Source organism: Archocentrus centrarchus, chromosome 23, assembly GCF_007364275.1.
Source record: "Archocentrus centrarchus isolate MPI-CPG fArcCen1 chromosome 23, fArcCen1, whole genome shotgun sequence".
Taxonomy (NCBI): Eukaryota; Metazoa; Chordata; class Actinopteri; order Cichliformes; family Cichlidae; genus Archocentrus; species Archocentrus centrarchus.
In genome coordinates, this window is record NC_044368.1 from 23104360 (window position 1) to 23176145 (window position 71786).

General features: G+C 41.4%; 3 protein-coding genes across 4 annotated transcripts in view; 2 read left to right on the top strand and 1 right to left on the bottom strand.

Moving 5' to 3' along the window:
* arid2 (AT-rich interactive domain 2) overlaps window positions 1-3123 on the top strand; it is a 38422-nt gene extending 35299 nt beyond the window's left edge. Inside the window, 8 exon segments of the mRNA XM_030719747.1 lie at window positions 14-43; window positions 45-169; window positions 255-358; window positions 361-392; window positions 489-574; window positions 688-811; window positions 1263-1354; window positions 1444-3123. Of these exon segments, the coding sequence (XP_030575607.1) occupies window positions 14-43; window positions 45-169; window positions 255-358; window positions 361-392; window positions 489-574; window positions 688-811; window positions 1263-1354; window positions 1444-1555 (705 nt within the window). The 3' untranslated portion in view covers window positions 1556-3123.
* Window positions 3124-19454: 16331 nt separating this feature from the next.
* scaf11 (SR-related CTD-associated factor 11) lies at window positions 19455-34381 on the top strand. Of its 2 annotated transcripts, none has more exons than XM_030719748.1 (15): window positions 19455-19627; window positions 24545-24576; window positions 24711-24856; window positions 25216-25299; window positions 25669-25748; window positions 25859-25938; window positions 26031-26068; window positions 26168-26238; window positions 27202-27327; window positions 27727-27827; window positions 28767-31034; window positions 31518-31837; window positions 32003-32176; window positions 32296-32415; window positions 33549-34381. In XM_030719748.1, the coding sequence occupies exons 2-15, from the start codon at window positions 24558-24560 to the stop codon at window positions 33642-33644; spliced, it is 3723 nt and encodes a 1240-aa protein (XP_030575608.1). In that variant the 5' UTR covers window positions 19455-19627; window positions 24545-24557; the 3' UTR covers window positions 33645-34381. The 2 variants fall into 2 exon arrangements, with proteins under 2 accessions (XP_030575608.1, XP_030575609.1); XM_030719749.1 differs by having other exon boundaries at window positions 25222-25299.
* A 5171-nt stretch (window positions 34382-39552) lies between these two features.
* slc38a2 (solute carrier family 38 member 2) lies at window positions 39553-49883 on the bottom strand. The gene is made up of 16 exons (XM_030719761.1): window positions 49569-49883; window positions 48228-48347; window positions 48031-48112; window positions 47807-47922; window positions 45945-46018; window positions 45757-45849; window positions 45363-45438; window positions 43752-43834; window positions 43440-43498; window positions 43037-43177; window positions 42853-42932; window positions 42636-42736; window positions 41817-41941; window positions 41578-41722; window positions 41393-41490; window positions 39553-41266 (listed from the first exon to the last, which is right to left on the bottom strand). The coding sequence occupies exons 2-16, from the start codon at window positions 48338-48340 to the stop codon at window positions 41162-41164; spliced, it is 1491 nt and encodes a 496-aa protein (XP_030575621.1). The 5' UTR covers window positions 48341-48347; window positions 49569-49883; the 3' UTR covers window positions 39553-41161.
* Between the last annotated feature and the right edge of the window lie 21903 nt (window positions 49884-71786).

Genomic DNA, 71786 nt, shown 5'->3' on the forward strand with positions numbered 1-71786 from the left:
ATCTCTTTCACAGCCTACTGTTTATCCCGTCCCCGCCCCCCGTATCCCAGCCTGCACCAGCGGGTAACCACAGCCCTCACCTCCCAGCACAGCAAACCTCCACAGTGCCCCCAGAGCAAAGCCGGAAAGCAGGGCAGAACTTCAAGTGTCTGTGGCAGTCCTGTAAACGGTACGAGGTTGTTCACAACACTCTCCTACTCACTTTAACCAAGCCTTTGTCAGGTTGACTTATTCCCTTTTTTCCCCCTATCCAGGTGGTTTGAAACACCTTCTCAAGTGTTTTACCACGCAGCAACACAACATGGTGGAAAAGATGTATATGGAGGCCACTGTCTGTGGGAAGGTTGTGAACCTTTCCCCGACAGAGACTGTCCTTCATCACGCATCTGCAGGTATAATTCCTTCCTTTTTTTTCTGAGTTGTTTATTTGATAGTGGCAGTTTTTGTATCACATTAAGCTAAGTGGCTTCCGCTCCTCGTGTCCCCAGGATAAGCACTGTTCTCGAGAGGCTTTGCTGGCTGGACTCAAACTAGAGGAGCAGCAGGCGCAAAGTCCCAATCAGACTTCTTCCCAGTACGTACACCTTTCTTTGTTCATAATATGCAAGACTAGAAGACAAATCATGTTCAGCATAGAAGGAAATGTCATGCTTTTTGAAAAATATTAATGCCTGATGTGTTGTGAAGGACCCCGTCAGCAGCAGGCAGCACTCCGGCACCACGAGCACCGAAAGCAATCGTCAATCATCCGAGCGCAGCTCTCATGGCCCTACGCAGAGGCTCTCGAAACCTGGTCTTCAGGGACTTCACAGTGAGTAGAAAAAAGGCTGACAGTTAGTCATCTCTTCCTGCATACACACACACACACAATTTGTATGACTTCTTGAGCTCTCAGTTGACAGAGGTGGACTTAAGCTTCTCTGAAGCGCTTAAATCCCCCAGTTTGTCACCTCATGGTTTTCACACAGCTCATGACTGACTGGAAATATGGGGAAAAAGGAATTTGATCGTTTACATGTCTGTGTGAGGCTGGAAAAGCTAAAGTAGATGCTTATTTTGTTGGCCATTAGTTTGTACAGAACTTCTTCGATTTTTGCATTTTATGGCATTTGCTACTGTCCTCTGACTGACTTGATTATGAGGACAGAAATGTGCATAAGGTCACTGTCATAGCTACAAAACTCAAAATTGTCTTCATAAACTGTTGCCTCTGTTTAACAGCTGCTATAAATGCATGACTAATTGACTGTTTCCTCTCCTAGGATGAGAAAGAGGGACCAGTGACCAAACACATACGACTTACTGCTGCCTTAACGTTAAAGAACATCGCCAAGCACTCCGACTGTGGTCGCACGTAAGTAACCTGCTGTACTGAAGGAGTTCAGTTAAGCTTAGCAAAAAAAAAAAACCCAAACCCTAAGTTTTTTTTTTTCTTTGTCTCAGGTTGTTAAAGAGGCATGAGACGCACCTCTCCGTGCTCGCACTAAGTAACATGGAGGTTTCCACCACGCTCGCCAAATGCCTTTATGAACTGACGCGCTCGCTCCAGGCTTGACGCCAAAAGGACAACCTCTACAACTCCCTGACCCCCCACCAACCTACCTGTCCCTCTCCTGCAGCGAGAAGAGCAAGCCACCGGTGAGCCGTAGCGGGTCCGTAGGGGGATAGCAGAGGGCGGGAAACCGGAACAAAGAACCCTCCTTCTGCCACGTCTGCCGGCCCCAACCACGCCCCTCCCCTCCTCGCCAAACTTGTGTTCAAAACCCCTGCCCTCCTCCATCCACACACACAAAGGAAAAAAAAACAAACAAACAAAAAAAAAACAAACTGCTATGGGGTCTTCCACCAGCTGTCCACCAGGGGGAGCTCATTAAGACTGCTTCCCCAAAGGGACTCCACCGACGAAACCCCAAACACGAGCACATTCTGTTCAAGTTTTTTTTTCTTCTTTTTTTCTTTTTTTTTTCTTTTCTCTTTGTCATGTGAGCTAATGTGTGGCATGAGTGGTGGTTGACTGAAGAGTACGGGTGGGCGGGGAAGGGGCGGGAGATCTGAAGGTGCCCCACAGGGTTTGGTGGAGGAGGACTCAGCTGGCAACTGGCGCAGAGAATTTTTCTTTTTGTTTGTTTGTTTTTTCTTTAGAAACTTGGTAGCTTGGTTTTCTTACTTGAGTCAATATATTTTCACCTATTTATTATTGAAATAAATACCATTACAATTAATGAAAAAGAATCTTGTAAATATGTTGTGAATATATATAAAGAAGATCCTCTTTCATGCCGATGCAGCCACTGGAGATCTTGCTCTGTGGAGTAATAGAAGCATTACTTTGGCAGGATTGAATAAAGTAGTTAGTTTTGTTTTGTTTTGCTTTTTTATGATCCCTGGTCACTTGTATCTATGTGATTCTATACTCAGCAGTGGATGAATGTACTTAAAACCTGTAATAATTCTGCAAAGGTACTGATGCTGTAAAGCTTAGGGAGGGGGAAAAACAGTTTTTGTGGAACTGTGACATTTTTTGTATTATAATACCTTGTAGACTCATTTTTGCTGGCTGAAAGAGTATGGAATAATATATCGTCATTTTGTAGAAGAAAAAAAATATTGAAAGTTATTCTCCTCCCTTCCTCTTCCCTTGCACACCCTCCCTCAACACGCACACAGACAGACACCACACACACACACAAGTAACATATATCCACTGTAAGCGTTTTGTCATTGTACGGGCACAGTGCGCGTACCAAAATTTTTTTGTATTTGTAAATTGGTTTAAATACATGGAGTTTTTATACAGGTTTTCTCCTGTGTTCTTTGCTTTATGTGCAGGTATGATATTTTCTTCACTACTTTTTTCTATCTTAATATAGTGTGGAGTTTTATTGTACTATTTTTTCATTCTTAATACCATGCCACATTCCGGCTCACGTCCTCAGACTGTCCTCTCTACCGTGTGTTGTGTAACATTTATGACTGCCTGTCGTATTAGCACCTGACCGGGGCAACCCAACCATCCTCATTTCTGCGGTGTCAGTAGGATGTGTGACTATACATAGACCTAACAGTCTGTTAGAGATTGGCTTTATTTACTTTGGTGACTGTTTATAGTTTTTAAATAAAACACTGAACATTTTGCTTTGTTTTAATTTTTTTTCTTGTTTTATTTCCTCCCACCGATTGCCAGGTACGCTTAGTTGGATTCCTGCATTCCAGGTGTTACAAATGCAGTTATCAGGGCTACACAAAAACTGAACTGAGCATAACTGTAACACTATATATATATATATATATATATATATATATATATATATATATAATATATATACACACACCTGTGATTGATGAGTCATAACAGCAAGCAAGTCTATAATTAGGTACAAGTAATCAAAGGGTTAAGTAGCAGAAAATTATGGGTGAACATTTGAAATGGGCATCTTAAAATTATTAAAATATTTAGTAACTCAGTGGTTGATGGTTATATTCTTGGTATAAAAACAAGGATGGCTGATTATCTATACATGATAGATACTTCTGGTATTTGCAAGATTGCCGAAAGAGAAATAATTGAAAACTGCTCTTAAAGTCATGATGAGTGGTTAAAATGGTAGCCAAAAAGAATAGATATCAGTTATGCTAAAGGTAAATGATAAATTGTTGAAATATATTGGCAAATGTTCTTGATAAATATTGTTAGCTTAAAGTCAGATAAATGATTAGCTAAACTGAATGCAAAAGATATTTAAAAGTTAATAAAAGGTAGCTAAAAGTGAAAAACAGTTGAATCTATTAGCTTAATGATAAATGGTGACAATGGTCAACCAAAATGAGTGAAGAGAGGGTATGTTTTGATTTTGTAATAGTATCATCAGATCCGCGGCTGTATTTTCTGGACACTTAGATGAAGAGAAGAGCTGAGGCGGTGCCATTGGATTGGCAGATCGGGGTGGTGGTCCCCATCTTTAAGAAGGAAGACCGGAGGGTGTTCTCCAACTATCGGGGGATCACATTCCTCAGCCTCCCCTGTAAGGTGTATGCCTGGGTGCTGGAAAGGACGGTCTGTCCGTTAGTCAAACCTCAGATTTAAGAGGAACAATGCAGTTTTCGTCATGGTCGTGGAACGCTGAACCAGCACTTTATCCTCTTGAGGATATTCGAGTATGCGTGGGAGCTTGCCCATCCAGTCTACATGTGCTTTGTGGACTTGGTGAAGGCATTCGACCACGTCCCTCGGGGTACCCTGTGGGAGGTCCTGCGGGAGTATGGGGTGTCATTGTTGCAGGCCATTCAGTCCCTGTACAACCACAGCGAGAGCTTGGTCCATATAGTCGGCAATAAGTCGGACTCATTTCTTGTGGGTGTTGGACATTGCTGGGGCTGCCCTTTGGCACTGATTCTGTTCATAACTTTTATGGACAGGATTTCTAGGCGTAGCCATGAGGCTGAAGGCTTCCGCCTTGGTGGCCTCAGAATTTCATCTCTGCTCTTTGCAGATGATGCAGTCCTGTTGGCTTCACCAGGTGGTGGCCTCCAGTTCTATGGTCAGTGGAACGGTTCGCAGTCAAGTGTGAAGTTGCTGGCATGAGAATCAGCACCTCTAAGTCTGAGGCCATGATCCTCAGCCAGAAAAGGGTGGAGTGCCTACTCCGGCTTAGGGATGAGTTGCTGCCCCAGGTGGAGGAGTTTAAGTATCTCGGGGTCTTGAAAACAAAGGCATGAGGTCAAAATTGTCTGTAGACTTGGAAGCAAGCTTGTGTCAAGGAACAAACTGGAGATGTACAGGGGTACAAGACAAATTCAGGAACACTGGATACCCAAGAGCTCACTGGCCTCCCTTATTCTGAAATGGAAGAAATTTGGAACCTTCCATTTATCATTAAAATTTTTCTGTCTAATACTGGTATTCTTACATCTGGTTGCTCAGCCAAACGGAATATTTGGGACAAAGAGCCTTTTTTTTAGACAGGTAACCAAGAACCTGAACAGAATAGTCACTGGGATCATTTGTGGCCCTGAGAGAAATCAGAATCTCAGGCTGGGGAAGAGATCCAACCTGGTTGAGACTGAGCAAGCCCCTTAAGAAAAAAAGTCAATAGAAAGGTGTCCAAAGCTTGTGGGATCATTCCAAAGAAGACTTGAGTCTGTCATTGCTACTAAAGGTGATTTAACCAAGTGCTAAAAGAGGGATTTGAATTCTCCTGAAAAAATGATACTTTAGTCTTCACTTCAAAATGCTATTATTGCTTTGTCATTATGAAGTAATGTATGTAGAATAATAGGAAGAAAAGTGTTTCCATCTATTGAGTGGCAACTGCAAACTGAAACAAGAAACAGGGTGAAATTGTCATAAAACCAGTGAACATTTTCAAAGGAATGACTTCAAATAGATACAATTCAAAGATACAATCAGTGAGAGGGAGGAGAGCAAAGAGTAGAAGGATCCTGCTCCTGTCACTCCCAAAGTCCAAACATCACTATCAAATGATAATCACATAGACATGACGGTCTGTGAGAAACAGGTCTAAACATGAAAGGTTTAAATCTGTAACACCGTGAACTTCAGCCGACTCTTCCCCTGGGCCTGTCGCGGCTCTCTGTGTTGCATGCTAAATAAGAGAGATTTGAACAGATGCCTGTGCTTTTAATATTCAGCCCTGTTTTCATGCTTGGTAGTTGGGACTTCAAACAGCGCTCTTTTCTGATATAACCTAACAAGGTCCATTTGCTGGCAAGCTCAGCCTTTTGTTCTGTTTAACCACTGGACACTTTCTTTTGGCTCCTTCCTTTTAGCATAATTGAATAGTTAATGAATTTGCTCAGCGCTCCGCTTCCCACCGATCCCAAAACATCTTTTGTGTATAATGTTACACTACAATACACTCTCAATATTCATCAAAAGTCACACTATGCTGGAGCTTTCAGCAGTAGTCTGACACATAACGGTAGTTTTTTCCTGCTCAGTGCTCAACTGAGGTGTTAACTTGGGTGTCATCCTTGAGATATTTGGATGGCCAACAACAAAAATGTTGTTTTTAGGTTGTATAAATGTAGGTGTAGTTTCACTTTGAGAAGAAGGAGCAACCGGCAACTGCAGCATCTAATTTTATGGTTTGAATCTTTGGTAGGTTTCGGTAGTGCCTGCAGAAAACCCCCAAATTGTAAAACATACAAACTCAACAGTGAAACTGCTGCATACAAGAACTACTAATCAGAACTGAGATGGGGACAAAAAAATTAACAGGAGTCAAAAGTCTTAACTGTACCGCAGAGCATCGCTCACACAAAATAACCTTTCGGGGTGCAGTGGTTTTTCACTGGGGTCACCCTGCTTGTGGTTTGTGCTTCACAGTGATTCTCAAATGTTTCCTGGCATGCCCTACTCCAGAAACCAAAATAAGTTGAATAATACAACTTTCTTAAAAATTATATTCAGTTAGCCTACTTTCACCTGGTTGTTTACTCCCAATCTGCAGTTGCTCTACAGTTTAGGAACTGCTAGTATAGTATGTATTGAAGCCTGTTATTGAGCTGGATACTTTCCTATTGACTTGTCCTATTAGCTTGTGCACAGCTAATCAGATTTTCTTGTTAGGTTATTGTTGTACAGCCAGTTCTCATCCTCATGGCAACAATGAATCAAGAATCAGAAGTTATTATCATATATACAGAGTGAAGGTCTTCACCCTCTCCACCTGAGTCCCATGATGGATATAGGGGTGTGCTGGTCTCTCCTCTCCCTCGGGTCAATAATCATCTCCTTAATCTTCTCTGTATTTAGAGAGATTATTTTTCTGGCACCAGGACCCCAGCTGGGCCACCTCTACCCTCTAAGCTGCTTCCTCTCCCCCAGTAATCAGCCCGATGACGGTGGTGGTGTCATCAGCAAACTTGATGATTGAGGTGCTGCTGGGTGGGGATGCAGTCGTAGGTGAAGTGGACGTACAGGAGTGGACTGAACACACAGCCTTGTGGGATCCCAGTGCTCACTGTCTTTGTGTCTGATGTCCTTGTGCAAAAATGAAGGGCGTAAAACTAAAAAGTTGTCAGAAAAATAAATACTCAAGGACAGATATCTGAAAATTCTACTTCAGTGCAGTAATAAAGTATTTGTGCTTTGTTACTTCCCATTTCCGTGGCCAGGCGCTTATGGAATGTAGTTAGCTTCTTTAGCCAGTAGGTGTGAATCATGCCAGGGCCTGGTGCTGTGGTCTGCTCTTAGATCCACTGAGCATTTGTGTTGTGTGTTGCATCCTTCTCCCATATGCTCTTCCAGTATTGCTCCATCTCCAGCCTTTGTGGAGGTTCTGTTCTCATATTGTTCCCCTGCCACTGAGAGTACACCTTGGATGGTTTAGTGAAGAACATCTAGTTTATTCTCCTGGCTTCTATGTCTCTGGTATACCTCATCAAGTGGTTGAACTGTAAACCTTTGCTTGGCAGTTTCTAAGGCCTCAGGTATTTACCTTTTTTTTGTCATAGCTTTCTGCAGCTCTGATAGCTGGCTAACTTCCCTCTGTGCTGCCTTGATCGTAGCCTCTAGTCTCAGAGTGTAGGGATGATGATATCCCCTCCCTGACGTCCTGGCTCCTCCTTGCTGTATCATTTGTGTTATACCTCATCAATACCTATCTGCGACAGCAGTTACTTCTTGCTGATGTTGGAAAACTGAGCTATGAGTTGTTTTGATGTCAGTCTGGATGTTGGGTGTCGAAGAAGCCAGAGGTCCCACATCCCCTTCATGTAACCGCTTTCACTGGGGTGACATGTGTAACAGCATTCCAGCAGTTCCCTGATCTCATCCCTTGTCCATTGTTCCAGTAGCCCACTTCAGTACGTCCTGGTTCCTCAACACCTGATGCAGACATGTCAATCTGGGTGATGTCTGAGCCGGCTCCTGATCCTGTGGGACTTCCAAATTTAGACAAACCAACTTGTGATGGCTAACCAATCTGACAGAGTTGTGGTGGACAAGCAGAGGAAGAACGCCATAGTAGTAGATGTTGCCATACCAAGTCATGGCAACATCAAGAAGAAGGACTACGAGAAGCTCGAGAAATACCCAGGGCTCAGAGAAGAGCTAGAGAGGATGTGGAAGGTGAAGGTAACAGTGGTCCCCGTGGTAATTGGAACACTCGGGACAGTGTCCCCGAAATTGGGAGAATGGCTCCAGCAGATTCCAGGAACGACATCCGAGATCTCTGTCCAGAAGACCACAGTCCTAGGAACAGCTAAGATACTGTGCAGGACCCTCAAGCTCCCAGACCTCCGATAGAGGACCCAAGCTTGGAAGACAAAGACTGCCCACAGGGCGAGCTGGGATTTTTTTATATATATATATATTATATATATATATATATATATTAGGGTTTAATCCCGGGATCCGGGATTCCCGGGAAATGCGATCAGAACAATTTCCCGTTTCCCGGGAAACGTTAGACGGGAAACCGGGAAAAAAGTCGCGCGCGTCGATTTGACTTTCAGAAAGAAAAGAAAGCTTCAGAATGTTAAATTTAAAGGAAATATTGAGAGAAGGGTTCGTTTAATGCGAAAAGCATTACTCTTCATTTCAGGCACGTTCAGCCTCCGTTTAAGGCTTCAGCCTTCATCTCAAGCGTTTTAATAGAGGTATTACACAGTTGTACTTTTTCCTCTTTAATTGTTGAAATCGTAGGCAATGTGTTTACCCTAAGGTATTTTGTATTATATAATTTATATTATTATATATTGTTATATTGCATTATATAGCCTATAAAATATGCCTGCCCTGAACAATAAAGAAATATCTGTTTAACTTCGAGTGTTTCTTTTCCTCGTTTGCAGCCGCTTACTAACAATCATGAATTAGGATACGGGCCTAATGTGTGAAGAAATTATCATGAAATAGATTGCTTTAACATATTTCGCTTTTAAAATGGAGTTGAGTAAAATGTATATTTTTTAGGCTATAAGGATTGGCCAGTTTTTCAATAGACGATTCACAGCGAACCTACTTTAACCCTCAGACACGGTGTTATAAATTTGCTGTTGCCAGAATGGCAATGACCAAGTCGTAGTGTATTACTCAAGGCCCTGTGTTATGTCATATTATAGTGTAGTAACGTAGTTAACTTTTCAGTGACTATTACAGCGTTCCACTGGTGGAGATATAGCGCAACAGATGTCGCCACGACAGCGTGGCTGAGCCTTTATCAATGCTGTGGAGATGAACCGTATTGTTTTGCACCAGCAGTTGTAAAATATCTTGGTATAATTCCATGTACAATGGAGGAATATTCGAATTATATTTGTTAAGGGAGTGTTGAGGAACGATACAACACCGCATAGCTCGAGCACTCAAATGTCGAGATGTAGGTTTTATTGCGTTAATCAAGCCGACGTTACCCCCTACTGGGCATAACAGGACATAGCTGGAAAGCTACCTCTACAATATCAGAATAGGTTAAGGCCGACACAGGCTACAGAAGGCCTAATTAAAATAAAAAAATAAATAAACTTTTTCCCGGGATTCCCGGGAATGGCTCGTCATTTCCCGGGATTTGATTCATGTCATTTTCGGGAAAAGTATTAAACCCTAATATATATATATATATATATATATATATATATATATATATATATATATATATATATATATATATATATATATATCAGTGACGTGCAGTCAGGGGAGGCAGGTGAGGCACGGCCTCACCTGTCATCGTGGAAATATAAAATTAAAAAATAAATTAAATGGTTATATTCATTCAGTGATTTGTATTTTAAAGTTCTTTTCCATTTAACTACACCATTTTTAGATTAGTTTTTTCAAAATCGCTGAATTTTTTGCATTTGCCGGTCAAATACTAAGAGACGAACGGTGAGGCACCAGCCCGGCGAGCCGCACCACGGATTGCGCAATCCGTGGTGCGGCTCAGTATAGTCATTGCCAATGACTACTAACTGTGCTGGCATGCTATGCAGTGAGACCGGATTACTTTCCCTTTGCATGTGGCAATTAAAATGTTCTAACACTTTTACTATATGAACTAAATTTCTATATTTTAGCTGGTGTATATAATGCACAGTTTTTTTTGTTGTTTTTTTCATTAACAACTGTATGTGTGTGTAATGCATTCTTGTGTTGAGCGATCATGAAACTGCTGCGAAGAGACACTAGGTGAGGCACGCAGTTCTCGTGCCTCATGGTAGGGGGCGCTGGTGATCCCAGGGACTCTACGACTCCTCGGCGGCAAGCTACCATAAACAGTTAGCAAGGCCAGTTAGTTTTTCCTGTTGCTTGGCCTTATGTTCAACATGGAAGATTACATAACTCAACTGAAAGAATTTTCTAAACTGGACTTTCAATCGAAGCAGAAGATAATAATTAAAGGAAGACCAACACCGGAGCTAAAAGGTTTGCTTCAGACTATGTTAATGTTAAACAAAACAACTGTTGCCAATCAAATGGTGAATAAGCTATATGTTTGTAAATCTGATGTGATGACGTCAGTGCCTCACCAGTCACGACCCTCACCGCACGTCACTGATATATATATATATATACATTAGGGGTGAGACTTTAACGCGTTAATTTCGATTAATTAATTACGGGGAAATTAATGCGTTAAAAATTTTAACGCATTTTAATCGCACTTTGCACCGTGGAACGTTTCTCAGTGCACGAGTTCCCGGCGTACAGATTATATCGACGCACAATGTCCAAATTAGGGGCCGCATCCTGCGAAGGACCCGGCCCAGGTCTTTCGCAGCCCAGGAACACCACAAAGGCCGGAAGCTGGAGGATCCAAGATGGCGGAATGAGCGGTTGCATTTTGCAGGCCCTGATGTATATAGTTTTCTTTTAGTCCTTGAATCTTCATTTTTGTGCATTTTGCCGCATAAAGTGAGTTGTTTGACTGCTTCTTAAAAGTTTGCCGACCTTTTTGTAAAGAAACAAGTTTCTAAAGTTCTTTTTGTCAAGTTACTGAATACGGTTGGTAGTAATGGAGGATCACGACTACGACATGGCTGCCCCCCTCGGAGCTGGGGATGACGGACTCAGCGAGGCTACAGACATTGAGACAGATGAGCAGATGTCCAAGGCTGATAAGATCAACCAGGTACACACTCCAATTAAACCTCCTCACCCCAAAAAGCACAAGAAAGATAACCGAAACCCTCACGGAGATTGTATTGGCGAGACGATTCTGCAGGCGGTGAACTCACTGACTGCGAAAATGGATACCCAGACTGAACTTTTGCTAAAGTTTGAAAAAAGAATTGAGGAGAACACTGTTGCAATTATTGAGAACAGGCAAAACATTGAAGCTCTACAGGGAAAGATCAGCAAACTTGAAGAGGAAAACAAGCTACTTAAGGAGTCTGTGTCTGAGCAAGCTCGTTATAAAAGGAGATGGAACCTGAGGATTAACGGTCTGGCTGAAAAAGACGGAGAAGATATAAGAGAGGTTGTCATTGGCATTTTAACCCGAGTGGTGCCCGTCTCAGTGGAACAGCTTCGCGGGTCGGTCGACACTGTGCATCGCCTGGGTAAGAAAAGAGACCCCGCCACTTCAAACAACGCTCCACGTTCAGTAATAATCCAGTTTGTGGCGAGGATGATTCGAGATGATGTGTGGAAGCGATCCAGAGATGCCAGGGTCTGTCAGGAGCTGCATATCCAATTTAAGGAAGATTTTTCCAAAGAAGACAGAGAAGCTCGTAAGAAGTTATGGCCGAGAGTACGGGAAGCCAGAGAGAGAGGGCAGAGAGCTTTCCTGAAGGAGGGATATGCACTGATTAACAATCAGAGAGTCGACCCTTAGTAGCCAGAGCTTCCCTGTTTGACGGTTTATCATTCTGCCTCACCTGACGAGTTTATGGTAAAATGCACCTTGCCCTGATTGTATAAAGGACAAAACTCTCATTCCTGCGCATCTTTTGGCTCTGTTTTCTAGATCTAAACATTTCAGACATATTATCTTTTATTTCTTTAAATGCTAGGGGGCTTAAAAACAATGTGAAGCGCAAAGCGGTTTTTCTTTTTTGCAAGGAACAAAAGGCTAATTGTGTTTTTTTACAAGAAACCCATTCTGGGGAAGATGATGTTAATTTTTGGAAGTTACAATGGGGTGATTCAATTTTTGTTAGTCATGGTACATCTCACTCAGCTGGTGTCATGATTTTGTTTAATAGATTTCCTGGTAAAGTTATTGATCATACAAGCGACATAAATGGGCACTGGTTGATTGTAATAACAGAAATCAATGATGAAAACTTTATTTTAGTGTGTGTTTATGGCTACAATGAAAGAGGAAAAAACAAGATGTTAATTTCTGACTTATGCAAACATATTACAGATAGTATGCATGCTTATTCAACTGACAAAATTATAGTTGGTGGTGATTTTAATTTGGTGCCTGATCTTTGGTTAGACAGAAATCCACCTAAGGTTAAATATCACAAGTATGATGACCTGCTTGCCCAGTTAATGAATAGTGCCAATTTGATTGATTATTGGAGGGTTAAAAATCCTGGATCTCTACGTTTTTCCTGGTTTCATGCCTCTGGTAATGGTGTAAGCTCTAGAATAGACTACTGGCTCATATCTGCTTCCTTGGTAAACTATATTAACAAGTGTGATATCTCTGCTTCACCTTTAACAGACCATTGTATTATATCTGTATGCTTTTTACTCTCAAGGCACATTTCTGGTCCCTCTCATATCTGGAAATTTAATAATACTTTATTGGAGAATTCCAAATTTTGCAAAGATATTAGACAATTAATTGCGTATATTGATACCTTGGAAATGTCATCTGTAAGCAAATGGAATGGCTGAAGTTTAGGATACGAGAAACGGCAATTCATACAAGTAAAAAACTGTCTAAGTTTAAAAAACAAAGACAACTTGATATTGTCACCAATATTAATAATCTCTGTGGAAAAACTGATTTGTCAGCTGAAGAATGTGTTGAATTAAGTAAGTTGCAGAATGAACTGGATACCCTATATCTGGAAAAAGCCAAAGGGGCCTTTGTACGCTCCCGAGCCCACTGGATTGAAGAAGGGGAGAAAAATACAACTTATTTTTTTAACCTTGAAAAACATAGACAGCTAAAAAAGAAAATTACTAAATTAAACATAAATGGATCTGTTTCTGAAGACGTCAGTCAAATCAATAAAGAAATACATCGCTTTTACTGCAACCTATATAAATCTAACTATTCAAAAACAGACTGCTCCAAATTTTTAAATGATATAAGGGAATTTAATAGAATAATTGATATAGACTTTAAACAATTCATGGAAAAACAGATTACAATTGAGGAGATAGACAAGGCTATTTTGAAGATGTCCACAGGAAAGTCGCCTGGTTTGGATGGGTTAACAACTGAATTTTACAGGTTTTTCTGGAAAGATATTAGAGAGATGCTATTCAAAGCCTTTTTAGAATGTATCCAAACGGGTAATCTTTCTAATACAATGAAGCAAGGCATTATTACCTTAATTCCAAAACCAAATAAAGATCTAACATCTTTGGACAACTGGAGACCCATCACTTTGCTCTGTACTGATTATAAAATATTAGCTCATGTTTTTGCTGAGCGTCTGAATAGTGGACTAAAAGACATAATTGATGAATGTCAATCAGCCTTTGTTAAAGGAAGAAGCATACAAAATCATATAAGATTGATTCTTGACATGTTAGATTACCGCGATTTTATTGACAGCGATTGCCTTATACTGTTCTTAGATTTTTACAAGGCATTTGATACTATTGAACATGCCTTTTTATTAGATGCTCTAAAATTTTTGGGTTTCGGAGATTATTTTTGTAGACTAATTGAGATGTTTTACAGTGATATTTATAGTTCAGTCTCCTTAAACCCAGGACTTAGCTCTAGATTTAAGATCAAACGAGGCATTCGCCAGGGTTGCCCTATTTCCCCAAAATTGTTCATCCTCACTACTCAATTGTTAGCCTTAAAAATGTATAATAGTCCGGAGTTACAAGGAATAAACATTTTTGATAGAGAATTTAAGATTAGCCAGTTTGCGGACGATACAGCTTTGTTTCTTAAAAACTATTCAATGGTTGAAAAAGCCCTCAATGTAATCTCAACATTTTCCAAAGCTTCAGGGTTAGGACTTAACATCAAAAAATGTGAGATTTTACCCATTCATAACTGTACACATAAAAACATTTCATCAATTAGGGTCGAAAATGAAGTGAAATATTTGGGCATATTATTATCAAAAAATCTAATAAGAAGAGAAGATGTTAACATCTCAGATTGCCTAATAAAAATTAAAAAAAATCTTAGCCGTTGGTTGACAAGGGATTTGACTATTTTTGGGAGAAGTTTATTAGTTAAAGCAGATGGTATTTCCAGGGTCATTTATCAGTGTAATTCTATGTATATATCACCTCAAAATATGAGAAAAGCTAACTCCATTATTTTTCAGTTTTTGTGGAAAAATAAAACACATTATATTAAAAGATCCCAGTTAGTTAAAAAATATGGGAACGGTGGCATTAATGCATTAGACTTTGAGGCCATGGTTGGTGCATCTAGGATCAAATGGCTTAAAACATTTATTCTGCAGCAAAATTCATTGTGGTTTCATATTCCAAATTCTCTTTTTAAGCAACTTGGAGGAATTGAATTTCTTTTAAAATGTGATTTTGAGATTAGTAAAATCCCAGTCAAGCTATCTAACTATCATAAACAAACTCTCCACTTCTGGAAAATGATATTTCAGCATAACTTTTCACCCCACGGATCCATTTTATGGAATAATAGGACAATTACTGTTGGTAGGAAATCATTATTTAGGAAAGACTGGCATGAAAAAGGAGTTATCTTTGTAAACGATATGTTAGATTGTTGTGGAGAGCCAATAGACTACTTAGCTTTTGTTAGGAAATTTAATCTTGATTGCCATTACAAAGATTTTGAAAAGGTGTCTAAAGCGATTCCTTTAGCATTGATTCAGTTAATCCAAAATGTTATTAGGTATTCAAAAGTGACCTTTTCGATGCCCACATTAAAGATAAATGAATGTGCCCTAGTTGACTTTAAATGTAACAAGAAGGTTATTAATGATGGTATAAGACAAAAGATTTATTTTGACTATAATAGAGGTTCCTTTAAGATGCATCCTAAGGCAAATGAAAAAACCAGGATTTTTGCTCATTCCAAGTTTGTTAAATGGCCTATAGCCCCTAAAGTGAAAGAAACCCATTTTAAAATCATTAATAAAATATATCCTGTATCTATGTTTCTTGAAAGAAGATTTAAATTTGATGTTGAGTTATGTGTTTTTTGTAAATCAGCAGAGGAATCTCTTGAACATTTGTTTGTTTTATGTGAATATTCACAGAGTTTTTGGACTGACATTGGGAACTGGATTAATCTCAAACTTAACGTTCCTTCATTTGATGTTAATTCTATTTTATTTTATGTGGAAAACTTAAATCCAGCCTTCTCTGATGCTATAAATATAATTGTTCTTTTAGCCAAATACCACATTCATTGTAATAAATGGAAAGGTAATAAGCCCTCCTTTTCCTGTTTCATGAACGAATTTAAATTATATTATTCATCGATATGTAAGATCAAAAAATGGAAAACTGCTAGAATCATCTCACAACAGATAGCTGAAAATTTTCTGTTCTAAGTCTATATTTGTTTGGTTCTCTCTTTTATTATTCAATTCATTACTATTGCATACCCCCTAGCTTGTTATCCTCTATGAGAGTTTGTATTCTGAAGTTGTTTTATACTGTTATTGTATTGTTCTTGAACGCTGTTTAATAAAAAAAAAAAAAAAAAAAAAAAAAAAAAAAAAAACCACAAAGGCCGGAAGTGAGCAGCTAGCCTTCATATCAGCTGCCGTCACCTCTGCGTAGCTCATGTCGCCTAGCAACCGTGAGTGTGAAGCACAGCTGTGTAAAAACAGCTGTTAAACGGAGAACGAACTTTTTCTCCTTTTTGTGGTTTAATTTTGAGTCTTTAATTCAAAATAAGCTGTTAAAACAAGCATAACACATTTCAACATCAAGGAATACAGCTGAGAGAATGATTAATTTCCAACTATAACAAGTGAGACATTAATGTTGAATAAAACTATCCAGTTATGATGCTTAACTTTAATTTCAGGAGTTTGCTTATCACGGGAGCACTTCCACCCTTCATTGGTCTGTGTAGTAGACTGGTGGGAAAATAAACAAGATTTTGAAGTTTAAGCTTATGTATATTGATTTATTCATCAACCAAACTTAAATTAATATTTATCATGTCAAATATTGAAATGCGATTAAAATGCGATTAATTTCGATTAATTAATTACAAAGCTTGTAATTAATTCGATTAATTTTTTTAATCGAGTCCCACCCCTAATATATATATATATATATATATATATATATATATATATATATATAGTGTGGGTCAAAAAATTAAAGAAAAAAGATCATGCTGGATATCTATACTGATATATTGGTATGGAATAGGTAATGTGTTAGGAATGAAAGGATGTCACATCATTTAATGGAAATGAAAATTATCAACCTACAGAGGGCTGAATTCAAAGATACCCCAAAAATCAAAATGAAAAATATTGAAGCCGGCTAGTCCATTTTGACGAAATTTCATTACAGCAACTCAAAATGGTACTCAGTAGTTTGTATGGCCCCCACGTACCTGCCTGACAACGTTGGGGCACCTAATGACAACAGATGATGTCCTGGGAGATCTCCTCCCAGATCTGGACCAGGGCATCACTGAACACCTGGACAGTCTGAGGTGCAACATGGCGGCGTCTGATGGACATCTGTCACATGTTCTCAGGATGAACCTGCTCCCATCTGTGAAAAGCTCAGGGCATGCTTTTAATATGTGGATGTGTGTGGATGTGACCATTTATCTTTTAGTGGTTGCACAAGCAAATTTCGTTATGTGTATCAACCGCATAATGACAGTAAAGTCTATCGATCTATCAGTGGTGAACCTGCCAATTCTTGTATTCTATGGCAAATGCCAATCAGGTTCCACGGTGCCAGGCAGTGAGCACAGGGCCAACTAGAGGACGTCAGGCCACCCTCATGAAGTCTGTTGTAGTGCTCATCCTGTTCCTCCTTGCACAAAGGAGCAGGTGCCGGTCCTGCTGATGGGTTAAGGACCAAAGCAGCAGAAACTGATTAAACAGAGAAGAAGAGAAGAAGAGACAGGAGAAACATCTTTCAATCAAGTTGAGTGTTGATGTCGCATAGTTTGTCCACTAGAGGGCACTCTGCAACTTCCCTCCTGGCTTCAAACACAACGACCAGCTGATCCAAGCACAGCTGGGCAGAGCGTAAACAAGCAATCCACAATTTTTTGTGGTAACAAAAATAGATTATTGTCATATTATCTTAGTAAGGTCTCATAAATAACTACACATAACAGACTTTAGAAAAATCTGTTTATGTTCCTGGACCTTCTTGTTGTGGAGCCACAACAAGAAGGTGGCTCCACAATGTAGCTTGTGGAGCCACCTTGTAGCAATGTAGCTTTATATTTATGCCCACATATTTATGCCCACATATTTAGGACTACTTATAATTAAATTTGCATCATGACACAATGTGGCAACATAGCATACCTTTTTTAAGAGAAAGTGAAGGGCATAAAATCTGTTCATAACTGAAACAACATATGAATAAAAAGAAAAGACTCCTCTTCCTCCCCATGGTTTATATATTCCAGCTGTGTGCCATGCCTCTTTTATACATCAGAGATAACAAAAAAAAAAAAAATACAACAAAAAAAACCTTCCACAAAGGATACACCTGCCCATCCTTAATTATAGGTCCACCTGCAAGCCTCCTCTCTTCTCTGTTCTCCAATGCATTCTAGGAACTGAGACATCCTTCAGCGTGGTGTACTGAGATTGATTTCTCTGTCACAGGCAGGACGATGGAGGACAGAGGAGACCTGAGAAATGAGAAAAGCTTTGTGTTTTTGCAGTAAAGAGGCCTGAAGTGGTGAAACAAAAGCAGCTAAGATGGCAAAGGAACTGATTCATCATCCAACAGGTCTGCCTGCGCATAGAGCAGATGCACAAACACCCCTTGAAATGCCAGATGGGTTGAAATTGTAAGTAGGGTTGTGTTTCTAGAAAATCTTGCAACTTGCATAGCACCAAACATAAGACTTGTATGATGTGTATGACAGTTATGCATAATAAAGGAGGAGGGTCACTCAAATTAAGGGATTTTCCCGGGGGAAACAGCAAAGCACATGACTTTGAAATATAGGTGATGGTGTAAAGGTATGGGGATATTTTATTGGTACACTCTGGGCCCAACACCACAGCCTACTTGAGTGTTGCTGCTGACCATATCCATCCCTTTGTGACAGTGTACACACCTTCTGCTGCTGTTTCCAGCAGGATCATCATCATGGATGTACAGCCGATCAATCTGCAGCAGCTGTGTGATGCTATCATGTGAATATGGACAAGGTTCTCTGAAGAATGTTTCCAGCACCCTGTTGAATCTATGCCATGGAAAATTAAGACAGTTGTGGATGCTAAAGGGGTCCAACCTGGTACTAGCAAGGTGTACCTAATAAAGTGTCCAATGAGTGTATATGTACCTCATTTGCTCTTAAAAAGCCACACTGGGGGGGCACATTTGTCTAGACTGTACCCGTATGGACAGAATCGGACTTTTACTGTACCCTTATTTATTCCAATAATCATGTGTGTAGAAGGGTCCTGTGAAGGCTCCCTGCCATAATGTTCCAGCCAGTTAGAAAGTGCTGGTACTGCATTTACTGTGGAGGTCTTTGTTCTCTTTTCAGTCAAGGTTGCTTGATTATAAGCACAGAGTTTGTGCCTGATTAAAATTTCCATGTTTTTTTGCCTACATTGTTTTACTACCAGCACAAGCTCTACCTCAGGTAAAATTAAGCAGGTGAGCGAAAGCACCACTTGATTGTTTGTGTAGCCTTGTGTGTTTTTCTAAAGCAAGCTCACAGAGTATTTGTGTAAAAACAGGCATGTGTACAGGGCTATTATGTTGTTTTCATCTGACTGGACAGGGACAGTATGAAAGGTATCTTTGATTGGACTTTGGACTAGCTCTGCCACACACACACACACTAAAGTTCAGCACCCTGTTTACTACAATATGATTTTTCACGTGTGCTTGGTTGTATTTTAAAAGTTTAATCTTTAAGTTATTCACTTTTAAAATTATAATAGAACTGTTATTATATATTTATTTACTGATTTATTTGGCAAATATATTTCTGCTTTGTGGCTGACAAATAAATCAGCAAATAAAGAAAGAAAGTGTGAGTGGAAGCTGAAAACAGCTGTCGCCTACTCTTCCACCTGTTGCTTTCTTTTTTCCATGTAGATGAAGCCAGATGAATGAATCTACTCGCTTTGCAATGCTCGGCGGTTCCCATAGGAGGCGCCAACGATACCAACTCGCAGCCCGACTGCGAGACATGTGGCTGGGACTTTCGGAAAGCAACACTCGCTGTTTAGTTCAAAACAATTACCAGATTGTGCGATTGGTCAGCGTTCCGCAGCAGCAGTTTGCACGCTAAAAGCAGTTTACTGGGCGCAAACCAGCCGCAGGTGCGCTCAAACGGTGAGTAACAATGTCTGGTGTTAGCTAAATGGAGCTAGCTGCTAGGAGGCTAAAAGCAACGTAAGCAGATGCTGTTGTTCAAAGCCGCTAGTTAGCTCTCAGCTAAACTCGCTAGCTTACTTATGACCTTCAGTACAGTCAAAGTGGCTAATAATAAACAGCAGTTAGCCTTATTTACTGCCGTGCTAACATCCAGCTAGCCCTGATGTAGCTGTGTTTTTAGCTAGCGGTAGCTCGCTAGCTAACCAATAACAACCATGTTGTGGCCGTCGTGTTGGCACTGGTTGAACAAGTTGAAGCTAATTTTGTCTCCCCAGCAGCCAGGCCGTGCTGGCAGGGAAAGAAAACGCAGCAAGCTTTTCAACTTACCCGCATTTTACTCCTGGAGTCTATCTGTTTAATCCGAGTTAGCGTATATAGGTTTAAGGGCTAACTTTCAGGCTGGTTTCGTGCTTAGCAGGTTACCGGTGTTCCGCATAATAACAGAGTTAAAGTGGCCTGTGCAGGATCTTTTTGTTTGGAAATGTGTTTATGTCGGAGACTCGTACCGAGGCTGTGGTTTAAGTTTCAGTTTGACACATTTAAAAAGTTTAATATTCGGAGGGTATGAATACCCAGGGCGGCTCTGTGGCAGTTATGGGAGACTTAAAATCTCAGGAGTGTGGTGGCCTGGCGGAGTTAGGTTTGCTCCCAGTTACACTGAAGCCTGAAGTCTGCACACATGCCTTCAGCTGGTAACATAACATGGACTCTGTCACAGAGCTTGTCTATAGCTGTTGCCCAACCAAGTTAGAGTAAATCAAATCAAAGCAGTTTTACTTTCTCTTCTTGACCTGATCAGTCAAACAGCTTACAGTGAAGTAGTTGCAGCTATCAGTTTGTAATAGTAAAGTACTTAATAATTTCCCTCTTCAACTCAATCAACCCAGCCAAGATCTATCTATCTCTCTCTCTCTCTCTCTCTCTCTCTCTCTCTCTCTCTCTCTCTCTCTCTCTCTCTCTCACACTCACTCACACACACACACACCCAAAGGGGGTGGGGGGGCCTCCTAGTTTCTTTAATTGTGGCTCTGGGACCTTGAATGCGCCTTCTCTCTTCCTAGAATGACATATCAGATCCCACATGTCACACTGTTATTAATGACATTTCAGAGATCGTTTTGTCAATCCCACGGTGTTGCTATCACATCTTGGGTATCAAATTCTTATCGGTTTTTGCATTTTCATTTTTGATTGGTTAGTTGTTTTGGCACTTGTTAAAATTTTAAATTCTTGCATTACTATGTATCTTATTTAAAAGTAGATGCTAATGCAAAAAGCAGTTTTGTACTTGACAGACAGGACTGAACTACAGTCCTTTGCAAGAGATACAAGATTCAGCCATGGGACCCCACTTGTGTTTAGTACTATCAGAGCATTAGAGAGAGAAATCAGCTGTGATCTGGTCATATCATGCTTTAATTATCCCCCCCCCCCCCCCCCCCCCCCCACACACACACACACACACACACACACACACACACACTCCTCCAGTAGATATTTTTTCTATTATTTTGTACAGTTTTGTGCAGACTGCAAAAAAAAATAAATACATAAAGGGAAAATTGACTGATGAGCAGTTTTAATCACAGATAATGCAGATAAAATGTCTGGAGTTGTTTCCTAGTGTTGAACTTGGAGTTACTAGCTGTTCTGTGGCACTCTCAATAGTCGGTCCAAAGCGATGATGTAAGTGAAGAAAGGCATCGTTAGGCTGAAAACCCAAAACAAATCTATCACAGAGATTACAAAAGCTTCAGGAGTAGCCACATGCACAGTCTGGTGCATTTTTAAAAGAGAAGACTCACACCGGCCATCTCAGCAACACCAAAAGGCTCGAAAGACCCCAGAAGACAAACTAGAGAAGACACAGTCTCCCCCAAATTTTCTATGTGCTGATACTACACATCAGTAGATACCACCCAATACTGTTATACTCCATCATAAATTACTAGATCACAGAGATTAGAAATTTATTTTATTGGCTTTTAAAAACTGTTACTGTATTTCCACCAAGTTTCATTATTTTAGTCCAAAACCTTTTGTGTTATATTGCTAACAGACAGACACAAACAAACCGGAGAAAACATAACCTCCCTCTGCCTATCAGTGGGTGAGGTAATAACTGCATGATGACATAATTCTTTCCTTGGTTAAGAAAAACGTCGTCACAATCTTTAGCCAAGTCAAGAACACCTGAGGAACTGGGTCACTAGTGTTTACTGATTATGTGACTGTTGACAGGAGCAGCAGGATGAATTGTGAAGTGTACAGGGCTGTGCTCTCTGCTCAGATTCAGCCAAATACTGCAGAACTCATTGGTCAGAGCATTACCGTGCAAATGGATAATGGCCCAAAGCATACTCTTATAAAACAGGAGTTTGTTAAGGTAAAGAAATGGGTCATATCTCAATTGCCATCAGTCAGCTCAACCCAACAGAGCATCCTTCTCAGTTACTAAAGACAAAACTTGAGGCAGAGACCCACAAACAAGCACCAACTGAAGGTGGCTGCAGTCAAGGCCTGGCAGAACATCTCAAGCAATGAAACACAGCATTTGGTGATGTTCATCGGGTCTAAATGTAAGGCAGTCACTAAGTACTAAAAATATTGTTTGTATTCAAAGTCATGTTAGTTTGGCCTTTGAAAATGCCTGTTAAATATTTGGACTGTGCATAAAAATAGTTGTAATTCCTAAACAGTTAATCCAGTACTTTTGTTAAACCCCTTGAACTAAAGCAGAAAGTCTGCTCTCCAGTCACGTCTTGATTGTTTGATTTAAAATCCACTGTGGTGGCGTACAGAGGCAAAATGACAAAACTTAAATCATTGTCCAAATACTTATGGATGTTTTATGGAGTTTTGGTATGAAAACAGCCTGTCAGCAGGGTTTGCCTTGCAATCTTGAAAGATTGTGTGTGTGTGTGTTGTAGAAATGGGTATTAAGAGCTACTTCTCCACTACTGCTTAACAGTCCAGTACTTTAACTGTACTCTTAAAAGCTACTTGTGTCATAATTTGAGAGGAGCACAAACTCTGAAGAAGGCTTTGCCCAAATAGTCCAGTAAGAAGCATCTTAGTCAACCAAGTTTTGATTGACACAGTACGAAAAACAACTCCCAAAGTTCACAGGAAGTGTCAACGGTCACTCAATTTGTCACCAAAAGATATTATGTTTTCCACTACTGGTGGCTGCACCGGGTTGCACTTCACTTCTGCTACTTACAAATATACCTTTGCTTTGGGTATCTGCTCATACAGAGTACCAATCCAACAGTGTTACATTAATAAGCTGTTTTCCTCACTGTGAGGAAGAGACTGGGTCATTCTTTTATCTGGACGGCAACCATCCTCCACTTATATATTTAATTCTGGACCTTTTTACTTCAAAATGTAACAAACATGGGGGGGAAGCATAAAAATTGTACTTTGCACTTCCATTTCAGCACAGTGTTACAGTCTTTATTGCCTTTTGCTGTTGTTTATGGTCACGCTAGTTTCTCCTCTCTCTGCTGTCAGCTTTTCTCTGGGCACACCTGCTCACACTCGAGGAGTGACCATCATGTTAGCTGAATTTAAGCCCGCTAAATCAAAGCTTTCTGTCAAGTGGTAATCCTAACTTAACACGATGAGAGCACGAGAGGGGGAGGCTGACAGGGAAAGTACCATTGATTGAGCTTTTCGGTCATGTTAACTCACTTGAGCACAGTGTTAAGTCACAAACTACTGTGAACACAAAGAAATTTTTTTTATTATTATGATAACATGCAAACTCTGTATGCAAACATTTGCCAATGAGGTATCATCTCAGACACAGGCTGCAGTCAACCTAAAATAAGTCACTGAAATCGTCAGCACGCTGAAACATTAGGTAGACAGTGGTGGTTGTTGATGGTTCTTCAGTCTCGTTATAAAGTGCATTGCTTTGTGTGCACATCTGAAAAGCTTTTATTCCCTTTTCCCCCTCTCTGAAGTAGGACAGTGTTAAAATGAAACATCCTCTCTCAGCCCTGGAACCACCTAATGGCCCCTAAAAATATATACAGTACTGTGCAAAAGTATGGTGACTGTAAGTTGTACAAGGTCAGGTTGAAACATGTCATGGAGATTCTACTGTTGTGTTGCTTATTCTCAGGAATATGTGTGAAAGTGGCAGTTTGATGAGTCACCCTGGGTAGGCTTGCTGTATAAGCTGATGTTGGCTTGACAGATTTAGTTTTTGTGTATGGCTGAATAAATGAGGCCCTAAAAATGGATGTACCTCTGCTGGAAAGGGCAGTGTTCTTGGATTACATTGCTGAAATTCATGTGCAGGTTATTGATTTTTGGCAGCCTTGATCCATCAATATGTAATCATCCTAAATCACAGATATACCTGGATGTCTCAATTCTGCAGCATTAACCAGGTGCTTAGTTGATTTATAGAGAAAACTGAGATTGTGCAGCGTGGCTTATTTCCAAAAGAAGAGGCTGACCTCAATCTTGTCTTTTATTGATCGTTGCCTGGCAGGATCAATGCATCTCTGCATTTTATTTGTTTTACTCGAGGCAGTGAAGTAGTTTTTATTTATTTTCAATAATTTGAAGGGGCTGCTTGTAGGATGTGACTGACAGGTCTGCACAGAGGATGAGATAAACATGCAAATCCTTCACAAAGACACTTCATACTAAACTTATAACCCCACCCATTCTAAAACTGTTCTTAAACTAACAGTCGAGTAAACTTTATCCACCCCCAGTCTTACGATCACGCCAGCCTGTTTTTGTTTTTTTTTCTGGTTCAAACCCTGATCATGTATATCTGATGGAAAGCATAAGCTGTGCTCCTTTCTTTTCTACCAGCATCATTTCATTTGTGTCACCTTCTCTGTGTTGTAGTGGGGATCACGACATGATTGGAGCTGGAACTGGTGAGATATTTTAAACTTTGTTCAGCTGCATGTTGCCTGAACACAGTATGCTTTTTTCTTTTTTTTAATGTTCACACTGATTGGTGTAAGTAAACATTTCTAACACGTGTGTGCTTCCTCTGCTATGTGTTCAGGTGGCCAGGGTCCGCCTGATGGAGCAGACGGCGAGGAGGCGGAGAGGTGTCCAATCTGCCTGGGCATCCTGGCTGGAGGCGAACTCGCCATGCCTGACAGCTGCTGCCACGTCTTCTGCCTTAGATGCCTCCTCACGTGGGCAGAGGTGATACTCAGTGCCTCGTTATCTAAGTGGATGTTGTAGTTTTTACGACACTTAGAATGGGATTTCTGTGAATCAGTCTGTATATTCACTTTTAGATGCAGATTTAATATTATTGACTTTTTAAAGGAGCTTGGTGTGTTTTTTATTATTTTAGTCATGTTCATTCTGTGTAAACTTGACCATAAAAAGCCTTAAATACAGGGGGAAAAGTTGCAGGCTGTTACCGGTGATAGTCAGTCAAAAATAGCATTTAGTGATTTCCCTCATCTCAGAGTGGAAAAGCCGGTAAGCCTTTTAAGCATGCGTGCTTTTCACTGGTATTAATGTATTAATGATGTTATGTTTGCTTTAATTTGAAGCTGCAGATGGCTCCTTCCTGCCCCGTGGATAGAAGACCTTTCAATAATGTTTACAGATGGGACAAGATTCTCGGCTGTGTGCAGGTCAGTCCGCTGTTTTCCTCTTTCAGTTTACTGCTGTTGTTTTCAAGCTGTGATGAAATTACCTGCTCTGTGAAGTGCCCCCTATGAACAAGAAAAACAGAGCATTTTTCCATGAAGCCAGTTTATTTGAAACCAATTTGGGAGGACGTTGAACAGCTGAAACAAAAGTGTTTGAAAATGTGAATTTAGGTGGTTTTGAGGCAGTACCAAATAGCCTGACATTGACCTAAAAACTACAGCAGGCAGTCAAAATTTGTTTGGTTTTCAAGCCTCATGTAGGCCAGCTGTCAGGCTGCCACACACAGCCCCACACGACCTTAGTGCCAGGGGAAATATTAATGTATGTACTTCTGTCCTTAACATTTCAAGGTCCCTGTGAGGAAGCGACTGCCTCAAAGTGATGCTGAGAGCTGCTGCTGTAGAAACCCTGAACAAAAAGCCTGTCTCAAGTAAGTGTCGGAGAGTTTCTTTCTTAACATAATTGGATCTGTGCTTAAGGCAGTCTTTCTCATTTGACTGTGAGAGCGACCAAGAACTATTTAGATGGTTATCTTTTTAGAAGCAAGCCCACAAGAAGGTTGAGACGGCAAAAAGTGGAGAGGACAGCGGATGCCAAAACAAAAGGACTTGTGAGGAAATGTATGTTTGAACCCTTTTGCCCCCAGAAATGTGCCGGAGCTTATCTCAGGTTGTGTCAGCGCCCTGTGACTGTTTGTAAATGTCTTTTGCAGGTAACGATGAGGATCCCTCCTCACTGAGCAGAAAGAAGGTGCGCCTTCTCATTTCTTTGTTTAGTCGCTGTCCCACACGCACGTTTCACTATTAGGTTTTTTTTCACTGTTGAATCTTTGTGTTTCTCTTTCATCAGGTGAGAGGAATAGAGTGCTGTACTTGGTCGCCACCTCCCTGTGTTTCATCAGTCACGTCAGCACAGGATGTGTAAGTGATGTTGATTTTAGTGAATTATGGAAAGGGTTATTACAGTGCAGGGGCGCACGGTGGTGCAGCACTGTTGCCTCACGGGTTTGATTCCACCTTGGCCGAGGTCTTTCTGTGTGGAGTTTGCATGTTCTTCCAGTGGTTTCCTCCCACAGTACAGAGACATGTAGTTACTGGGATTACGTTCATTGGTGATTCTAAATTGCCCATTGGTGCGAATGGTTGTCTGTCTCTCTGTGTTAGCCCTGGGTCAGGCTGGCAACCTGTACAGGGTGTACCCTGCCTCTGGCCCTATGACAGCTGGGATTGGCTGAACTGCTGTGGATAGAGCCACTCCAAGTGGTTCATAGATAACAATGAAAAAATGAGGTGAAACAAGTTGAATAAATGTTTTTTTGTATTGTGTTGACCTTTTTTATTCAGTAAAATTTGGCTTCAAAGGTTGGGATGCCAGTAAAAGTTGGTCTTTAAATATGGGCAGATGCAAGTTAAATGACACTCCTGAAGAAAACCGAGTACTCTCGGTGGTTAAAGCTGACGCCTGAACGTGCTCCTGAAACCCTCTGCACTGTGTGTGGAAGGTGTTTCAGTTCAGATATCGTTTATGGTGACGGTGACATTTTTGTTTTCTTTTCACATTATAAACACAGTGGGGAAAATCTTCTTAAATCTAACCACATACTTCAGTTCATTGCTGTTTCTTTTTTTTTTTTTTTTGAACTATTTATAAATTATTTATTTTTTAACTCTTGATTTGTATGTCCATGGCAGACCTGGCCCAGATTTGATTTAAAGTAGTCACTTTAGAAAGCGAGGTACTTTTTTGCATAGCAGTGCGGCAGGTCAGATAAATCTGCTCCTGAATGTGAGATATTTTGGGCACATGGGAGTCATTTATTTTGACTATAACTTTGTAGCAAATACTTGGTAATGAACTCTTATCTTGTTTGTACTGTCCTGCAGTGCAGATCCTGTGTGGCTGGCGGAAGATATACCGTATGACACTGGATTCCAGCAGTGCAAACCCCAGGTGCAGCACTGTCCCTGGCTCTCTCCCGCTGCTCCCATCCCTGCTGACGGCACCTCAAGGTAATAAAACTCTCACTGCTGCGACTGTTTGCACAACTTGATAGCATCTTTCATTAGACACAGTCCACAGCCTCGGTTTGACACTCACGGTTTTGGTTTAGTGTGTGAAATCTGTCAGTCAGTACTCGTGATCCTTTGGGAAACCATAGCACAGCACATTTATCCTGAGCATAAAACACAGGAGCTTTAAAGACACACTGTAATGTTGCAGTTTGTCAGTTACTCAAAACATTTTTTTGACACTGGATCAACATTTTTTGGTCACGATGATCGCTGTCCATCCAAACAGGACTTCAGGGATGCACGAGTGGCCGCTTAAGTTTTGACTGTGTATTTTCCTTTGGATTTTTATCACTTTAAATTGTGCAAAAGTAAGAATGACATTTGTTGTTTTTACAGGCAGCGTTTCCATGGAACCAGTTGGACCCACAACCCGTTTCCATTTGGATTTGTCTCGTCTCCATTTACCTCCAGCTCACCATTTAGCCCGAGCCATTTTGGTGAGCCACATCTGACACAGTTGATTTTTGTTTTGTTTTTTTTGTTTTTTTCCCTTAATGATGATGGTACACGTGGTTTTGTTAGTTGGACTAGTACTTTTATAGTGTTAAATTCTCCCACATTGATACAGAGCTTTTTTTCTATTCCTTTAAATGCTCGATAAAATTAATTTGAACTAATAGAACACGTGAACCCTTTATCACCCAAGCACTATACAGGCTGCCTTAATTCGTAATTTTGGCTGTGAAATTACAAAATAATTCTTGTCTTTCAGGAAGAATTAGAATTTTCTCTGTGACGACATTTAAAAAAAAAAAAAAAATGTATTCAGAAATGCTCTCTTCCAAAACAAACACTACTAGAGTCAGAAGCAGCACCTAGAACTTTATGTACAGTTGCTATGTTAGCCTAAATATGATCAGCCTGTATGGATCTTTTACTACCTGTTATTTCCCCGCTTTTCTCTCTCTGTTTCCCATCTCTTCTGTTCACTTAGAAAAAGGAAAAAAAATCACCAAAGAAAACAGATGCCAGCCGTCACTGTTCATTAACAGTACTGTTGTGGACACAAAGCAGAGGAGAGTTTAAAAACAATCTGACCTGCTGTATTTTAGTCGTTATGACCCAGATAGAAATCAGTAAGCCTGGCTCAGAATAGAAAGAGCACAGTGTTAGTTTTCTGATATTTCCCATACTTTGTCATGCTTGTTTTTCTGGGTGTAGAAATTTTCAAGAATTTTCCAATAGAGGCAAAAAAAACAAACAAACAAAAAAAACGCTATTTGATAGTGACAGAAAAAGTTTGTTGGTAAATGTAGTCGGGGAGCCAATAATAAACCTCAGCGGCCTGACTGGACCAAGTCTGTGTGTAGGAAACACTGGACTAAAATAATATTGGAGAATCATGATTATCCCTAATCACACGCTCTCTCCTGTAGTGTTTCAGGGTGTTGTTTGCGCCATCACGTGTCCCAAAGGAGGAGAGAAGAGAGGCGGCCGAGCTTCAACCTCCAAAGCTCCCACCAAAGAGGCAGAATCTCTACCATCGAGACGATCAGGACGCAACAGCAAAACCCAGGAAGAGACTCCTGCATCTGACCCTGCAACGCCACCACAGTCCAGTTTGTCAGACTCCGACTCATCTGCCAGCCAGTCCACAAAGCTGGCCAAGACTTCTCAGGTGCCGGCCAAGAGGAAGGGGAAACGAGTAACAAACCGAAAGGCCAGCGGCAAACGGAAAGCCACAGCAAGAAAAAAAAGCTCTCCAGAAGTTGTTGACAGCCCAGCAGCTAGCGAGGAGGAAGCGCAGGAGGAAACGCAGGAAGAAACACAGGAGGAAGCACAGGAGGAAACACAGGAGGAAGAGAGTGATGGAAGCCAAAACAGGGAGAATGAGGAGGAAGAAGATAAAACCGAACAGGGGCTGGATGGTGCTGAAGGTAGTCTCAGTGATGAACAGGATGGTTTCAAATCCAGTGATGAGCAAGAAGGTGTAGGACCTGTGAAAGATGCGGGGCAGGAGAGTGAGGAGACTCAGGAACAAATTGATGAACGCATTCAAGAAGAGAAAGCTGATGAAGGTGAGAGTGATGTCTCATGTCCCTCAGGCTCAGCTGTTAGCAGCCCTGGCTCGTGCTCTGAAGAAGTCAAGAGCAACAAAGAGGCAGAAGAGCAGGCCAGTCCAGTGTCCTCTGGAGAAAAGCATCCAGAGAAAAGGACTTCACCACCACCCCCTGATTTCCAGAATGTTCTGCTGGAAGACACAATGTCTCCACAGTGTGACGAGCAGGATGATAAAATGGACGAGCAGAATGATAAAATGGACATTTGTGCAGAGTCGGAAGAAGCAGACAATGAAGAGTCTTCAAAGGAAGTGAAAGCTGAATCATGTGGGAGCTTAGCACAGCCTGGTTCTCCCTCTGCTGGAGAGTTGGAGAAAAATGTAGCTGACCAAGAAGCAACAGCTTCAGAGGTCATTGTGGCAGAAATGCCGGCATCATTAGAGCCTTCAGGAGTTGACAGCTCTGTGGAAGGATCCAAGGATGACACAAGTGTTGTCCCCATGGACTGCAGTTCACCCATGAGTGAACATGGGAACTGTCCTGTTTTGGAACTTCCAAATGAGACTGCTTCCCCAGCTTCTGCAGAACCTCCTCCTACAACTTCTGAAACCCATGTTGTCAAAGAGGAGCGCGCCAAGGACAAGCGGGAAAGGAGCCAAGAGAGGAAGAATGGCAAGCAGCGGAGATCTCGCTTCCACTCCCCGACCTCCACTTGGTCACCTAAGAGGGACTCCAAAAGAGAAACATCCAGGCGCTCACGCTCACGGTCTAGAGAACGTGATGGCAGCCCGCCCTCGAGGCGCTCTTCACGGACTCGCAGCAGAGAAAGAGACAGGGACCGGGATGGAGAAAGAGAATACTCTAGGAGAGATCGTAGTCGCGAGAGAAGGAGGCGACGATCCCGCTCTAGATCCTGGTCCCGGTCACGGTCTAGATCTCGATCCAGAACGAGGTCCCACAGGCGAGGCCCCAGCCCTGAATGGCCAGTGTCCAGAGATCAGTCTCCTCAAAGGAAGGAGCGTAGAGGTGGCTGGAGATCTGGGTCTGGTGGTGGGTCTGGCAGTGAGGGACGGCGATATCACGGAGGCGCTGGCCACTTTGAAAATGGTGTGCCTACAGAAAGTTCGCCCGATCGCCAAGGCAGTGCGGACAATCCTGATTGGGTTACAGAAAAGATTCGGGGTGAAGCTGATGGAAGGAGCCGGGACTTCGGGTACAGTGGTAGCTCACGCTGGGAAGATCGCAGTGGTAACAGAGGAGAATCACGAGGCCGTGGGGGCCGTGGAGGGTTTGAACGTGGCCGTGGAGGACGGGGGAGTGGGAGCCGTAGCTTCTATAACCAACAAGAAGAAATGTCTGACAACCGCTGGCAGCCCAGGAACAACTTCTCAGGTACAGGCAACAATTCAGGGAATGACGCATACAGCCGCTTCAATGAAAACCGAGGTGGCGGCCGCAGGAAAGAGTCTGAGCCAGGCGAGCCTATGCTCGACCGGTCAGGCTGGTCCTCAGCATCCAGCTGGGCTGTCAGGAGGACACTACCTGCAGATGTTCAAGACTATTACTCCAAAAGGGAGAGGGGACCTGGCAGCTGGAACCGGCAAGAGGAGGAGCAGCAGCCGCCACCAGCAGCAGCAGCAGCAGGTCAGCCCTCTTTAATTGGTTGCTACTCCTCTGAAATCAGCCATCTCTGTGTTGCCTGGTGCACCGCAAAGAGTTTAAAAAGCAATGAAGCTTGCTATGCATCATTGTAATGGTTAAATATTCTCTTTGAGGCAAGGAGAGGAAGATAATTTTAGTTCAAGTGTGAAAAGAGAACAAACTAGAAATTACCCCCAGGCACCTGTGCTCCATTTGATTTAGAGGAAATGGTGATTTCTTTGAAGTTAATTTATTCCTTTGAAAGTCTCACAGCATTTATTGTTGATAACAGGCTGCTCTTTTGATTCTGAAATTTGTGTGCTATTAATACCTTATGTGAATCCTCTCCTGCACATTTTTGGAGTTTATACATTTGATGGGCATATAAACCTATATGAAAAAGCACAACAGAATTTATTTAGCCTCTCTCACGGGACGGCATACTGTCCCCTTACTTGTTGTTTGTTTGTGGTCCTCATTCTCCAGATCCTCCAAAGAGCGATCCTCCTCTCCAGGCAGTCCCGGGTAACGCTCCAGTCCCGCTGATGAACGTGATTCCTCCGCAGCTTAATGTTCTTCATCACTACCCCATGCAGGGCCCACGAGGGGCCCTGCCGGTCAGCTTGCAACCTGCAGCACCCTATGCCATGCCTCCTCAGGTCCCCATACACCTCCACCCTGCCGTGCCGCTGCTGCAGGTGCCCGCTGTGGGTGCTCAGGGCCTCCCACCTCCTCCTCCTCCGCCTCCACCAATGCAGCAAGGCAGCCAGACGGCAGCGGTTCAGCCAGATGGCCACGCCGCACAGGTATGGTAGTCTAAGCCTTTACAGGATCAGCTTCCAGTTCCTGAATGTCTGAAAAAATCAAACAAAAACACAATAACTGTCTTACTGCAGTTCTTCCCAAAATCCTCACGGTTATTTTTTTACTTTTATTATTTTTTACATTTTATTTTTTTTACTTTGCATTAGATGCCAAATACCATGGTGAGTTTTGTGAAACCAGCCCTGCTTCCAAACCCAACCAAAGCTGGGGTGGCAGCAGTGACGCAAGGCCAGCCGGCACCAAGCCAGGCGCTGCCATCCTCTACAACTCAGCCTGGCCAGCATAACAAGGCTCAGGCTGACAGCTCCAAAAAGGAAAAGGTAACCGTAAATGACCAGTCTGCTCTTCATCAGAGAATATTTTCTAGAGAATATTTTGCATCTCTGTCCACTTCTGTTGGTTGTCCTTTATACAATCCAAATTCCTGTTACTGTTCCAGAAACAACAGATCCAAGAGAAAGCTATAAATGAAGTGAAGACAGCCATCAAACCATTTTACCAAAAGAAGGAAATCACAAAGGAGGAGTACAAGGAGATTGTCCGCAAAGCAGTAGAGAAGGTAAACACTCAGACTTACTCTGGCTGTGTTTAGGCACATTTTACTGCACTTATGTTTTTGATGCAATCAGAGCCTAATACACATAGATTGGGATGCATTTACTGGTCTCATACCACATGTATAGACAGCTGGATTTCTTAAAATGGTATAAAGTGTTGTATTTTTATGTGCTAGCTTTGTAGCATGCAAAGAGCATACCTCTATCCATGGACAGAAAAAAGATTTGATCTGTTTTGAAACCTCTCATCTGGTCCTTTTTTATGTGACCATCGGGCAAGAGGATAGAGCTGTATTGCTAGCTTTCTTACTTAGTAAGATACAAGTCAGTCAGCCCATCCTCCTTTCTGGCTCTCTGAATTCAAACACAGGGGGTGCCCCCTGGTGGCCACAGTAAAGACTGCAGGCTTAAGGCACTTTTCTACAGTCTGTGTCTGTCATTTTCTGTGATATTAAAGAGGAGGCCAATTTGAACTGACAGGAAATAGGCACCAGAATAAGCTATTTTTGGAAAAAGTGAAAAGCCAACACAAAGTGTCAGTACAGCTGAATGCTAAACAACATTAATGCTTGCTTTATGGTATTGGGGTTGTGTCACTTTGCCTGGGAATTTGCATGAGAAGAGTCTATGCCAAAGAGTTTTCAGCCTATGCAGACATTCTCCTGTGCAGCCCTCCAAAAACCCAACAGCACTTAGCTCGATTGTGTGCAGGTTTTATGCTGATTAGTTAAAAAGCGTGCTGGAACAGGGAGGGGAGTGATAGCAGAGTTCAAGAGTGAAAAAACATCAAAGATTTAAAAAACACAGACAGTGGCTACAGAGGACACTTTCCATTGTTTTTAACACTCCGCTTGACTTTGGTCTTCTCTGTGGCTGGTTGAAGGAACAACTACAAAGTACAGCATACTTTTCACACTGCCTCTATTTGGCAGCAGCTGCTCTCTGCAGGTAGACGGGCAGTGTATAGTCTGTCTGCCAAAACACTGCACTGCACACCATTAATATAACATTAACACATCACTTAAAGCACTAATACAAGGGGTGAACTATATAAAAATCCATCCTGCTACATCCATCCACCACCACCAGGGATCAGTGTTCTGACTGTAGTTGTTTGGCTTTCTTCCCCCTTCAGGTATGTCACAGCAAGAGTGGGGAGGTGAACTCTGGTAAGGTGGCCAACCTGGTGAAGGCCTACGTGGACAAATACAAGCATGCCCGCAAGAAATGAAATGGCGCCCTGCTGCTGGGGTGGCGACGCCCTCATAGACCCGTTGAGCTGCTCAAGTGCAATTTCCTCTCCTTGGAATTTGGCCTCCGAGCTGAAAGATGACGGAGAGCCAGCTTTTTTTTCTTTTCTTTTTTGATATCTCTACCTTTTATTGAATGGTGAAGATTTTTTTCTATAGATTTTCATATTTTGTTAGAAAAGAACAACCCAATCAGAAATTGTAATGCAAGAGCCCTTTATTTTGCATAGATCACATGACTTGGGAACTACTGTAAAGAGCGCAGGGTAGTGTGGGGAAGAGGTGGATGTGACGCATGATATGAAGACGCAGCGCTCAGTGAACGACATTTGGAGATCCTCTTCCAGGATGCCGGCTGGTACAGCAAATTTCTTTATTAGGGCATCCTGGTCACTTATGAACTGAATATCGTCAATGTCCTTTTTTAAATGTTAAATAATATTTCAGATGAGATCCTAGTTTATTGCCTTTATCAGTCTGTGTGGCTCAGTGATGGGCTGGAATCTGATGAGTGTGATTGTATTCAGGGCCCTGATTGGACACAAAGTGAGAGAACCAATCAGCAGTGAGTGTATAATGTGAGGTGCAGCTCCTGGATTTGGTGGAAGGGGTAGTTTAGGCGACTCCGCCCCTTTGCCTGAATGTGTAATAAGTGTCTGAGTATACATGAACTGTGCAAGCTATTCAGAGAGTAGTTAAATAAATTAGCTCCTCCAAATGTGCTCTGTGTGTTTGTCACAGGTGTTGCATGAACAACTTCCTGTTAAGTTGCCAGTTCACATCACTGGAATCCACACAGTGTGACATGGATCTAATAAACTTGGGTACAATATCAAGTTAGATATAAACTGTACAGCAACACGGCTGCATTCCTGCCGTCGCTCTGTGTTTTCATGGTAATTTGAGGACACTGTATTTTCCTTGGTTTCTTTTACTCTACTGTGCAAATGTCTTGAGCCACTCCTCAGTTCTTTATACTTTGCCAAGAAAATAGGAAATAGATGCAGCGGTGTTTTGAATACATGGAAATAAAGTAAAGAAAAAATGGGTTTTCTACAGGTTTAAATGAGCTTCAAAGTCAGTATTTGCTATGATCACCTTTATTCTAACACAGCCTGAACTCTCTCAGATGAGACATTCAAAGCTCTTCTTTAGATGTTGGCTGCGTTTTTACAGTTCTCTGTAAAGATGATCCCACACTGCTTCAGTAATGTTGAGGTTCGGGCTCTGGAAGCCAATCCATGACTTGACTTTAGTGCCTTTTTTTATGCTTGAATGGTTCATAAGGACTGGACGGAAAAAGCAGCCAATGTCCAAACTAGAACTTTGAAAGCCCTTCGGAAAGAAGGTTTGAACTATTGCTCAAGACCACTTTCAAAATTACAGGCCAGTCTGGCTCAGTACTGTTCAGCAGCAGTCAGCTCTGAAGCTTTCTGACGGTGCGACGCATCACCAAAATGTCACAGTGTGAACCTTTAAGGTGCATTTTTGTTTCCCGTCCTAACAAACATCTTGAAGATGCACTGGACCTCATTCACTTACATGTACATACAAATTTAATCTGCACTCAAGAGTTACTGTCTGATTTATGACATTGGCTGGTTTTGATTGATTTTTTAAAAAAAAAAGCCATTTCACATAGTTGGTTTCCCTGAAACACAGAAAGAAAACTGATATAAAAGTGGATCCAAACAAAGAATAACGCCCCAAAAGGAGAAGAAGAAAGCAGGTGGAGGAGTAAGCGTACCTGATCTGTCAGCCTGAGATCAGACCTGCTGCAGTTATTGCACACACATCCATTAGTGTGGTAAGAAGGATGGAAGGGCATTTATAAGTTGAGATATTTACGTTTTCTTTAGATTGGCAACATTTGTGTATGTGTGATTTGAGGCACTTCTAAAATTGTTGGCAGAGTTCAAACAAATTTTGAGGTAAGAAAATAATTGTGAAATCTGGATTTGTGGACAACCTTTGCTAAACACGGTTTGAGTACACTCAACATGTGTGAATGAGGGTGAATTAGTGAGGGGCGCATTTACAGCTCAGAGCCACAGGGTGATTCACATCTCTGGCTTTGAAGTACTTAAAGTACTGTGCTTAAAAAATTGGACTGAAACCCTGCAGTACTTTTTGTTTTGTCGAAATCTGGTTAAAATATGCGCTGCATTTTGGAACAAAACTGTTGTGCACAGTTTAAGTTAAGCTGGCACCTTAACAAACCTTAACCTTCAGGTCCTCAGGACTGTGGTGGGTGGAGATGCACAGGTAAAAACAATAAAATCCATGACGCCATTTGGCTGCTTCAGTTTCAGGGTCCTGCAATGTTGGTTCACTGGGACACTTGACTAGAACTGTTAGTTATTCTTGCACAAGAATAAAGTTTCAGTTTGACCTGCCCATTAAATCTATGCAGTGTGCACACACCCATGAATCTGAAAGAGCATTGAAACCAGTTTTAGCAGCTCAACCTCAATATTGTCACCTTGTTAAAATAATGGCCTATGTCATTTTTTGGCAAAACTGATTTTTTTTGCCTAAATCATTTCCTCATGATGCTGGCCACCTCCTCAGTTGAACAAATCCTGCAGTTTTACCCATTTAATATGGCTTAGGCTGTTTTATTTTGCCTAAGTCAAAAGACTGTGTGACTTTTCAAGCTTTTCAAGATGGCAGCTGCTTCGATAAGAAAAAACCTCTGCCTCGCCACTGATGTTATTTCCATGATTCTGGTCTCATCCCCTATTGTTAAGTGACCAGATTAACTATAATATAGACTAGGCTATAAATATTGCATAGTCATAAATCTTTTTATTCAGGTCTTTAGTCAGTAAAATAACTAAATCCATGAAGACTGCCTGTTACAAGTGAAAGGCTGATAAATCTGTTAAATCTTTTCTGCCTTTTCAAACAATATTTCATCTACAGGTTTTGCCTCTTTTTTTTTAACTTTACACCATCTAATTAAGAAAATTTTAAAAACTATTGTAATCTGATAGCTAGACATTGTGTATAACAAAAAATTACATTATACTTTTGTGTTTGTATTTGATAATTTAACTAGTATTGTAGTATATCTGTTGTGCAGTGTCTAGAGGCAGCCTGTGCATCCTTAGGGGTGCATGCATGCACAATACATTGGGAATTCCTGATGTAGCTTAATAGTGACCACAAGGCAATGAATATTTTTCAAAATGATCCCACATATGTGAATATTCACCTCCAAGGGTTGAAAGAGGAGTAAAAGAAGCATCACTGTGAACAGCCATCATTGAACAGAGGAGGTGGATTACATCACCAACTTTCCCCTGCTTACAGTCCTCAGCTCACTCCCCAGGTGCCTCAACCCACATTCACACCTTTGTTCAGGTGACCTCAATAGGTCACATGATACAATGGAGAAGAGTCCCAAATTGGTTTCACCCAAAACCACCAATTGTAATGACCCACACCTCCTTTCACACCTTGGTACATGTGATTATGCACATCCACTGGGGTTTAAATACCTGGTCTCTCCACCTTTTGGTCTGAGAACTGAAGAAGCCTTTGGGATGAGAGGTAAAATGTCTTGAAACAAAAAGAGGTCCAGTCGCCCTTTTTCAAGCTCCAGAGACCTGTATGACTGAGAACCTACACAGACAAGGGTTGAAATGTTTTTGGCAATGCATTTGACAATTCTTAGGCCAATCAGGCCTCATCCAGTGAAAATCATGAGACAGTCATTGAAGAGAGGAGGCAGGTTGTAACAGGCCAAGTCTGTTTCAGATGGAGCAGACGATGCCTTAAACACTCCTGCTGATGATATTCAAGATGCCACGCAGACACAACCACATCATGAAGATGGCAAATATGATGATGATGATGATGTGATCTGCAAACCAGATTATACCCCATCCTGTGATGAGTCCTCTAATCCATAAAATGGTAAGTGGACTGGTTCTTATATAGTGCTTTTCTACTCTAGCTGAGCACTTAAAGCACTTTATACAGCATGTTTGCATTTACCCATTCATACAAGCACTTCCTTCTACAGCTAAGTGCTTACTAGCTAACATTCACACACACTCATACAGTTGCGTTGGAGAGCAACTTGGAGTTCAGTATCTTGCCCAAGGATACTTTGGCATACAGACTGGAGCAGCCAGGAATGGAACCACCAGCCCTCTGATTAGTAGAGGACCTGCTCTACCTCCTGAGTCACAGCCACCACCATGAAGACAAAATGAAAGCAGCCTAATCATAGAAATAAATCCATGCTAAAGTGCTTAAGCATGATGAGTTCCTGAAACTGAATGCAGGTTACTTCACTAGCATCAGACCAGGCAAAAAAGTTGGAGAGCTGACTGCATGATTTGCAGGCTCTCCAGTTTAGCAGTGAAGGCAAAATCCATTTGGAGCCGTCCTTCACGGAGGACTCCACGTGGGAAGCACTGCCACAGAGGACAAATGTTTCCAAGTGCTCTGCCCATCAAGGAGACAAAGTTCCAGGATCTCCAGTCAATGAAACATCTCATGCCCATGTTGACTGCCATCACTTCTTTGACAATTTGCTGCATCAAAAGGCATCAGTCAAGAACCCAGCAAAGAGCTGGAGGGAGAAGATGCACATTTCTCCTCATAATTATGTTTAGTTAGTTTGTTAGTTATGGTAAATGGACTAGTTCTTATATAGCGCTTTTCTACTCAGTCAGAGCACTCAAAGCGCTTATACAACACGTTTTTTACATTTACCCATGCACACCCATTCATACAAGCACTTCCATGTTTGCTAAGCTAAGTGCTTTTTAATTATATAACATCCACACACATTCACACTCCGACGGAACGGTCGGAGAGCAACTTGGGGTTAAGTATCTTGCCCAAGGATACATTGGCATGTAGCCTGGAGTAGCCAGGAATCGAACCCCTGACCTTCTGATCAGTAGGTGACCTGCTCTACCTACTGAGCTACAGCTTAATGGTTGACAGAGTTGAACATTTAAAATTGCTTAAGTCGCAAAGGCATGATAAAAAAATTTGCCTAAGTCGTTTATTCCTCTTATGGTACATAATTGCCAGGCATTGTAATTAGTATACCAAACGTCATCTATTGTCATAACCTTTTTGAGTGAAATTATTAATAAATATCATATTTTCAATATTTAGTTCAGTTTTTGTGTTTCCTGAAAAACCTGAAAAAAAACGACTTTACGGTCATTATTTTAACAAGGTGACGATATGAAATCTGTGGAGCATAAAGTCAACCTTTGTCCACTTGGGGGCAGCATTGTCAAGGAAACATTTCAGCATGAGTTCTGCTTTTCTCTGGGGAAATAAACTGAAACTCAAAGTGATGTCCGCATCTCTTTATCTGTAAAAGACAAAGAGCAAAGATTTGTTTTTAAATGATCAATTTTAATGTCTCGTATAAAAAAAATACCAGCTTGGTCAAGACTAAAGTAGCTGACAGACTTCAGTGAGTTCTGCAAAAACCTCCTCCACCAGGGGGCAGTGTTTGATTTAAAGGCCTGCTGTTGTTCTTTTGACTGGATATTTTGTAGCTACTTTATTTCCTCAGGAAGCTTTGGCTTTCCCCCTGGACTGTTACTGTAAATGAAAATGTATTTTCACTGATTTGCCAAGTTAAATCTTTTAACTAGGCAAATCAACACTGGACACTTGCTGCACCATCTTATGGCATGAAATGGTATTACACCAAAGCGTGGCCTTGCTCTAGTTAAGACAAGCTTAGTATCTCTTCAGCACATTGAACAGATGTTTTGGACATGGAAAAAACACAGCAGCTTTGTAAGATTTTAAATTCCTTTTCCACAACATCCATTCTTCTGAAGCCACATTTCAAAAAGAGAAAAAGAAGCCGACACAGGATGAAAAGAGCACGCACAGCCCAACTTACAGGTTGTTTTTGAATTTAATTGGACAGTAATTACAGGATATACATAGTGTTTCATTGAAACAACAGTGTAACACTGGTGGACAAAGCCCTCCTTGGGTCAAGAGCTGGTTGGCATACTCTCAAAGATGTGCAGAAACAACATTTTGCTGATCGGTGTTTGTGTTCAGGGCCATAAAGGAAAAGAAGACTGCTTCCACATGTAACAGTTCTTTAAAGAGAATTTCAGTCAGTCTTAACGGAGAAGCTCCGGTATGTTGGAGCATATTCAGTATTAACCGGACCTTGGGATTCATTTTTGTTTTCCAGCTCCAATGCAATATTGTACAAAAAAAAAAAAGCATATTTACAGTTAACTCAATAGATATATATACACATATATATATGTACACATACAATATTATATAAATATAGTAAAATAGATTAAATTACACTGATTTTACGGTCTTCCATAAATAGATGACAACATTTTGGTGACGTGTGAATGTTGGAAGCACAGTGTGCTGTCTACGACAGGCTCTCCACTCGGCTGCAAACGAGCCGAGTTCTCTTGTCATTATTTAGTTGTGGTTGTTCAAGAGCGCAACCTGACTTATTCTACTGCAAGTTTAACAGGCATTAACAACCACAGTATGTGGTCAAAATTCAAAGTATTCTCCCACAAAGAAAAAAATTTCAAGTTTCCCACCACCAACCCCCCCCCTGGGGGGGAGGAAGTGGAACTGGGAGGCTCGCAGGCCGGGCCTTCTTAAAGCAGTAGTGTTGTCACTGTGCGGACCTTCAGCAGGTTATAAAGACTAAATACAGTTTCAGGAGAGTCCTCATGCGAGAACCTCTGCAGCGCCCAGTGCTGGGTTTGGAAAGGCAGGTTCTGTTGAATGATGCGCACGTTTTACAAGGAGAGCTGACATTATTAGCGAGGCTGCAGAGACTCGGTTCAAATACTGAAATAAGCTGTGCTGCCTGTGAAAACTGACAAGTGTGCTGAACTGTAGGTGCTTTCCACTATACAAATATGCTTTACAAACACATTTTTGGCAAAGTAAAATAATGAAAGAATGAAATTTTTGGAAGGAACATAATCACCCTTGAGAAAGTCCAACTTTCAAGTCTGTTGCCACTTGTCAGGCGTTGGGAGATTCACATGCTTTTTTCAGCAGGATCTGTAGTTGCTGAGCTCGGAGGTCACAGTCGCAGCGTACCTGAGCGTAAGCTCCATTTTGAACTCTATGACTATTTCATCTCTGGCACCTTAAACTAATTTTGCTCTCAGCTGTACCTTTAGTAACTATTAAAAAAACAAAACAATCAAAGCCACATACTTCAAACAAACAAAACATGAATAAAAACGAGCAAAAATGACTGAAATAATTACAATAAAAAGAGAAAAAAATGAAAGTAAATCACCGCCGTCGTGGTTTATCACACCAAACTGTACAAAGTTCAGATACATTCACTTGGAATGGCATGGTCCATCGCTCAGTAAGTCAAAGCTGAGCACAGTGAGTCCTTGTGTTTTCTTTGTTTACAATACATTTTGATGTTGGTTGCAAGGGTGGAGAAGTCCAGCGCTAACAGCCAGCAGTACGCAGCAGGAGAGCCGGAGATTTAGTGTCCGTTGTCGTTTATGGGGGCGTTCTCGACCCAGTCCAGGATGATGAGGGTCATGCTGCCGATCATGACCAGGATACCGCACACCAGGAAGCCGGTTGCCTGGAGAGGAAAACAAGTTCACAATTAGCTGATATGTTCATTCAGACCAAGTTAAATGAAAACTGTCAGATTTTAAAAACAAGTGTACGGTTCCTGAACTGTTCACTCCATCAAACTCCTTCTTACCCCGAGCTTTTGCACAGACATCATGGGCTCCTTCTTGACAAGTCTGATGTAGAAAGCTGAAGGCAGGATGAAGATGAGCATGGCAGCAGCAGAAGAGCCTGACAGAGACAAGACATTTAGCATTTTAGTCACAGACCTTTCTTTTAGCATTGCTCTTTAGGACAACCTTATATGCAGATACTCACCTATAAAGCCAAAGATGTCTCTGATGGTGGGGACTAAAATAACCAGGGTGTTGGTGCCAGCCAGCAGGACTACAGTGATGACGGTGTGACGGATCCAGCTGAAATCCTTATTGGGACACAGGAGATGGTTGATAGAGGTACGAATCTGCACAAAGAGAGACAGAGAGAGGTTATTTCACATGACCTATTATTTGTAATAACTCATATTCTAAAATCTCAGTGATTTCTTTCACACTTACGGGGAAGAGGACAACAGGGACAGTAAGGGTGACGGCGGTCAGCACGGCCAGACGGACAATCAGCAGGACCACATCGAACTTGTAGACCTTGGTGTAAGTGTGCAGCAGCTCATCGCCCACATTTTCTGTACAGAAAGACAGCAGACACCCTCCATTTGAGTCACAGCCGAGAACGTCTTTACCTGAACTGTTATCAGGGTTAAAGTCGCCTAATCTAGAGCATTATACACAGAACACAACTAACGATTGTAACGTGAAAACAATGGGCTTCATGAAAAATCTAAATTTGCAAAACACACTTTGCAAGTTATAACTTGTATATTTCTTATATTTGAGCAATTGAGCAACTGCTATGATGAAATTTTGCCTCCAAACTCTGTCTAAATTCTCTGGGGCCTTCTGTAGTAGTATCTTGAAGTATCAAAACAGGTTAAGCAAACAGTATTTCACAATGTCTGCTTTTTCCGGCTCAAACTGGCACTACCACTGACACCACACTGTTGGTGGTAGTGCACACTCTCTCTTGTATAACTGCTATTAAATTCCAGGAACATTTCTGGGCAGCCTATCAGTTGTTTTTGCCATGATACGCAGGAACACAAACATACTGGCACGCCGCGCAGCTGCATAAGGTGGGCTTTTTCACAGTCTTGCGTAACAAGCCTCGAATGCTGCTTGGCCTGGAAGCTTCTCTTTAGACAATAGAGCCCATTTAAGACATTAACTGCCTCAAGAAACTAAATTCAGTTTTATTTTGGGGACGACACATGCCGCCATAAATTCAGTGTACATATTTAAAAATGAGTTGTCTTCACTCACCGTTAAAGGTCAGGTATCCGAAGAGGGCGGCCAGCAGGTACATGATGAACATGGCCAGGAAGGAGACGTTGGCAACGCCCTGCATCTTTTTGCGGGAACGGCTGTTAAACAGAGAGCGGAGATGTTTTTGATTAGGCAGGAGACCAAAACGTATTTTAAAGCCTAAACTGTGGTTTGTATTTCAGAGAGAAGTGAACGGATGGCAGAGGATACTCACTCTTTGAGCTCGTCGTACATGGGGAGGATGGCGGGGTGGCACACAAAGGCGAAGGTAATAATGGGGACAGCATAGACGGTCTGGGAGGGGAGAGAAATAAAGTGAATTTACAGCTAAACAGTAGAAATAATTTCATCAGGTTCATTTCAGTTCTACAAATGTGCTGGGTCTTAAAGGCATTTACCTTCGAGTTGATGACAAAGTATTTGGGCCTGCAGGCGTCCTCATCAGTTGAATTGTCGGCGTGTGAGACGTTCAGGCCAAGGCTCACGGTTTGGTTGTGACTTGGGAGAGGGCATGGGATCTGGAACTTTTTGATGATCACCTTGAAGGACCAGAGAGCAATTTTCATATTTTAACTTCTTGTAAAAGGCCATCAAAACAAAGACTAGACTTGGACCAGACTGTGTTCCAGTATTTTATGGCACTTTTTTAACTTTTTTTTTTTTTTTTAAACAAAGGAATCCTCTTTTGTGTAGGAGGAAGGGATTTCACTGCTCTGACTCAAACCGAACTGGCAAAAGAAGCAAATTTGCCCCAGGATGTGTGACGATACACGAGCCTGAGGAAAGGTGGGTCATACTCACCACAATCAGAAAAAAGACCATGCACAGCAGCGACAGACCACTGGTGTAACCAAGGTAACCTGGAAGAAAAACACAGACCTCAGTGATGAGTCGTGTCGTAACTCTGAGCTGTTAACTTTTTAAAGCCTATGAATCTTGCATGCGCTAGTGCGTCACTGACGTCTAACCCAGCCCTGTTTAAAAATCCACACACTAATACACACACACACACACTAATACACACACACACACACTAATACACACACACACACACACACACACACACACACACACACACACACACACACACACACACACAGCCACTTTCCTTACCTAAGTTCCTGAGCAGCGACAGTGGCAGGATAACGCAAAGACTAACCAGCAGCACAAGGTAGTCACCGTTGGTGTACCATTCACTGAAATACAAGACAGAACACGTTAGTGACGTTAGTATGTTAGTGACATAGATCATTAGTGAATCATCATGTCAGTAAAGATCTGTGTTAAAGGGGCAGCCCACCATTATTGATCATCATTATTAACATGAATTTTGGAATTATACTAGTGTAGCATTATGTAATTATATTGTTTTGTATCTCGTGTAGCGAAAGGCGATTCTACTGTAAAATTGTCTTTCTTATGTAACATTTTTCCCATTTATTCTCATGTAATTTTAATTATGGAACAACTTCAAAGATGCCAAGTGGAAATGTAATACATGCTATGTTGAGTTAGGTTTTCTTACAAGCTTTCTGGTGTGTTTCACGTGTGTGTATCTTGCATATGAAGCAGCTTTGATCGTGTCAGCGAGCCAGACACAAACTGATTAACCAGCACCACAAGTAAACTAATTAGCTCAGCGGTGCTGGAAAAAAAAAAAAAAAAATCGCACTGAATCCACGTTTCTGTCAGACTTTTTCTCAGATCCTCTGCAGCTTTAGGCCTGATCAAACCTCTCAGCCGCCGCTCTGACACATCTTGTCGAGCATCTGCAGGCTAGCTGACAAGAACTAGCCTCCGCAAGGATGACTGCATAGCTCACAGGAATACGATGTAACAAAGTGGCACTGAGGAGGCGAACTACATCAATTTTTTAAACTCAAAGCCGGGTCGCGGTGAGCTCATTCCCTGCGCTCCAGTCTCGATGTGGCACCGGCTGCACTTTCTAAAAGGGCTCTTTGAGGGGCCGCTCAGAGAGACTGAACACTGCCCGTCCCTTTAAAACGGCCAGACAGTCCTCCTACACACAAACACACACACACACACACACTCCATCCCGGTTCTGCTCCAAGCAGAGAGACAAAGACACCACTTCACCTTCTCCAACACTCAGCGCTTGAAAAACAACTGGCAGCCATTTTACTTAATGTGTTCACCTCAAGTGCTTCTCTCGGGCATTCCTGCTCTCTTTCATTCCTTCTGGCAGGTTTTATTTTTATGACAACACCTCATATTTGTAGTCCTAGTACAACCATCAAATACTCCTATCGGGATGAGTAAACTAGCCTGTATTGGCATTTAGTCTCCATCTTTGGCTGCTTGACAAATGGTCTGGTGGTTAGAGCTGAAGTACTACCAAAATCAAAATTGGTCGATCTTTGGACTCATCTGTCCTCTGATTTCTTGGAAATAAATCCAGAACCTTCAGGTTCATGAAACTGAATTTGTTAACAATATGTGTATCAGTAAGCAGCCTGTTTCAGCAGTTCTTCTATCAGCTATTTACAGTTGTTTCTTAACTCATTTATGTCAGTAAAAACCTGTGAGCTGCACCCCTTCACGCGCACACAGCTTGTGTTTGTTTATAATAAAACTCCACACGGTGCCTTTAAAGAGCTCATGTCACTGTGTGTTGTTGGAAAGGTGTGTACAGACATGCAGCTATTTCCAATTTTTCCAGACCTGCGCTCGTGTGGAAGCTACTGAAATATTTAAGTCACTCACTCGTCGCTGGCTCCTGTGAAAGCCGATATAACAGTGGGCAGCTCGTATTTCACGATGTAGAGGTAGCTTGACATGGCTGTTGGGGCAAAGAAAAAACAAAAACAATGGCAGTTAGCACGCGGTAAAGCAGGAAGCTCCACTATAAAAACACTAATATTTGGCAAAAGGCTCAGATGTTCCAAAGAAAAGAATCGCAACATGCTTGTAAAATGACTCAAGGTTTTACTGGAAACTACTTCCAAAAAAACACAAGCTGGTTTCCATCAGCAAAGAGCCCCCCCCAATCCTCTCATTTCAGACACAGAGAAGCAGTGTTTTAACTTGTTGAGTAAGCACACATTGGATCAATTACAGTTACGCAATATTCATAAAATGGTTTTTGGCGTCTTCTAACCTCCAATGTTCTGCATGGTGATGGAGAGGGAGGCTGCGAGTTTCCCCGGCGTCCCGAAGGCTTTGTAACCCAGCTGCTCGTATACCAGCGCTCCTTCGAACAGAAGAAATACACAAAGAGTTTTAGATTTAGAATAAAAAAAAAAAAACACTAAGAAGCATTTGGGGATGTTTGTCTGATAGACTTACCCCCTTCATTGGCTGTCTTCAGCAGCAAATGCACAGAATACAAGGAAAATATGGCGACAGCCACGAGGAGAATCCTGTAAACAGACAAGAGGGATGTTTAGCTGTGTGTTGACTTGCAACCAGGATACAATTAGGAGGGAAAAAAGCAGCAAAATCAATGAGGAAATGGTCGGGATCAAGGTTGAAGTAGGGATTTAAAGGCCGTTCAAATGACAAATGTATTTTCCTGACTGGCAAACAAACACATTGACATTTTGCTAACATGAAGGTCACATGTTGGAACTCCTGATGATGTCTCACTACCATCCACTCCTGCAATGACTCAGGATTCTCGTGTCTTTTGGGAGAATTTGGCATGAGGATGATTTCTGCTTCTACTGCAAAGTGTCAGCAGCTTTAGTGTTTCCTTTGAGACTTCAGTGTGTGCAGGTTTGCAATCTGCCTTGTCAAAAAAAATAAAAATAAAGCACCATTTTCTTTCATTTGTCAGCCTGAGCAGAAAAGACCTTGAAGGCAGAATCAGTCTCTATGTTCTTTGAGTCACAAGCAGCATCAGCAGGGCTGCAAAGGACGAAAGGTTTCCCTGTACAGGATCCTCCTAATGCCCCTGGGATGTTGCAGAGGCAGCACTGTACACTCTGTGTTATTAATAGTTCAGGTGAAAATAAATCTCTTGGCCTTTTGAGACTTGTCTTTCATAAATGCAACGTTCAGCTTTCTATCCAGCTGCTTCGGTGTCCGCTCGCCCGCCTGCCTACGACACCCTTCATCTTTCTCATCTCTTTACACACAGCAACTTAGCAAATACACGCTTTGGGATTTTTTGGGGGGAGTCTGTTGGTTTTGCAATGGCTTGATTGGCTGTAATAGTGCCAGACAGCAATTCAAAAGATAACCTCAGAGAAATAAAGAGCAGACAGAACTCCTGGCAGCTATGTCACCTACGTAGTAGCTATTAGGTAATTGTAATCCCCAGCTTCATGCAGATGTTGGGATCAGACTGGTCAGCTGCAGGCTCTGCTTCATTCATGATCGCCTGTGACCGTACGATATCTCTCTGTTTACGTAACTCGTGCCTAAAGCAGCAGGATTAGCTCGACTTAGCCGCTTCTCCTGCCACTCCCTTTTGTTTGTTGACATTGTTTGTGTGACTCCCAGAGATCTTGAGTACTATGAGTGGATATTTTCTTGTAGCACCCTACTCTGAAAAGAAACTTTATTTTACTTATTTTTACCTAATAATCTGATTTTTCCTCAGTTGGTTTCTGCCTCCTGAAATCTTAAGGTTGCATCTCAAATATGGTAAGCTGACTGGGGATCAGCTCTGCAGATGGTGACAGTGCAAGTAAGAAATGTGGGTTAAAGGATGAAATCCGACAGCCCACTGACAGAAAACAACATCAACCTGTCCGTTAACGAGCCGGCAACGTGCTGAATAACCAGCAGGGGGCATTGTCACAGGGAACACTTTTATCCAGCAAATCCAGGATGAGTACTTCAGCTGAGGAACAGCTGAAGAATTGTAAACTTTCAATCTCAGGGTCAAGCAGCTGCATAGAGGACACACAAACACACTGCTGGTGGGAAAAGGTGCTGCGCAGAGATGCTGCAGAGCACGTCCTACGACATCAATCCAACAGACAAAGCCATACCTGCCTGTGCCTGCCTAAGCTGAATGTGGATTGTGAAATAACTCACCTGTGTTGAGTCATGCTTTTTCATTTACTTTGCATCCTAACCTCTTGACTCCATTGTTAGTTAAAGGCGTGCCTTTATTTGATATATTTTTTTTTTTTTGCATTGGTCACCCAGAAGGCAGATGCCTAGCCTGCTTGAATAGGTGTTAGTAAGTAAATGCTTACACAAATAGGGCGATGCCAGTGTTGGCCATGGCATAGGACAGACCGAGGATGCCGCTGCCCATGATGGCGTTGCCCAGGTTGAAGACGGACATCCCAAAGGATGCAGTGCCCTGGTGCTGAGGAAAAAAAACACAGGACTGTCAGAGTCAGGAAAAGATGAGACATTATATTTTTGGTTATGTGGTTAAAAAGAAAATGTGTTGGAGGAAAAGAGAAGTTCTTACATATTCAGTCTCATACTTCTTCTTGCACGGTTTATTTTCAGGGAGGAAGTTTTGGCTCTCTGGATCTGAATCAGGGTATTGGCTTTATGAGAAAAGAGAAGAAATGAGAGATATTTATATAAAGTGTACACCATGTGCAGTTTTCAGTGCATAAGTATATGTTTTTATCACTATACTATGTGTGAAACGAGCCGTACCCGACCAGCGGCACCTTCTTTGGGTAGGGATAGTCACTGCCGTTGGAGCTGCTGTCATCTTCTCCAGCAGTGCTGATATTTTGCATCTCAGTTTTAGCTCCTGCCTGCGACATTTTAGAGCTAAAAAACAAACAAAACAGGTAGATTCTTAATTAACTGTACTATCATATTTCTGTATGCTGCACCATTCCCATTAAAAAAAAAAAAAAAAAAGCCCAGCCCCTTTTTTTTTTATTTCTAGCTGTGCGCGTTCACGTTGCCTTCAGAATAATCAATATTATAGTGGTCTGGCGCTCGCCGCAGCGTTACTCATGAGATCACGTGACTTTGCTTCAGCGACGGAGGATGTAAGTGAGGAAGAGTGGAGGGAGGAGGGGTGACGCACCGGCAGTGGAAAAATACCAGACCGGCATCACCCCAACGCTCCCATAAATGCTGAATGACAAAAAAAAAGAAAAAAAAAGTCGCAGTAAACGCTGATTTTGCGCACAAATGCGAAACTTTGCGCACATTCCGCCCTCAAAAAGTGGTTTAAAAATATATTTTTTTGACATCACATTTTTAGAATTGGCAATGAATGAAAATGAGGCGACATTAAAACAAAACTTCATCCCTACATTTGGCATCATGATATATTACAATTCTTTGCTGACTGTTAGGCACATGTAGATCCAGATAGAGCCATAAAGGCGCAGTGACACATCCATTTAATGTCTTATTTCCTCGACCGGCTCCACTAGAAACAATGACACGTGTTGTCTCTTTGTGGGCATGGCTCTCCCATTTTTTTGCGCAGCGGCTGTGGCTCACCGGCCTTCTTATCTTTAAAGCCTTTGCAAATTACACACAGACACTTTTCTATGTTTTCCATTTCACACAGAGCGTGTTTGTGATGTGTGTGTGTGGCAGTGCCAAGCCCGCGTCCTCGGGTCACCTCCTAAAACACGTCCGGCACTGCAGCATCACTGCCAAACGGACACTCCATTATTTATTTATTTGGCTCAGGGCTGACCCAATAAGAGAAAACGCCTCAAGAGTCTCAGACAATGACATTTTACGACTCTTTAGTAAGAGATCAGCACACGCACTGTGGCAGGAAATCACTCTGATTCACACTAATTAGCCACCGAGAGTCGATAAAAGATGCGATTTTTATTAAATCGGATTTTAAAATTAAAAAAAAGATAGAAAATGTTCTAATGACGTTGAAACACAAAGGAAAGTGTAAAATCTGTTCAATCTTGATGTAAAAACGAGAAAATTTTGATTTTTTTTTTTCACAGACCGCCCACATTCCGCCAATTTTCCCCTGAGCGTAAATGAGAATGTCGGCTTTCTTACCTTTCGAAGATGTCTCAGGACGCCGGAAAAAATCCTTCGAGTAAGAAGAAGAAAACAAAACGCGTCCAAACGGTTTCTTTACACAGATCAGCCGGTCCTTGAGAATACTTAGAGGTTATATATAGATTAAAAATTTGAATGAATGAAGGGGCCTACTAGCAGACAGGAGATGATTTTTTTTTAAAGATACAGAAACAGATCAAGTAACAAAAAGAAGAGATTCTCTTAAGATAATCAAACCCCAAAAAGAATTTCGATTTATTGACAATTTTAATCTAATTCCAGAAAATGCGGTGCGCTCGGAAACCCTGCTCTGCCAGTGAGAAGCTGAGACGACGTCCCCGTTTTATAGACCGACAACGTTGCATCAGCCGAGAGGGCGGAGACGTTCCTACGGCGGAGAGCAGTGACGTGGTTTGTATACAAACAGTCCTAGAAACGTCCCCCCCCCGGAAACCCACAGACTCTCTTTAATATATTTACAATAGCTGTTATAAAGTCAAACCACGTGAAAACTACAATAGTACCATATGAAACAAAAGATTTGAAACATCTAAAATCAGTGGATCATTAATCTTCATTATGCTTTGTTTAAAAAGAAAAACTGTGTAAACATACAGTATGTTCCCATTTCACTATTTTAATTACTTTTATTTTATAATTTCCAAGTACCTGGTGGAACCTGCAGCATTACACAAGAAGTCAGTGTTCCCATGACTTTGTTTTTCTTTTTTTTCCTGGATTGGGATTGCTCTGCTGTGAAAACAGAACGAGGGCACTTGGCCTCACTGAACCCCACAGATACACCGTGGAGCCGCTTATGCGGTTTTATTGAAGGTAAAGCGAAGGCTCAGAGCGGCCTGGACGAGTGTCAGTCCAGATCAGGGGTTGAGAGGAGCTTCAAAGCAGACCTCCCCATCTGAAGGAGATTACAGACAAACACTGTCATGTGACGGCGGTCATCCTGATCCTCATTCAGCTGCTGGCTCATCTCGCCAGGTCAAGTATGTGTGTCTGTGTATGTGTGTGTGTCTGTGTGAAATCTTCCACAGCTCTGGTTTCCAGTTTATTATTACTGCTGGGGTGACTGAGAACAGTACAGTGTGTGGGCTGCCAGCAGCTTCATGAACTGGCGTTTGAGTCCACATATCTGACAGACAGAACATTACATTCGGATGCAAGTGTTGCAACAACTCACTGCTTCTATTATACTGACACCTCTGATAATGACTATTGTAATGCCATGATCGTAACTTTGCTTTCATTGTAGCCACAATCACTCCTATCATACTCGTATTAAGCTACTACTAAACTACATCCACTACTACTAGCTGTTGACTGCCTGCATTACTATTACTATTAATTGTTCTTGTGTTACTTCTATTAATGTTACTATATCTGCCATTAATTAATAATTCTACTAATGCTGCTAATGCTACTTCTAAAACTACTAAAAGAATCAACATTTTGGTAGTTGTACCACTATAAGTTATTTTTAAATAAAAGGTAATAGTCCAAATAGAAGTTGTATGAGAAGTGCAAAGCAGTACTGTGTACTGTGTTCACTACTGCTACTACTACTACTACCTACTTGTAGATAGCTTGTACTGGTAATACTACTACCAGGTGCTGCACTTTGTGTACCATAACTGCTACCACTGAGTAGAACATGCTCACTACTACAGTATTATCATTACTCTTACATGCACTGGATTTTTCTCTTGTTTAAACTGTATAAAGGTCAAAGTTCGTGCATAATTAGGGACACGGTCAGAGTTTTGTTTGGATTTTCCCCCTCTAGCTGAATGGATTTGTTTTCCCTCACTCAGCTTGGTTTGGTCCCTTCACAGCAGTAACCTCGCTTGTTGATCGAGTTGGGGCGTTGGGAGTGACTTCCTCATGTCACCAATCCCATAATAACCCGATGCTTAAGTACACAAACCACACCAGGATGCCTTGTGCCTCAGTATGCCACTCCACTGGCTTTTTAGCATTCGCTGATGTCTTGGAGATGAAAACTGACTGTACTGTACCTAACCTGCCACTTTGGCTAGAAATCCACATGCACTGCAGGTGGGGTGCGGACCACATATCAGTTACTATGAGATCTACTACCTGCATCAATGGTAGTAATCTTTGTATTAGTACTACTTCTACCAGAGTAATTTTGTTTGTACTGCTAATAAATGTACTAATTCTTGTGCAAGAACTAATTTTCCTGTCAGATTTTTTTTTAACCACTTTTTCTACTACAAAAAGGTAGTAGTAGTAATAGGTTGTAAAAAGTAGAAAGTCCAAATAGAAGCCGTGCAAGAAGTATATGTACTACTTGCAGCCTACTTTTGCAACTAATGCACTGGCTATTTTTACTTCTGCCACCTAATAGACCATTTGTACAGCTAATATTACTTGTAAAACTACCTGCTACAATCTAGTAGTCAACTTGTAATATCACTACCACCTCTTGCACTTTACTTATTTATTACTTTAACTACTACCACATAGTATAGTTAGAACACAGAACACAGCAGTATACCACTGCATGTACTGGACCTCCTAATATTACTTCTACCACCCGACTCATTTTACTTTTAATATTACTTTTAAAACTGCTTACTACAGCCTCTTGTGTGGTATTTCTCATTTACACTCAGTTGATTCCTTGTAGTCCTAATACTATTCTTAAAACTACTGTTACTTGTACTACTACTGAAATAATACCAGAGGTAGGATTCTATAAAGTAGTGTGACAGCCACCAGTTGTGAAACTTCTAACAAGTGGTGCAAAAGCTACTCCCTGGATTTCTATTAATACTTACAGTACTGCAATGACTGTTGTGGATATTAACCATCACAGTGAGTTTGACCTCTGCTGGGAGTTGTCTGTGGTTACTTGTCCTCCTGTTACAGTGGAATCAGAGGCCAACTTCAGGGTTTCATGCTTAAATGTCTTTACTGGACTTTATTCATTCAAGAAGCTCATTTCATCAGTGAATTACAAAAAGACACGTTGGCTGTAGTACCTATGAACAATAAGGAATAAGCAAGTGCAGTGTGAAATCAGTGTTATGAATCTGCCTCAGCTGGAGGGGAAATGATAGAAGCTCCACATAAAGAGATCTTTCTTCTCCAACACATTATGCAACGCTATTATCTCTTTACTCCCTGAACTGCTCTACAGTATGTTCACGGCCTCACATTCACTTTGGCTTTGTGATCTTGTGACACAAGTTCGAATTACACACATTCCACTTGTGATGAGAGTGAACCGATTTCCAGCTTGATGAGGCACGATGGATTGGAATAAAAACAACACGAGAAAGCTGCAGAGAAAGTGATTATCTGAAGCCATATTTTCACCAAAGAAGGTGACGGTGGCGGAGCGGCGGCTCTGTGCACACAGCAGACAGTGACGGTGGAGAGTTTCACTAGTTGCTGTGCTAACATACCTGTTAACACTTCCTTGTTCCACCGTGAGAATTAATCTGATATTCAGTATTTGCTCCGTGTGATGTTTCTCCCAGGTCGTTCGCGCCCCATCTGTCATGACCCTGCGTCCCACCAGTGGGGTGCGCCCCACAGTTTGAGAAACACTGGTTTAAATGAAGGGGGTAGCTATGACATCAGCCATTGGTTTGTGAAGTCATGCTTTGAAGTCTCGAGTTAAGCGTTTTTGCCACTGCTGTCCTGGATCCTTTTTTTATGAAACTTCGAATGACCACAATTTACAAAAAAAATATACTGTTTTATTCAGTGTGACCTTAAAGGCCATAAACTCAAGAAAATGTTTGCAGGGGTCAAGTTTGACGGCTATGTTCACATAGACTTCTGCAGGGCCGCAAGTCTTTTAGGCTGCAAATATCGCCTCCTGGTGGCCATTAAAAATATGCAGGTTTATAGCATTTCTGCAATAATGTCACTTTTCATGCCCAGACACTACGTCCATTTTTCATGCTGTCTACTCAGTCCCAATATGTGCCCACATTCAAATGTTTAATATTACAACATTAAAAAACATATTTACAGTCTGCCCATCAAGTTGGCTAGCATTAGCCGATGACTTAGAACTCCACCCTTTTATCTGTATAAGGTTAGCATGTATTAAAAAGTTACTGTCGTTAGCTTAGCCAATTGCAAATTAAAAATTATTCATAGCTTTCTGAATTATTCAAAAGAAACTAAACTTCAATTTTAAGCAGTTTTCAACACAAACAAAGGTTAAGCTAGGTTCTGAATGATGTAAAATTTTGAGTGCAACCCCTACAAGGGGGCCGAGCGTACATGCAATGAAAGTGACTGAATTTGAAGAGAGGCCAGGTAAAATGGCTGCTGTGTTACATGCTGTTGCCTGACTTCATTCCATGACTTGTCATTATATTATCATCACTCATCTAATAAAAGATATAGAGAGAATCGAATGTGTACAGCACGTTTCCTGGCGTAACCCATTGAGCGAAAGAAACAGTGAACAAATAATCATGCTTTTAGTGTAAAGGCGAGACGTTCATGAATGAAAGAACACTTCTGTTGATGCTCTCACTCACTATTCTTCATAATCCATCATTCTCTCCCTGTCGCCCACATGCACACATTTGCATTCCTCTGCTCTCAGTCAAACAAGAATAAGATTGTGTGTGGCTCTCTGTGTGAGCCTTTGTTTGGGGCTTTGGCTTGACCCTGCAGCTCTAAGACGATCAGGAACCTGAAGTGGGGCAGAGGTGCAGCAAGAAGGGGACCCCCCCCAACAAAGACCAAAAGGAAAACGTATCCACAGAAGATCTGCTATGGTGTGGGTGAGTCCAGTAGAGTAGGTCCTGACAGGGGCGTAGGAATGAGTTTCCTATTGGGGGGGACACATATCGGAAACCTGACAGATCCATAAATACTCTAAGCAAAGCATAAAAAAATGCTATTTGATCTTTTACTTTCTTCTTTTTCAAATGTTTCTTGGAAAAATAGTGTTGTGTACACCTATATTATTGCGTGTATAATTTATATATGTATATGTTTTATAATCATAGGACGTGGGCAAACTGGCTTGAGCACAGATAAATGTTACCAATGCATAGATAATTCTTACCAGTGCATAGTTACTAATGCACAGATAATTCTTACCAGTGCTTAGATAATTGTTACCAGTGCATAGCTACCAATGCACAGATAAATGTTACCAGTGCACAGATAAATGTTACCAGTGCACAGATAAATGTTACCAGTGCACAGATAAATGTTACCAATTCACAGATAAATGTTACCAGTGCACAGATAAATGTCCCCTCCGTCCCCCCCGGTTCCTACGCCTATGGGTCCTGATTTGAGGTCTAGGCAGCAGCTGGTAATGAAACAGGTGGACAGGGTGGGGTCACCAGGTGCAGAAGTGAAAATGATGTTGAAGAGATGCTAGCATGCTGAAGCAAGCATGCTACCATCTCTGTGGTTGGAAAATAAAGACAATTTATATGTGCCAAAAAGCTCATCAGTCCTCAGACTCTCTTGTTTACAGCTTGCTAAAATCATTTAGGCATCTGTAGCTAATTAACCTACTTGTATCAGGGCTGTGGTCACGTTGAGTGACAGGTGAGTTATATTCCAGTATTGCAGGCTTGTCAAGCAGGAGACTTTGGTTCACTGGTTTTGCACTTTTTTGATTTTCACTTAGTTTGATTGGCTGATTAGGTTTAGGCACAAAAAAAGGTTTAGGACGATCGTGGTTTGCATTGATTTTCGGGCCTTCAGAAGAGTAACCCCGCTGTTTGAGAAGTGCCATAAATGGATGTATCAGCGAACCACAGTCAAAGAACACTTTGTTCCTAATTGAACTGCATCACTGGTATTTACAAAAGAGAATTAAATGACACCCCAGGGACAAGAACTGACTGTGCTGGTTGTACCAACACCATGAAACTGATTACCTGACCACATTCAAATCAGAGACAGGTTGACGGGCCAACAGGCAGCTAAATAATACAGTGAATTTTTTGGACATTTTAGCCTTTGTTTTTTAACAGGACAGTAGAGTAGAAAAGAAAGCAGAGAGAGAGTGGGGGAACAACATAATGGACTCAGGGTCACCTGATCCAGCCCTAACTATAAGCTTGATCATAAAGGAAAGTTTTAAGCCTAATCTTAAAAATAGAGAGGGTGTCTGTCTCCCGAATCCAAGCTGGGAGCTGGTTCCACAGAAGAGGGGCCTGAAAGCTGAAGGCTCTGCCTCCCATTCTACTCTTAAGTATCCTAGGAACCACAAGTAAGCCAGCAGTCTGAGAGAGAAGTGCTCTGTTGGGGTGATATGGCACTATGAGGTCTTTGAGATAAGATGGGACCTGATTATTCAAGACCTTTTAGGTGAGGAGAAGGATGTTAAATTCTAATCTAGATTTAACAGGGAGCCAATGGAGAGAAGTCAATATGGGAGAAATCTGCTCTCTCTTTCTAGTCCCTGTCAGTACTCTAGCTGCAGCATTTTGGATCAGCTGAAGGCTTTTCAGGGAGCTTTTCCCGATTCGACTTTTTCTCCTCGGCTCTGGACGAAAACTGTGATGTCTGCGACACAACCTAGTTGCTCATCTTTGTACGCAGGATAATAAAAGAGTTTGAGGTTACAAAGGAGCTGGCAGCAATGCACTAACTAAAACTGACTATGACAATGATTGATTTGAGTGGTGGCTGTGGCTCAGGAGGTAGAGTAGGTCACCTAATAATTGAAAGGTTGGCGGTTTGCTTCCTGGCTGCTCTAAGCTGCGTGCCAAAGTATCCTTGGGCAAGATACTGAACCTCAAGTTGCTCGCGTGCCAAAGTATCCTTGGGCAAGATACTGAACCTCAAGTTGCTCTGATTACCTGACCTGAGTGTGAATGTGTGCGAATGGTAGACAGTAAGCACTTAGTTTAGATACAGATGGAAGTGCTTGTATGAATGGGTGAAAAACATGTGCTTTTGAGTGCTCAGAGTAGAAAAGCACTATATAAGAACTAGCCTATTTACCATTTGTTCATGGAGGTAACTACACCTATCAAGGGTGCAACTGAATGGGACAAACTGGCAAGTGTTACAACCATCCAGATCTGACAGGGAAAAGTGTCGGATTTTTGAAGCGGATGCAAGATAAAGTGATGAAACCTAAAACTGAAGTTGGTATTTCTGCACTGTATTATGCACCAGAAGGTGTGTAAATCAGTACTGAAAATGAACAATGTTGTTAATGTTTTAACTAAAATAATTAACGTCATGAAGTCAAGAGCACAGAACATGGTGACATAGGCTCCCACACAGCTGTCAGGTGGCTCGGCCTGGGCAGAGTGCTAGAAAGAATCTGGGACCTGAGAGCAGAAATTTGAGGGTTTTGTGAGAAGGAAGGCGAGGACATCCCAGAGCACAATGCAGAATGGAAGGCAGACCTTGCATTTGTTGTTGATGTAACTGTGCTTTACATTTCCACCGCAGACACAGCCTGATTTTAATGTTCAAGCCCTCAAAAGACTGCATTTGTTTTACTGCACATTAAAAAATAACATAAAATAACCGCAGATGAAATAATTAAACAAGTAAGATAGCAATAGCACTTTGTATAAAATTAAAAATCTTTGAAATTTTGCAAAAACATTCACATTTTGTTCACAGTTGCTTTTGGGAATGTTGATGGTAAAATGTTAGCATTTTTACGTCACCCAATTTCACATTTTCATTGCCTAATTGTAGCATCCACTCTTACAAGCAGCAGCTTCTAAAGAGACAAAATTAATATCGAGCAGAACTGAGTTCATCTTATTGGTGCACTGTTTACAAAAGAGAATTAAATGACACCCCAGGGATGAGAACTGACTGTGCTGGTTGTACAGTCTCAGTTTCTCATGAGACCTCTTGGGAAAATGAATTGTCCCCCCGACCTACAATATATTAAGCAAGCATTGTAATTTAGAGGAAGTATCATTACAAGAACAGGTATGCATTAAAAGAGAAAATGCAGTATGCAAAAACAAACAAACAAACAATCAACTCCGCCCAACCTTCACACTGAATGTGAAGCACTGGAGGAAAAACAAACACAAAACTGTAAAGTAAACTCTGTGGGCAACAGAAAATGAATGAATTGTCTTTGCAAAAATAGGTCTACCTGCATTTTAAATAAACCCACATACATGCTATTTTTGGTATAAAAAGGAAATACTAATGCTGCCACTATAACGGCTGACTTTGTCATGTGACAGCATTGAGAGCGAGTTTAGAGAAGAAAATGAAACAATGCTTTCAGTGTAACAATGACTGGATCTGACTGCACAGAGACTCTGTACTGTAGCAGAAATGAGCTGCCTGTCGGCAAAGCCTGTAACAATGCAAATCAGCAAACCAAACTTGTGTGTCTGTGTGTGCGTGTGTGTGTGTGTGCGTGCGTGCGTGCGTGTGTGTGTGTCAGAGGTGGCAACAGTACAGACATTCTGTACTTAAGTAGAAGTACAAGTAGTTGTGTTAAAAATAAGTTGAAGTACTGGTTCAACATCTTTACTCAAGTAAAACTGAAAAAGTACACACTCTCAATCATAAAAGTAGGTCTTTGGAGGATGTTTCAGCTACTTTTTTGTAAAGCTAACTTAACCTGCTATGTTAATATAATAAATATAAAATATTACATGAGAATTGAAATATTATTCCAGTCTAAATTTTAATCCTGATGAATGTACTCAGCTTGAACCTGTTATGTAGGACACAAGCTGTGAAAGGGAATTTAAACACAATGTGTCCTACATTGTAGAGGGTGAAAGTGCCTCCACACCTAAACACAAAATCAGTGGCTCCACTTTCTATTGTGAGATCCAATAAATTTTCTTGGTGATCAGCTGACCTGCTGCTGCTGCTCTGAGGTTTACTGCTCTGTGTGGATGAACTGAATTCACAAAGATGTAACCCAGTATTTCACAGCTATCTGAGCTGATCTCCATCCCCTACACTGACAGCATACAGGCTGTAGAAATGTTGGATTCAGTGAATGAATCTCAGCATCAGCAGCTTTGATTCAAACTCATCTCTGCTGCACTGATGTAACCTGTAACTCTGACCATCAACACAGAGCTTTACTGTAAATACAGTACAATAAGCTGACCTGTTCATCCTGCACTAAACTGTATTTTTCATACAATCTTTGAATTACACAAAGTTAGTATACCTCAGGTTGTTTTGCAGTCCTTACCTTTAAATCTAACCTCTCTTCTTCCTCTCCTGTCCTCTTTCTTACATCTTTCTCCATCTCTGAGTGAACTTCTCTCTCTTTCTTTTCTCTCCCTGGAAACATGGCAGCTGTTGTTTTAGCTAGCAGACCCATTGTGATAAACTGTGCACACTTGGTGTGTTTGCTGATATTTGTTGAGCATTTAGAAACGTTGCATTTAAAATTACCTGCAACAAATTAATCCCTTTATGCTCGCTTTTCTTCTCTAGGATTAACTAGATGCTGAAGCCACAACTTACGGACATTGACACTCGATTCGGCCCACTGTAACCCCTGATTATAGAACTATAAATGATACAGAAATTATATGGTTTCTGCTTCTTTAATCTCTTTTTATGTGATCAGCCCCGGTGATGGAGGACACGCCAGTAGGATTGTTCCTCCATTTAGGCTCAGATTGGTTTGATGTTTGAAGGCGCAGTGACCGGAAATAAAAACTTCCCTCAGACGTGTTAAACTTGAAGTAATGAGTCTGTTTTGAAATGTAAGATGCAGAAAGTACAGATATTTGTGTAAAAATGTAGTGAGTAAAAGTAAAAAGTTGTCAGAAAAATAAATACGCAAGCAAAGTACAGAAATCTGAAAAATCTACTTAAGTACAGTAACCTTACTTCACACCGCTGGTGTGTGTGTGTGTGTGTGTCTGTGTGTGCATGCTCAAAGCGAATCCTGGAGGGAGGAAGTGCTGAGGAAGGCGTGAAGTGCTGATATCAGGTCTTCAAGCATTTTTGACCTTTTACCTCTGTTGAGAAGACAAGAAACAATCATTTCATGACAAACAGAAAGATTAGGAACACGGCTACATTGTCGCCTCAATAGAGTGAAAAAGCTCTGACATTTCACCTCGAATCAAATTCAAGTCCTTGTTTAAACAAATCTCTTTGACCTCTTCAGTGTCATCTTAATTTTGGTGCTCTCAGTCAAATCTCCTCCCAGCAAATACTGGTTCTTTTTCATGAAGTGTTGTGACAAAGTTACTTCAGAACATCGTTCAGGTTCCTCATGGAAGGAGTGCAAAAGGAAACTAAGCTCATCCTCATACTGAGGATGAGCTTAGTTTACCGTAAAGACTGGAACCTGGAGGAAGCAGCTACAGTTGTGGGTAGAGATTTGCATCCATTCATCACAGGAATGACTGTCAGGCTGACTTTGGACTTCTAATGATGTCTTTGGACTGTTCTTGTTGCAGGGTGGAATGATTGTAAAGCACACACCTTTAATGACTTAAAGGTGCACAAGTCTAAATTTATTTTAGATTTTCTCAGACTGCGTTTAGCAGCTGACTGCAGATTCCAATTCTTAACACTCACCATCACCAGGCTAAAAAGGAGTGTTACGCTGCTACAACAGGAAGTATTTTTCTTTGCATGGTTTTTGGTATCCAGCTGGTTGGACTGGTTGGGTATGGTTCCTGATTGTGGGTAGGGTGTAGTATTTCTGCCTCACAATAGCACACCATACCTCTGTGCATATTTTATACTCTGATGCTACCACTTGTTTTCTCAACCGTAGGGCACTAACGTCAGATTATTTTCACCTACGTGTGAGTGACTGTATTACACCCCTCGCGTTAGTTCTCTAGGGTTCAAATCAACCACAACGTACAAATGTACAAAAAGCAGCTCTCCTTAAAATGTTGCATTTTTGCCTTTTGTTTTTTTTTTTTTGTTGCCAGAGTAAAATTCAAAAACATTAAAGCATTGTTCATTTTATGCTAAGACAGGCCACAAGGCACAGTTCCCACCCAGCGGGTGCCCTACCTGCACATGTGCCAGAAAGGTAAGCTGAAAGCAGGTGTGCTCCAGTTTGTCTGACAGACTGACGACAGGCAAGTTAAGGTGAGGCTGGCTGGTGCATGAATGTGTATAGTTTAAGCTAGAATATTTAACTTTATGACTTATTGTGGGTTTAGCAGAAATAGCAAATCAGTCCTGTGTCTCATTGGATTCACTGCACCTGATCACCCCAGAGCTAATCACCTCCCGGCAGCCTTCCATTTTCTTATGCAAGCCCACTGCCCACTGCCAAATAAATAGGTCTCAGTACATTACATTTAGTCTCACCAGTCTCCCACTAAGCCCCCTCCCTGAGATCAGGCCGGATCACTAACGCTATCGCTCCCCACCTGCCCCATCCACCCCTCAAGACAATACTTATTAACTTTTCATTTTCCCTCACATTAGACTGGGCTCTTCTTGTTCTTCAACCTTACTCACCCCATCCCTACTGTGAGTGTTCTTGGAACGGTTAACCTCTAAGGAGGATCTTTATTACAATAACGGACAACCTCTTTTTTATTTGTTATCCCTTCCAAGAAGAAGATCTGACGATCAGTCATTTTTTATTAAGAAAATAAAGGTCACTGGGTTTTTATCCTTGGGCCCTTGGTGCGAACAAAAGTTAATGCCGGGGTCCGTGGGTTTCAAACGTGTGAGGGGCAACTGGGTTATTTCCACTAAGAGAGAAGAGTACAGGATAAGCTGGACTGGAGACACTGCAGGAGTCAACCTGGAAAGAATGTATGTGCATTTGTTCCCATGGAGCCCTAACAATCTGTAGCATTTTGGCCCTTTTCAGTAGAGATTTTTAATAAACTAAACTCCTCCCATATGTGTGTGTGTGTGTGTGTGTGTGTCTCCTTTTTTTGGTAGATGTTGAGTTTTTTTTGACGCCGGTGACACAAAAGAGGCCGGTGGCCATCAGACTGAAAGGCAAACAAATCACCGAAGAGGAAGTGAGTTATCTTTTGGAAACCTTGTCATGTCGTCCACACACAGACACACACACGCGCACACACACACACTCAAACAGAGGCATAGTTGATCCTGATCGGACGTGAGGTCTGTGACAGGATCGGGGTCCCTACGTAAACACTCCTTAGCTAAACACGACCTCCTAACACAGTGGGAAAACCTATAAAGTCCAGCAACCGTCGCGGGAGTCTCGTCACAGTTTGCACTGAGCTCTAGGAAATTTGTTTTTAATGCTGCATTCATTTTCATTTTACTGACAGGTTCCCAAGCCAAACCAAACCAAGCCAATCCCAGTGTTGGCTTAAATATTGTTGCATGTCATGCAAAGCGAAAGAAGTCATTTCATCTCTGGGTATATGTTTAGAAACATGGTGAAGGGTATCTGTGTGATTTTTAATGTGACAAATGTTTGATTTCAGCACAAGAAATTAGAATGATGATTTTATATATAAATTTCCCACCAAATCCGAAGAACCTGAAAATTTTTGCCGACTATTTTCGGTAAATTCTCAACAGTATTTGGTTCTGTAAACTCCAAAGGAGTCTGAACATGAATTAAGGTGGGAAATAGAGCTCGGCTCCTTTAAAAGTCAAAGTGTGTGAGTACTTGGATGGATACTTGGAACTGTTCATGGCAAGATAGGTGAAAAATGGTAAGGAGGAAATAGTACACTTCCTGAAACTTGCTTATATCAATCTTTTTCTTTTCCTGGATCAGGAAACTCAACAAGTGCAAAAAAACCCTTTTATTTTACAAATGCTCAAAGAACCATATACAGGGGTAATAGTGGGTGGGAAACCCACTAAACCCATTGTGTATCATGGCTGTCTACACACTTTTTTTTCCAGGTCAACAATAAATTAAACGTGACAAGAAGTGCAACCACACCATTAGTCCAAAATCAGTAAGAATTCCACGTGAACTGTTTCCCTTCCCTGTCTGCCTCGGCGCCTAGCTAGTAGCCACACTAAATATGAAGGTGACAGTTTCATCCACAGAGCAAAATCTCAATCCAGCCGTGTACACGAGTTATTAAATTCATCTTCCCAATGCCTGGTTGTACGTCTCTTGATTCTGGAGCATTACCTTAGTAATCCTCTTAGTGGTGGGAAAGTGGTTTAACGGGTGCATTCTTTATGACAGGCGCACAAATGGGGGGATCACGTTAGCCTTAGGGGCCCCGGAGGGGAGGGGAGGCCGCTCTTCTCCCTCTCCAAAAAAACTTTCCACCCAGGATGGACCTCCGTCAGCCCTGTGAACCCGCTGACTCCCTGCTTGCCTCCGTTGCCCTGCTGTGGGATGGTTGTTTTATACACTGAGAGGCAGGGAATAAAAGAGACCGATAAATGGAAGAGAATAGCTTCGAAGGTCACGTCACAATTTAACTATCAAATATATTTCTTGAAGGTTTCATCTAATTTGGAACATTTCCACAGCACTGAAGACCTTATTTCATAAATGGTGTCATGTCACAAAGCAACAAAACAGAGACTGCATTTATGTATTCCCACTGGTTTTCTTTCTCATCCCAATAGAAACGGGAAGATTATACATAATTTCCTGCTTCAATTTTTTAATTGTATTATGGCTTAAAGTTATGCTTGATTGAGGGAATGCTGCTTTGAGTAACAGGTGGATGCCAGCACAGGTAGCTATTTGTCATTTCATCTAATTGAAGTCACTCAGGTGCATGAACCTTTGGACAGTGTTTGTGGTGTTGGTGCCTTTTGGTCCATCTTTAAAGAAGAATATTATGACTTAATTTGTTGTTAATTGTACACTGCACAAAATAATTAAAGGAACACTTTGAAAACATCAAATCTAAATGGGAAAAACTCATGCTGGATATCTGCACTTATATGGGCTGGGTAATGTGTTAGGAATGAAAGGATGCCACATTGTTTGATGGAAATGAAAATGATCGACCTACAGAGGCTGAATTCAAAGACACCCTGGAAATCAAAGTAGTAAAATGATGCAGCAGGCTGGACCGTTTAGCTGAAATTTTATTGCAGCAACTCAAATGTCCTCAGTAGTTTGTGTGGCCCTTACATGCTTGTCTGACACCATCAGGGCTCCTAAAGAGATGACAGATGGTGTCCTGGGGCATCTCCTCCAGATCTGGACCAGGGCATCACCGAGCTCCTGACCAGTCTGAGGTGCAACCTGGCAGCATTAGATGGACAGAAACATAATGTCCCAGAGGTGCTCTATTGGATTTAAGTCAGGTGAGTGCGGGGGCCAGTCAATGGTATCAATTCCTTCATCCTCCAGGAACTGCCTGCATACTCTCTCCACATGAGGTCGGGCATTGTCGTGCACCAGGAGGAACCCAGGATCCACTGTACCAGTGTAGGCTCTGACAGTGTGTCCAAGGATTTCATCCTGATACCAGATGGCAGTCAGGGTGTTGTTGCCTCCCCAGACCATCACTGACCCACCACCAAACCGGTCATGCTGAACAAGTTTACAGGCAGCATAACGTTCTCCACGGCTTCTCCAGACCCTTTCACGTCTTTTACGTGTGCTCAGGGTGAACCTGCTCTCGTCTGTGAAAAGCACAGATGTTAATCTCCTCCATGCTCTTGAGACTGTGCTGGGAGACACAGCAAACCTTCTGGCAATGGCACGTATTGATGTGCCGGAGGTATTGGACTTCCTGTGCAACCTCTGTAGGATCCAGGTAACACTTCATGCTACCAGTAGTGACACTGACCCAAACAAAATGCAAAACTAGTGAAAAAACAAACAAACAAACAAACAAACAAAAAAAACAGTCGGAAAATATGAGGAGGGAAAAATGCCTTCACCTGTAAAAGCATTCCTGTTTTGATGGTTGTCTCATTGTCAATCAGTAAGTGCCTCACACCCGACCCCTGAGATAATTTTTTTGGAATAATAACTTGACCATATTTAATGAAGCTATGTCAGATTTTACCTTCATTTTGTAAAAATTTAACAGGCCCTCCTTTTAATTCACCTATGAATTTAATGGTAATTTGACCCTTGAAAGTTTGCCCAAATTAAATTGGTGCAACAATGATATATCCCATGATATTGATGCTCAAAGTTGTTTATAAAAAAACACTGAGCAAAAATGAGGATTTGGCTCAGAGTGGGTGCAGATGTGATTTGATTGCAGTTTATAACATAGTTTAAATGTTTCATGTGGATGGCTCCTGTACTGAAAAATACAGTGAAACTATCTCAATTTCACCACTCGCACAGCTTGAGCTGTGTGGCTTTGTGAGGCAGTACATGTGTGTTTGTGTGCTTGTGCATGATAGTGTAGCTTTTAAAACACGAATCAAGTCTTAGTGTTTCACACTGCCAGTGGGGAAAAAGTGAAATGGGGAAATATGGAGGTAACTCAGTTCACAGCGTGGGGGAAAGTCAGGGCGCTGCTGAGGCACGGGACTTAGTGGAGCTGCAGCGGCTGGGAGGATTAGAAGAACAGAAGAGTGTAAGACTAACTGAAAGAGCATACATTACTGTACAAAAGTATTGAGCCACCCCTCATTTTTTTATTTTGCTTCCAAGGAGCCAAAAGTGATATTGACAAGTAAGGTTTCCAGGCTTTCTGAAGGGCTTTCAAAGCTTTTCTTTGGACATTGGCTGCTTTTTCACACATTTCCAGTGCAGTCCTTGTACTGGACCATTTTCAGAGGAATGTTATTTTGTTTGTTACGCCACTTAACACTGATCTATGAAGCATAATAAAGGCACCCACTGTAGCTTAAGGGATGAACCTGTGTTGTTTCTACACATAACAGACAAACCAATTAAAACTGTGTCTTTAGGCACTTTGTTGCTTGCAGCTCGTCACAAAAACAAATAATTGTTCCCATTTCTTTAGTTGAATCTACCAAAAAAAAAAAAAAGCCAACGATAACACAGTTCGACAGGCATGAAATAGCATTTTTGCAACAACAAGGTAATTCCCAAAGAGCTAATAGCCAAAAACCTGGCACATCTCAGTATGGTGTGATTGTGTGGTTAAAAAGTTTGAGGAAGCTGGACCAGTAGAGGACAAAAGAAGAAGCATTAGGCCTAAAAACTGTCTGCAGCAGATGAGCAGCATCTGAAAATCATGTCCTTAAGAAATAGGAGAAAATCCAGACCTGACACAGGACCTGAGAGATGCATCTGACTCTTCAGCTGATCCAGATACTGTTCACTGAAGCCTCATCAGTAATGGTCTCAGTGGAAGGGTGGCTATAAAGAGGCTATTCTTAAGGAAGGGGAAACAGGGAGAAAAGACTGGGAAATGCCAAATTAATCAAGAATTAGAGGGAAAAAGTGTGGCAACAAGTCTGATGGTGCGGTGAATCCAAATTTTTAATTTACTTGAGTACAAAAATAAGGACAGAGCAAAACCCTCCACTGTGAAAATGCCACAAGTCATTTGTAGAAAACATCTTTATGCACTTTTGTGGTTGTCTGACTTTTGTATTATCCAGAGATATTGTGAAAATGTGTTTCCTTTCACTGAAATATATAGTTTGATAAGTATGAGAAGCAAAGCATCTTGTTTCCTGTGTGGTGCGTGCCTCAACACAGGAAACCAATGAAATGCCTTCACCGTGACAGCTTCCTGTTTGAATTGGTTAAGAGTACACAGTCAACACCGTGATGCCTGGAAGAGGAGTTTCCATTTTTAAAAACACTCCTATAATTGATCACGAGTAGTGAGATTTAAAGAGGCAGGCATCACTCTGACAGTTACTTAACTTAAAGCGTCACAATGATGCAGTTTCATGCACTCATTCTGACCGGCTGTTGCTGCTTCTTGCAGAAGCTTTTTCAGCTGAAGCTGAAGCTTTAATTAAAATACTGACAGAGCTGTGAGCTTGTATTCACAGTAACTGATCAAATAGTGTATTAAAAAAGGCCTGTTACTGTCTGCAGCTAGGGTTAAATAAGAAGGCCCCAGACACTATCTGAGGAAGGCAGCATATGTCTTTGTGCTGGGAAATGGCCTACAGCAGCAGCTATTTTCTAAGAACGGGAAGTCCTTTCAAGGGAAGGTCTTAACGCAAGAATATAAAAAAAGATTAAACGTCAACTCCTACTCCCTCGGCCCACTTAGACTTTTGCAATAAGTGCCACATCCTCACAAAGAACATCTACTGCTGTGATGAAATATTGTCTAAGAAAGCTCCAGAGAGTTCACAGTGAAGTTGTGGAGTACCTGAAAAAGCAGAAAGAATCCATTTTTGAACCAGTGTTTGAGTTTTGAGACGTTAAAAGTGTCGTTTTGGTCATATTTTTTTTTTTTAATTCTAAACTGACTTGGCTAAGCGGTAAAAATAGGCTATACAGTCAATATTAAATGCAGTGAGACAATAAAACAACTGACTATCATAGAATAAAGCCTATTAGCCATGTCTGTCCAATTAGAAAGCTAATATAAATAACACAATTATAATTTACAAATTAACCCTTAAAACTAACTTCTTTAATGAGCTGCACCAGCTTTAACTAATTTTAATAGATAAAACTGGCAAATTGTACTTATGTGCAGCTGAATAAAGTTAGCCAGGAGCTCAGTATCACTGTGAGGTTCCCAGTGGATTTTCTGATCCATCCTAAAAATCATTTGCTTTCAAGTAATTTAGTTAGTATTTATTCACGTATGTCAGTTTTTGGACAGAACCAATCCAGTCATTTCTCCCCATTTCCAGTCTTATTCCAGGGTTATTCTAACCCAAACCTCTGACTTCATATGGCTCATGCAGCTCCTTTTTTCTTTATTTGCACTTCGGTGTCACAAAAGTTTAAACAAACATGAATTGTGCTTTCATTTGAAAAGATCATTAATGTTGCGACATAGAACTGCGCCTGTGCCATAAACACCACTTTGGCTCAATTTTATTTTTTTTTTAGTTTCATTTTTAAATCCAGTTTTGGAAATTACTAAGTGCAAGTCCTCGCAGTTTGTCGTGCATGTGTGTTACTATGAGTGCAGCTATTTGGCAGAGGAGTGTGACAGTACAGCTGACAGACTGATTTCAAGTGTGCATGCTAACCTGCTCTTTTATCTACAGGCCTGTTCTGTTGACTGGCTACAGATGTCCTGCTTTAACCAGACTCTGGAATTATGTAATGTTTTCCCAAGCAGGTATGAAAAGGATCAGCACTTCATGCAGTGAACACAGTCTAACACAGACAGCCTGTATTTCTATGATGCTGCAAGAGTCCAGGTATCATTTCTCTTCTTATCTGATCTAATTTCAGCCCGGTGTAAATACACTTTTAATCTGAATAAATATATGTTAAACTTTTTGAATACCACTTGACGAAAGCGAGGGTGAACAGACCCTTTAATTGTTACTCTCTACAACTGAATCAATATGAAGGGCTGATTCTTGCATGTTTTTTTATGGCATGACTGGTAGAATCAGGGTTAGGGTGTCTTCTTCACTCAGCCAAACTTCTTCGTCAAAATGAGTTGAAACTCACAAACCTTCCAGCACACTAGAGGCCAGGACAATGCCGTGATGCACTACTGCACACATAGTAAACATAGATAACTACTTGTCCCCAACAAAACTGTGTCTGACTACTTTGCAAAATTGGCAGAATTATTAATTGATTCTCATTTCTGGAAGTTCTCTTTTCTTTCCTTTTTCACCCTCCGGCTGGTCACAGCAGATGGCTGCTGGAGGTTTCTTCCAGTTAAAAGGGAGTTCTTCCTCCCTACAGTTGCCAAGTGCTGCTCATTAATGGAAATGCCTACAAACCGTGCCGAGTCGAGCTGCACTGAATAGGTACTAATGGAAATGCAGCAACAGATTATTGGGGTTCTCTCTCTGATATTTTAGGATTTTTACCTTACAGAGTAAAGCACTTTGAGACAAATGTTGTTGTAAACTGTATGTAAAAAAGAAAGAAAGTGAATTAATGTTTGTGTAATCATATTTTATGTTAAAAAGCATAAGTTCTATCTGTATCATTTTAATAAGTAAAAATAAATATTGGTGCATGTGATATTTAATGAAATATGCAACAAAAACTTTGAACTTTGCTGATTTCATATATAAACAGTACATAGATCATATATAATGGGTAGAAAAAAATTAGAAGATTAAGAATTGCATAAAACATTGTAACATAACTTCAGTTGTCAGTGTGTTTCTGTGTAGAAGTTTGTGCAAACTGAGTAAATTAATCTGTTTCTCAACTATCAGCTAAGATAATGGATGTCAGCAAATTCCCCCTTAAGTCAGGCCATGCAAGGCAAAGACACAAGAGCAACATGTTAGATCCTACAGGCCTCAGTTAGCATGTCAAATTTTAAAGCACAATTACAAAACGACGTAACAAGTAAGGCTTATTTGGAAGGTCTGCAAAGCAGCATCTGACCTGGGCATCTTTCAGTCACTGAGCCGACCGTGAACTCCTCTGTATACCAAAGTGTTCTGGAGTCAAACACAGGGACGTCTGTACCACAGCTAGAGTGAACCTCAGTGACTTAAACCAATCCCGTGAAGAAGAGTGGGCCAAATTAATTTTTTTACAATGTGAAAAACTGATGAAGTCAGAAGATGGTCATAAAAGCTACTGAATTGTGGGTTGTACTTAGTTTTTCACAGGAATACAAAGGTTCACATGACTGTAGATTATCTGTGTATGTTGCTAACCTCTGTCTTTGTGTACAAAGCATTTTTAAGATAAGATAAGATAAGATAAGATAGTGTTTATTTGTCACATGCACAGTTATACACAGTACAATGCACAGTGAAATGTATTTTGTACCTGCAACCATATATACACACATATAAATAGGAAGAATAAAAATAAAAAAAAGTAATTCACACTATACACTATACTCTATATACTATACACTATACACACTTTTATAAATTATAATATTTACATTGTGCAATAATGGTCCAGTTAGGGCTCAGAGTTGAGCAGACGGATGGCTTGTGGGTAAAAACTCTTCTTCAACCTTTCAGTCTTAGTCCTCAGGCAGCGGTAACGCCGGCCTGATGGGAGCAGGGAGAAGAGAGAGTGTCCGGGGTGGCTGGGCTGTTTTAGGATCTTCATGGCCCTCAGCCTGCACTGCTTGGTGTAAATGTTCTGCAGGTTGGGGAGGGTGGTTTTGATGGTCCGTTCAGCTGAACGAACCACCCTTTTTAGGGCCATGAAGTCCTGCTTGGTGCAGTTTCCCATCCAGGTGGTGATGCTCCCACGCATGATGCTCTCGATGGTGCAGGTGTAAAAGTTCCTGAGCACCTTGAGTGGGAGCTTGAAGTCTCTCAGCCGCCTGAGGAGGTAGAGACGCTGTCTGGCCTTCTTCACAGTGATGTTTATGTGATGAGTCCAGGACAGGTCCTGTGAGATGGTCACTCCCAGGTATTTGAAAGTGTCCACTCTTTCCACCTCAGCACCACTGATGACAAGTGGATGGTAGTCCCTCTGCTGCTTCCTGCTGAAGTCCACGATCAGTTCCTTTGTTTTGCTGACGTTGAGCAGGAGGTGGTTCTCCTGGCACCAGTTCTCCAGGCGGGAGACCTCTCTCCTGTAGGCTGTCTCCTCATTGTGAGAGATTAGTCCCACAACAGCAGTGTCGTCAGCAAACTTTTGTTTGTGTTTTAATAGCAGGAGCTGATGGAAACAAGTTAAAACTGATTTTTATATTTCCTTAATGTTCATTGAGAGCCACTGTTTCCCTTAGTGGCTAAATGAAGAAAAGCTGAAGCATGGAGGGAAGGTCATTTTTTTCTTCACTTCACCTGCTGTCCAGTGGTTTTCATATATTTACCAAATCATGTGACATAACAATAGAAATTCTTAAAGTGAGCCATTTCCAAATGCTGAATCACATTGTGTTCTAGTCTCCATCCAACCATGACTGTACATTACAGCATGTCCGCCCTGCAGCAATGTTGCAATGGCAAAAAAAAAAAGTTAAAAAAAACCAAAAAAAAACTTCTCAAACACCTGTTGCAGATCTCACAGGACATGTGTATGTGTGTATGTGTGTGTGTGTGTGTGTGTGTGTGTGTGTGTGTGTGTGTGTAGCCTGTAATCACTGTTACCCTAATATCACACATAATCAGTACAAGTTTCCACAACTCCTTACAGCTCGGTTTGGTTGCGACTGGAAATTTTGAGGTCTAAAAAGCAAAGTTTGGTCTCTGATGATTTGAGTCTCTGGGGCGACTGAGAAAGTAAATTTGGGCTTCCAGGTGCAGGGAAGCGCTGCAGTGTTTTGCTCTGGTTATGTAAGAAACAGCAGGGCCAGCTTATCATGTCTAAACATCCACCCCTCTCCACTCTCGTGTCCCTTTAACTGACCTCTAAAGGTTTGGTAAATTTACTGACGCACAAATCTAAGGAGGAGACTTTTAGATGCAGTCTGTTGGTCTCAAAAGTGGCAGAAAGCATTAAATTTCTTTTTTTTGCCATCAGAGGTTGGAGGATTTTTGAAGTTGTGGTAGATAAATTTGGTAATCTTTAAATATGTTGGGTAATGCATTTAAAGAATGTCTTTCTTTCAGCTTTTTAAAAAAAATGTATTTTGAATCACAAATGCTTCTCAATGCCTTCTGCTGGATATCAGTGAATTCAGCTGCGTCAGGTGGGAGCAGGTGATCACTGTCATTAAACCAAAGGGCTCAGACTTTGATGAAAGCACAAAATGCTTCATTTTCTGGTTTCTGCATTTTATATGCTAACATTAGTTCAGGCAAGAATCCTTTGTAGTTATTGTCCCTCTGATTTTCTCTCTTTGTGTTTTATTGTTAGATCAGGTTGTTGTTGAGTATTGTTGTGTTTAGTTGACCACTGTTGTGGGAACATGTATTATCAGCTTAGCTCTGATTTTTATGAATTGTGAATTTTTTTTTTATGAATTGTGTCCTTTGACTGCTTGGTCCCCTGTGGAGGATTTATAGTCCCGAGCAGCTCTGTGTTGACGATGCTGTGCATAGGCTGGGACAAGAAAAGGAGGGACAGCAGAGTTCCCCATGAATGGGAGAAGCATGAAAAAAAAATTACAAATTAAGAAACAAACAAACAAACAGCATGAAAGATTCGGTCAGTAGCTGCAGTGTAAACTTTTCATTGTTTTTAACTACAGCCTGACTGATATAGGATTTAAAGACATTTATCAATGCTGAGATTTGGTGACTTAAACATCCAAAATTCCAATATATCAGCCCAAAACTGTGTTTCTCCCATCTCTTCCTTTACTTTAAAATTTTTCATTTGTGAGACATTATAAATGCTGA

What these genes read in the sequence shown, in the direction of transcription:
- scaf11 (XM_030719748.1), top strand. An exon ending in GTCACGTCAGCACAGGATGT is followed by an intron (nt 26,239 to 27,201) that starts GTAAGTGATGTT and finishes ACTGTCCTGCAG; the next exon opens with TGCAGATCCTGTGTGGCTGG. An exon ending in ACAGCTCCAAAAAGGAAAAG is followed by an intron (nt 32,177 to 32,295) that starts GTAACCGTAAAT and finishes TTACTGTTCCAG; the next exon opens with AAACAACAGATCCAAGAGAA.
- slc38a2 (XM_030719761.1), bottom strand. Translation starts at nt 48,340, where the DNA reads ATGTCGCAGGCAGGAGCTAAAACTGAGATGCAAAATATCAGCACTGCT. An exon ending in AAGAAGGTGCCGCTGGTCGG is followed by an intron (nt 48,113 to 48,227) that starts GTACGGCTCGTT and finishes TTTCTCATAAAG; the next exon opens with CCAATACCCTGATTCAGATC. An exon ending in TCCCTGTTGTCCTCTTCCCC is followed by an intron (nt 41,723 to 41,816) that starts GTAAGTGTGAAA and finishes CTCTTTGTGCAG; the next exon opens with ATTCGTACCTCTATCAACCA.